This window comes from Lycium ferocissimum, chromosome 4 (genome assembly GCF_029784015.1).
Source record: "Lycium ferocissimum isolate CSIRO_LF1 chromosome 4, AGI_CSIRO_Lferr_CH_V1, whole genome shotgun sequence".
In the NCBI taxonomy this organism is placed as follows: domain Eukaryota; kingdom Viridiplantae; phylum Streptophyta; class Magnoliopsida; order Solanales; family Solanaceae; genus Lycium; species Lycium ferocissimum.
In genome coordinates this window covers 21,650,521-21,712,679 of record NC_081345.1, presented here as the reverse complement: position 1 = coordinate 21,712,679, position 62,159 = coordinate 21,650,521, and the positions used below count along the sequence as shown (strand labels likewise).

At 32.9% G+C, this 62,159-nt stretch overlaps 4 protein-coding genes across 5 annotated transcripts; 2 read left to right on the top strand and 2 right to left on the bottom strand.

The window, feature by feature from the left end:
- The first annotated feature begins 1,687 nt into the window (after nt 1-1,687).
- On the top strand, nt 1,688-3,351 carry LOC132051818 (uncharacterized). 2 transcript variants are annotated; one of them, XM_059443048.1, is made up of 2 exons: nt 1,688-2,133; nt 2,846-3,351. In XM_059443048.1, the coding sequence occupies exons 1-2, from the start codon at nt 2,005-2,007 to the stop codon at nt 3,080-3,082; spliced, it is 366 nt and encodes a 121-aa protein (XP_059299031.1). In that variant the 5' UTR covers nt 1,688-2,004; the 3' UTR covers nt 3,083-3,351. The 2 variants fall into 2 exon arrangements, with proteins under 2 accessions (XP_059299031.1, XP_059299030.1); XM_059443047.1 differs by having other exon boundaries at nt 1,705-2,133; nt 2,831-3,351.
- Nucleotides 3,352-6,827: 3,476 nt separating this feature from the next.
- On the top strand, nt 6,828-13,155 carry LOC132051817 (3-dehydrosphinganine reductase TSC10A-like). The gene is given in 4 exon segments (XM_059443046.1): nt 6,828-7,000; nt 7,002-7,514; nt 11,103-11,250; nt 12,610-13,155. Coding segments are annotated over 4 exon segments (978 nt in total). The 5' UTR covers nt 6,828-6,976; the 3' UTR covers nt 12,903-13,155.
- A 1,768-nt stretch (nt 13,156-14,923) lies between these two features.
- On the bottom strand, nt 14,924-15,756 carry LOC132054460 (dirigent protein 22-like). Its single transcript, XM_059446465.1, has one exon. It carries the CDS (start codon nt 15,694-15,696, stop codon nt 15,124-15,126), a length of 573 nt encoding a protein of 190 aa, XP_059302448.1. The 5' UTR covers nt 15,697-15,756; the 3' UTR covers nt 14,924-15,123.
- Nucleotides 15,757-49,235: 33,479 nt separating this feature from the next.
- LOC132054459 (protein FANTASTIC FOUR 3-like) lies at nt 49,236-50,403 on the bottom strand. Its single transcript, XM_059446464.1, has one exon. It carries the CDS (start codon nt 50,239-50,241, stop codon nt 49,288-49,290), a length of 954 nt encoding a protein of 317 aa, XP_059302447.1. The 5' UTR covers nt 50,242-50,403; the 3' UTR covers nt 49,236-49,287.
- Between the last annotated feature and the right edge of the window lie 11,756 nt (nt 50,404-62,159).

The following is a 62,159-nucleotide window of genomic DNA, read 5'->3' as shown; positions in this document are numbered from 1 at the left end:
TTATGATTTCAGCTAATTACTCTTTGACTGATCAATTGTTATACCTGGTTTATCATAAAACTAATCAGGCTTTAAATGTTTCTACTTTCTATCACTTGTGTAAATTGTGTCTGATTGTTGTCATCAATGTTGAAACTGTTACAGGTCGAATATATAAATATCTAAAATAGCTATTCCTGGCTTTAAATGTTTCTACTTTCTATCACTTGTGTAAATTGTGTTTGATTGTTGTCATCAATGTTGAAACTGTTACAGGTCGAATATATAAATATCTAAAATAGCTATTCCTTATCTTCTAACAGGGAAAATTTTCCAGGTTCCTTTATTTTATCAAGTGTTCGGTAAGTAGTTATCCTTACAAATAAGGAACGATTTGACTTTCTCAAAGTATCCAGCATCAGTTATAACAATGCAAATGACTACTATTCCTAGGCCATAGACTCGTAGTGATTTAAAGTTTGCTCTCCAAAGTGCAGTTCTTCTCAAAATCTCACTTAAAAAGTTGATGAGTCATTGCCTCCCGACGAGGAAGAGTCGAGTTTTCTTCGATCCTTAACTCCGTCCAACCCGAGAGGGGACAGCTACCAATGCGTTCACTTATTGAACATGTGGGTTCTATGTATATACGGTCCGTAATATATATATTTTTTGCACCTTATACATAATATCTTAGATTGTTTATAGTTTCACATCCGAAGGTGCGTCATTGATTTAAATGAGAACCATAACTACTGCATATTATGTATAGTCGATGATCATAAGATGATGTGTGCACATGCGCTTTACATTTGCGACCTAAACCGTAAAAAGGAGTAAAATGGAATAAGAGTTAGAAAAATGGTGACTAGCGCAGTAAAATTAATGGCTATAGAGTATAATGATATTTGGTGAAAGTATAAGTACAACCAAGAAAAATGTAAATTCAACTATTTTATAGACTAAAACATATATATCTTGTTCATGTTTAAGCAATTCAAGTCTACTATAGTAAGTAAAAAAAAAAAAAAAAAAAGTAGTACTCTTGACTTATCCCTTACAAAATATAACAATTTGACAGCATCACGTGCATAACCCAAACAAACTATAGACATATATATTGTTGAGCAATTCAAGTCTAAAAATACACCACAATAACACATATATTTAACAAGTCCAAAAATACACCACAATAACACATATATTTAACAAGTAAAATTTTTTTTTTTTTTTTTAAGTGAATATGTTGGAGTACTTACAATTTTTCTCCTCATTCACACAACACCCTTTTCATGCAAGCTAAACCATTTATTTCATAAATTTTCACAAGGAAGAAACATTCCTATATGTAGCTATAGGAGGTCTCTTCTCCAAAATAAATAAGAACTTAGTGCCTAATCCACATTATCAAAACACGAGATTGTGAGTTTAGTGATTAATTAACACTTATAAGTGAATAATAATAAGTGGATAGATAATATAGCGGCTAATAAGTAGGACTGTAAGACCATTAGTAGGTAAGTATGCAAGTAGTTGATAAGAATGGCCTCAGTCGCATAAAATTTTGTTGCCCACTAACTTCAGCAAAATGGGCACTAATATAATATTAGTGAAAGGTCATGCAATTATATAGTATTAAAATGCTAAATTCTCCAACATGGCAAAGATAAGAAATTCTATCTTTAGTTCACCTATCTGATCTAATAATTGGCCTTTTGGTTCTCCCCAACCTCATCTCTTCTCCTTACATATTTTTTTGCTTCTCTTTTCCCGTCTGGATAATATCATATATAGCAATATTACATTTCCATGATATCCTGATGCGGGACTTCTTCTTGACCCCACCTTTCTACTTGTATGTCCTTTTCTTCAACTCATTGGCCTTTTCACTATTTATTACAAAATACATATTGTCTGTATGTTACAAAAAAGAGATAAGTACTAAACTTTTGCAGTTCTCTTATATATAGAAACATTTGCAAGAAGTCTGGAAGGCTCAAACTAGAAAGTTTGAAGAGAAAACAAAGCATGGAATTAGTAGATGTGGAAGTAGAAAATGATTTGTTTTTTGCAGAATTAAGCAAGCGAATCTCTCTTCTAATCATGGATGATGACGAGGAACGCCCTTCAACTCATTGTTCTTCAGCTTCTCTTCAGGTATTCAATCTTTATCCTCTCTTGAAATTCAGGTTAAGAAGTCTATTTTAATGTCTAGTTATAATTTTTTTTCCTCCAAAAATTCCTTAATGTATCTTTAATTTTTTGAGTTAACGTTTTAACCACCGTATTATCAACTTTAGACATGTAGGTCAAAAGTTTCAAATCGCGATCCTGAAGTTTCAAACTCCAAACCCGAGGATCTAAAATTAGACTTTGCTAAAGCTTAACTTCAAACCTTAATAAATATTAAGTTCAAATTCAAAATAAGGTATGAATTTAAGCTCTGGCAGGACCTAACTTCAGATCCGAAGATCTGATGCTTGATTTTAGCAGTCCAAACTTCAGACCAACAGGCGTGAAGTAAAGCTATAAAATTAGAAAGCAACAGTAATAATAGGTTTAGTTTGAAGTCTACTGAAACTGATTAAACTTTAAATAATAGAAACTGGATATGTTTTAAATAGTGGTGCTACAAGCGGCTAACTTGTACCATAATTATGTATTCATTTCTACATTTTTTCTTTTCTTTTTAGTTCCAACTTTATTACATAAACAATATGAAAAGAATTTTTATTCTATCAAATCAGTTAAGAAATAGTTACCCATATATTACTTGTAAAATAAGACTGATTCAGTAGTGTATACATTTCCTACACTTAGTAGAAATAATTTGACTTTTTTCTTTTTCTTTTAGATCTTTCCTCAACAGGTTGATCCAGCCACAAGAATCCCATATCTACATGGTCAGAGTTGCAAAAGGGAAATCAAAGGAACTGGAGTTTTTATCCCTCGTTCTTCCCATCCAAGAAGAAAGAATAGGCAAGGAAGATCTATTTCTTCCAACACCAACCTCCAAAGGCATGCTAATGACCCAAGAGGAGTTCTTCATGCCCATTACAATGATTATCCACCTCATGATTCGTTAAATCCAAGAAAATTTTCTTAGTTATAATATGCTTCAAAAATATATAACCAAGTAATTGTATTAAGTTCAATTTTAATTATGTTTATATGTACATAGGCAAAGCTTCTCTAGTACTAGTATTAGGGTGGTTCAGTCAAAGGTAGAAGCGTTTGTCCACAGTGGGATTTGATGGTTGTTTTCTAGCTTGACATATTTGCATAAGCCTCTCATGTTTGATTAAGTAAAACCTTTTTCTCTTATAACTCTATATACATTTTTTGAAAAGTAATAAGATTTCTTATTAAATATTTTGAACGTTGGTACCAAATTTGACTAACGAAGCATGCAATTTGATCATTTGCGCAACTCAGAGATGTCAAAACGGAATGACCCAATTTTGCTAAGTCCAATCCTAGCAAGCAACTCAGCTCAGCTCAATTAGCTTCATTTGAAAGGGCTTACAAATGCCAGCTTAGCCCAAGCCTAAAACTAACAAAGGGCTAACACTTCAATTTTTTTAAGCGATCTATTCACATATGTCAATGGCTATGATAATACCATTTCTATAGCGATTACTAGTAGTTATTGGGTGACTCTTTGAGCAAGATCCAATGCAATTATCCATCTTCTAAAGAGATAAGAACAAAAAGAAAAATATATAATATTCAAAATGATAAGACATTGTTACTATAATATGAACAAAAAACACAGGAACAAACAACACAAGTGTTCAAACATGATGTGCCTTAAAATTAAGAAAATGGATATTGAGTAGAAACTCAACCCCAATAATGAGATAATAAAATAAAGACAGTTCAAAATCATATAAGGAAATATATGACAAATCATTGCTCAACCGAATGGGACATGCACTTAACACGCTACAACTTACATGCCATAGGTGAACCTAGCATGAACAACATAACACGGAGCTCTAAGAAAAATTGAGACAAGTCTTGCTTTAGTATCATTTGTATAAACCTTGAGCCTATTATAATTTTGGCTCTATTAGCACCTTCGGTTAGGATTCACTCTGGAGTTGCTTAGAGTTTTTACTGAGACGGTCAACATGTGTGTCATTTCGTATTATAAGACTTGTCAATACTTTGCCTTTCGCTAGACCAAATGAAGCTTCATTGATCTATGAAATTGTTTTAGGCTTCCCGGCACAGTTTAGATGGAAGGCGAAGAAGGCCCAGTCTCATTCATATTCTAATTTTATTGGGATTGCAATAGGTCTCATTTATTTGCACTTAGTGAAAGTTTAAATTTTAATTATCGTTCAAATCTTAGTCACTATATGTGTTTATTTTTAAGTTTGAGTGTTGATCATTTATATCCCAATCATAATATATGTTTGTTCTTTTATCTTTTACACCCACTTAATGTTTTTAGATTCGAATGATTAAGATTAATAAAAAAAATTCTAATATTATTAAGATGCTATTTATTCAAGAATTTTTGGAGAAATGGCATTTGACCACTACTTCATCCACTTTCGCGCTAACCATTGCAACTACCCACGGCCCACACAACCACTATCCTCAACCTCAACAATCATTGCAACCAATCACCATAGTCAATTATCATCACCATTAGACAATATATATAATCATCACCACCAACCACCAATCACAACCGACAATCACCACCATCGATCACCATTATATATCGCCAATAACTTGTAAATTCTTATATTTAATTCCGATAATTTTGGCCATAAAAAAGTTATATAAGTAGGCATTTGGTCATAGAAACTAAAATATTTTACACTTGCACTAAAAATTATATAAGTTTTTTTTTTAAGTAGATGCAATGACTGTTTATTTCAATTGTGCATTTTTTAGGAGTCAAAGTTATATATATATATAAATTTGGCTGAAATCCTATTATTTTAGCCTAGATAATGAAGTTTCAGCATTTTGTTTTTACAAATTTAGCACGAAAAAATAATTCAAGAATTAATGAATTTAAAAATATAAAAGTTTTTTTTTTTTTTTTAAATATAAAAGTTTTTTTAAAAATATAAAAGTTTTTTTTTGAAAAATGCCTGGATCTCAGCTTCATTGAGACTGGTGAGGAGGTAAATAGTAGGCCCAGTTCAGGGGAAAATGACCACTAATGACCAAAATGGTCCTTAGTGTATGAGGGCTGGATTATTTTGGTCCTTTAATATATAATGCTTATAGTCATATAAATCTTAATGTATGTAAAGTGTGATATTTTAGTCCTAAGTCCTAAAACTTAACTGTTCACTGTTAAACTTAACAGAAAATGCAAAAAGGTTTCCTTCCTTTATACCCTCTCTGTCTCTTCTGCTTGATTCCTCCGCCTGATTTATCTCTTTTCATTTTCATTAAATTTTGGTTCTTTTTTCAATCCATTAGCAAGATCAGTCATTTACCCAGCATGCTTATAGTATAGTGCATTCGATAAAGAAAAGGTGATTTCATGTTTTAGCCTTTTCAATTTCAATCTGTATTGATTTAAAAAATAAATAAAAGTAGTTGTTTTTCTCTTTGTGGTTACTGGATAAGTATAACAAAGAGTTGCTTTTGGGTGAATGAAAATTGCTCTGGATTTGTCTATTTTTGTAAGGTTGGTCACCTTTAAACAAAATTATGGGAAGTACAATTTTTTTTTTTTTTTTTTACTTTTAAAACAGAGTATTCAAATTAAACCATGAAAATTGATTTTTTGTATGTTTTTTTTTTTTTTTGGTAAATTTGATTCATTTAACAGAAAGTGTATTGTGCTAGAGATTTTATTGTTGCAAGGGGTTAATCTCGAAAACGAATTTTGTACCATCTGTCCATTTTTACATTTTTACTTTGTCCTGTTTGAAAAATCAAGAGTTAATCTACCATTTAAATATTTTAATTTTTTAAGCATGTTTTGTTCATCTCAATAATTAGATGACATAGTAATAAATAAGTTTAGTGGCTAATTAATTATTGTTAAACCAAAATCAATCTAGTCGGTTTTTGAAAATATTAAAACCAAACCAAATCAAATATAGTACGTATCCATCAGTTTGGTTGTAATCGGTTCGGTGTCGGTTTTTCGATTTTTGAGAAAATTAACAACATTTCTCTCTTTCATGTTTTTTTTTTTCCTACAATTAGGAGAGAGTTTTCTCTCCTTTTCCAACTTATAATATATATTATTATGGTAGCTATATTTTTTTAAAAAAATTATTCTTATTTAGGGGGAAGGGGAATTTTAGGAGGGATTCTGATGTGGGGATTGAACGCTCACCAACAATGACAAAATATTTATCGTTTAGATCCCTACTTTTTTTAAAGTTTATTGCATTATGGAGAAAATGTCTTAGGATTTATGATTTTAATGAAGTAAATTTTATAAGAAATACAAAAATAAATCTAGGTAAATCTTATAGTTGTTTTTTGAATAAATGAGTTTGAATTCATGAATTTCTTTTTTTAAAATATATTGTGTAAAGTTCATTAATATTAGAGATAAATAAAATTTTGCTTAAAAGGTATATAAATTATTTAAAAGTATTTATAAAAATTAATATATTGTATATATATAATTATAAAAAATATGTATAAAATTTATTGTTGTAGTAAAATCAAAAACGAAATTAAATATTATCAATTTTTAAAAATTCAAAACCAAACCAAACTTAACTCAAATAAATATTAGTTCATATAACATTGATTTTGATTTTCAATTTGAATCGATTTTTAATAAAACCGTGAACAGCCATAGTGCGAAGTTAATACTACAACGCAATTAAAATTGGACGAGGAGTATACATACGACGGACCAAAATAATCGACCGCCCCTGCAGTAAGGACCATTTTGATCATTTTCTGTCCGGTTCACGTGCCAATTTTGTTTTTCAGGTATTCTGCCTAATATTTTATCATCATTGACGTTGTGACCTGTGAGCTCTGAAACTGTTCGTCAATGGCGGACTTAAGCGTAGCGTATATTCTCTCTCGCCATCATTGTCATCCCTATTTCCCTCCTAGTTTTCCTCGCTTTCCTAGTACGACCACACCCTATCAAAATCCCAATCAAAAACCGCCACGTGTTCATCACTGGCGGCTCAAGCGGAATCGGCTTAGCTCTAGCTCGACAAGCCGCTTCAGAAGGTGCAAAAGTCTCAATACTCGCTCGCAACACTACCAAACTCGAAGAAGCTAAGGAATCAATTAAACTATCAACTGGCCGTGACGTGGCAATATTCAGCGCTGACGTCAGAGACTACGTGGCAGTTAAGAAGGCTGTTGAAGAAGCGGGACCCATTGATGTGTTGGTGTGTAATCAGGGTGTATTTGTACCTCAGGAATTGGAGACACAAGATGTTGATGAGATTAAGTTTATGATTGATGTGAATTTGACAGGGACTTTTCATTTGATTAAAGCTGCTTTGCCTGGAATGAAGAATAGAGTTGGTCGTGGACCTGGATCTATTGCTATTATGTCTTCACAAGCTGGCCAGGTATGTTTTGTGTCCGGTTTGAGTTTCAATTTCAATGGTCTAGTAATGATCTAATCTTATAGAAGTATCATTTTAATTATTGGGTATAAAAGTGACTTTACCAATAGTACAAGGAGTATCCATGGGCATATGGAAGATGAGTTAGTTTTCCCATTTTCGTGGAAGTATCTGGGAGAAAATATTTTTGACATGTAAGGTAACCAAAAACTAAAAAATGTTTTCTTCGAACATTTTATGTTATACTCCCATCATCCCAATTTATGTGGTTCATTTCGCTTTTCGAGAGTCAATCTGACTAAATTTTGAAGCTAAGTTGGATTTGATTAACTCATATTTTAAGATTAAAATTTATATATTTGAAAACTACATGAAAAGTACTATAAGTTGCAACTTTTCTCATATCAATTTGGTGAAAAAATACATCTTAAAATGTTGGTAAAGTTTATGCAGTTTGAATCTCGGGAAGCGAAAAGTATCATATAAATTGGGACACAAGGAGTACTAAACAAAGAGTAATATAATCTGGCACTGCTGCTAAGTGGGGTATACCAGTGGACACAAGGATGATTAGGGTGCTAACGTATCCTGATGTGTATATTGCTAAACTAACTGGGATTACACCAATTCAAGGGCATGCTTGATGGTAATTCATGAAGATGCTTGATTGCATTATACTCTTATGGCTTGACTTAAGTCTCGCCAACCATATTTGCTATCTGCCCAGCAAGAATTGAGGCTGAGGTTAGATGTTAGTCCAAGAAAAATGCTTAGTGACAGCTAGAGTAGTTAAGTAGGAAAAGGACTACTAGTCTTGAGATAAGCAAATTAAAGGCAAAATTGCTCTATAGTACATTTCTGTTGGGAGCGTAACCTGACTTATTATAATATAAGATTGGTCTCTGATATGTCTATCACAATACATGAAGCTGTGAGCATATTCAGAACCAAGATATGATTTGAACTTGATCATAATGTAAATGACGTTGTACTGAGATTGATATTTATATTTGGGGTTGATTTTCCAGGATTTTACCTCAGTTCCCTGGTATAAATAGATTGGGAAATGAACGTAACATTAATGACATACGGTCTAAGATGATTGAGGAATAACAAGGCATTATAAAGTCTGTCTATCTCAATCTCTAAATTTCACCAGATGTATTATATATCTAGTTAAGATACGATTTGTGCTATTGATTCTTAAATATGGAGTCTATGAGCTGTAGGAAAGAGATTGAAGAAAAGTTGATTCATGATAGTTGTGCATCTGTAATATCTTAATGAAGCTTGAGGTGTGTTGGACTTTGGTTATTGCTGGGCTAACAAAGACATGAACATTGCAGTTGGATGGAAACGTTGACTCTCTTTCGTGTATGTTGAATTGATTGGGTTCAGAGAGAGAGCTCTGAATTTAAATGGTTAATAACCATAGTGCTTTAGAGGGGTTATGCTTTAGAGGGGTTATAATGTGTACTCCAGTTCTGGTAGTATTTGGTTGCAGCAGTCTAAGTTGTGGGGGGACTCTTCATTTTTCATGCCGAACCCGTCTTGACACGAGACTGGGGCGGGTGCGGGATACGTTTCGGATTCGGTCAACCAACTTCAGATACTTTGACTGGAGTCCATGGACAAATTTGGGGGGAAAATTGAGACTTTGATTTCTCAAAATAAAAGATAAAACAGATTTAAGACGTGGGAAATGGAATTCCCATCTTGGAGAATGAAAGATTGAATTCTACAATATACATTTAAGTTTTCATAGAATATCTCTCAAAATTTAGAATATCTTTATAGCTCTATTTTTATAATTTTGAGTTTTTTCTTAGCCGGATCCCAGCATCAGTATCCATACCTGGATTCGCACCCCTGAATCTTAAAATTTAAATTTTGCTGAATCCAACACTCAGATCTGTACCCGTATCGGATACCGGTACCCGAGTCCGAGCAACTTAAGCAGCAGTGTATAATGGAAAGGTGCTTTAGAGGAATAAGAGACCTTGCAAGAGGTTTAAAATTCTAGCTACTTTTTTTGTTAGACCAGTGAGGAAGGAAAGCTAAAATATATATCTAAGAGAGGAAAAGCTGGGAAGTTCTGGTTAGGGGAATGCTAAATGAATATTGACTCAATTCATTTTACATCCATTCAGTTTGGCCACTAACAACAAGTTGCTGTAATTTTCAGGGATGCTGTCTTGTATTAGCAGTTAATGGAACTCTCCACACAGCTGACTCTTTTTATTTATTTTCTTTAGAGTTTGTGAAAAGTTGTGTATGCTTATTTTATATTCCAAATTTATTTTTCATTTATGTGTGTGCACGCGCATACATATAGTTTATATATAATGTATTTGTATTTTTGTGTGGATGTGTCTGTATATTCTCACTTGTAAATATGATAGTTGGATTTTCTCCTGTGTTGATTGCCTTATGTTTTTCCTTACGCTTCTTCACTACTGTTTTTCCTTTTCAAACCTGCTTTGAAATGCTTTACTTGAGTTGTGGCTCAATCCGAAACAACCTCTCTACCTTCACAAGGTAGAGGCAAGGTCTGTGTACACACCTTCCTCCCCAGGCCCTACTTGTGGGATTACATTGGGTATCTTCTTGTTGTTGTTGTGTTCTTAAATATGAAGTTTGGAGATGTTGGATGGTTTTCTAACCTCTACTTGCTTTTCCTGTTTGCTTCTTCCACCAAGGATATTGGAATTTGCTTTTGTAAAATATCCTATGAACACTTTCAGTTGTAGCCCCTCAGGTTCGTTTACCATCTATTACTGTAAAATTCTAAACTAGAAGCAGCTGAAGAAGTTCAGAACTATAATACTATTACGAGAACACTAACTTTTTTGGTATCAACATATGTTTATGCAGATAGGCACTTCCTATACACTTTTTGAAATTATTAGCAAATGCATTTTGAGTAGTAGTCTTTCAGCTGACATCTTTATTTAGAAAAAATCAGTTTCGTTATGTTCCTTGCTCACTTAAAGTTTGGAACTCATTATTCTTTGAGGATGGTATTTGGCAAAAGTGTGGGCATCTAGTTTGTACACAATTCATTACGTTTGCATGGGCGACACATGGGGGACATACTTTCAGCAGGAGCTTTATTCATCTTCTGTTCTGATTGATATCCAATCTCTGTAGCAATTTTTATTTGTTATTTTGTCTAGGAGTTCTGGGAAAAAAGAAAGAGAAAAATAAGTTAGAGATGATCATCTCAACTGTCCAATATAACTAATTATGTTTCCCTCTATGCATCCACGTACGTGGATTTATCAATAAAAAAAATAACCGAAAGACCCACTACTGCAATGCTTCCTCAAATAGTAGTTTAACCTGAAAGACTGGAGCTTTCTGTGATGTTACAGAACGACATTATTAAGGGATAATTTGTGTCTTTAGCCACCACCGGAATGTTCCCTCAAATGGTTGTTTAACCTGAAAGACTGGAGCTTGATCTGTGATGCTAAAATATGGTAGAATCAACGAAAATTCTTTTCCTATACAATTGCATTAATGAACTTTAACCATCTTTCTGTCTCTTCCTGGCTGATTAGGTTTATTTGCTGTCCTATTTTGTCTTAGGTTGGCATATATGGTTATACAGCTTATTCAGCCAGTAAGTTTGGCCTCAAAGGACTGGCAGAAGCATTGCAGCAGGAAGTTATTGGTGAAAATATTCACGTGTCACTAATATTTCCCCCAGACACTGAAACTCCTGGATTTGCTGAAGGTTGGACCTGAAGTAGATCCTACTCTATTTCTTCTGGTTTTGGTTTTATATTATATTTTACGAATAAATTATCATGCCAGGACTGAAGACTAGTGATTGTTTAATTGTGTTACAGATATAAGCTTTCCGTTGGGCTTTCTTTCCAACAAAGTAAACAAGTCTGGGTTATTATAGTCTGTTTCTGAATAGAAGCAGATCTAGCCCTCAGTTGTGGGTGGTGGGGGGGGGGGGGGGGGCAACCATGCGCATTGCTTTCTGCTTGCATCCTGCGTATATATGTAAAAAAACATTAAAAACATAATATCGCCATACCCAACTCTAAATGCTAGGATCTAGCTCTGATTCTAAAGAGTTGATATGTTAGTTATATATCCTTCTCTGAAGTCTCTTTTTCCTTTATCTTCCTTCAGAGAGCACAAAATGGTCTGGCTCGAGCAAGTTGAGAATGAAAACTATCATGGCACCTTTCAACCAATTATTTGGAACTGTTAGTTGTAAGCATGGGATAACACGACATGTTTAGCCATTCTGTTCTATATGTTTGGAGGAACCGAACCAGAAAATAGTTTTTCGTTGATTAAGATATAGCTCATGATGTATTGCGCATGATATATATCCTTTAAGGCTTTAACCTTTTATGGTAATTCAATGGGCTATGTAAAAGTCTCTTTCTGCCTTTTATCTTCTTGAGATGGCATGAGGTCCCTAAAGCCTGACAGGATGTTGAATGCTGCATTTCTGTGTCTTTTGGTCTATTTGTATAGTACAGGTCTAGAACAGTTTGAAGCTTAGTATATTTGGTCTCTGCTTCTTTTTACTATAAAAGAATGTGGTCAAGGTGTTGACATGCTTATGCAAGTTCTAGAGTTCCATTGTTCTGATCTTTAGGCTGTGATACCTTTTCCTGTTCTATTTTTGTATATTTAAGTTTCTCAGTTTTGTCTTTATTCTCATCTAATCCTGATAACATGTAACTGCATTTTTTTTGTGTGAACATGCTTGGTGCTCTCTTCTTTATTTTATTTAATGGTGCACTATTTACTGATCCAACAGAATAGAAAAGAAGGAAAAATGTGAAGAAGTGTGCATTGAGATATGCATGCACTAATATTGACCTTGGAAGACATCAGCATCATTGTGTGTGTTGTATTTAATAATTCAAAGTACGTGAAATGTAATCTTAGAAACTCCTAGTTCTCTTGCCTTGGAGGCATGTGCACAATGTCTAGTGTATCCGAGAGGTGCTTGAACTCACCTGATTGATAATCAATATACATTTGCAATAATTTTGTTATACCCTTATACCATTTTTCTCCTCCTATTTGAAAAATAATTATGGAAGTTTGATCCTTATTGCAGAAAACAGGAGGAGGCCACAGTTGACTAGTATAATAGCAGCTTCTTCTGGTGCCATGAAAGCTGAAGAAGTTGCAAAGAAAGCTTTGAATGGCGTTAAATCAGGAAATTTTATTGTTCCCTGCAACTTTGAGGGATTCTTTCTTTCCATAGCAACTGCTGGTCTATCTCCTCAGAGATCGTTCCTGATGGCATTTGTCGAAGTCATAGCTGCTGGAATATTACGTGTTGTTGGTCTATGTTTCCAGTGGAACTGGTATGGGAGCATTGAGAAATTCATTAGAGAAAGGAAATAGGGAGTAACTACTGAGCACAGTCTAACAAATAATTTTTGGCACTTCCGTCAAGAATTGGTGGTTTGATCCAACAAATGGATTTCTACATGATAGATATTACAGAAATTGAATTTTTTTCATGATGCCTCATGTGCCCTTAAGTTGTCCAATTTTTAATTGCTTTTGTGCTAGTGAACTAAAACTATGTAGTCCTTGTTCCTCTTTGATTTTGTCCATTACCAAGTATTGCTGGCTAATTTGTCAACTTAGTTGAGAAGTTTTCCGATCTACTGTGCTTGTGGAGATCATTGATTTCTTGTGAACTGATAATACTATAAGTTCCCTATCAATTGCTATGCTTTGCTACTTGATGTACCAGTACCAAATTGCTTCTGCAGACAGGTGAACATTCCACTTCTCCTAAGGAGCTTGTTCGTATATGGGCTTACGACCTGTACAATTGGTTTAAATGCTACTCCATATCACTAAGTTACAGGTTGGTATCCCAGTTTTCGGAAGTTTTGCTGAAGTTGTCGTACTACCTGGAGACTGTTGGATAGGGGAGTAAGAATCTTTTGGTGAAGCTAGGAACTTTTTTTTGATGACATGGGAACCCGCAGCCACTACCTTTCGGGTGCGCACAGGATAAACCCAGCTCTTGTTTAATAGCTAACAAACCACACAAGAGAGATAACCCGCACTAAGCAAGCCCCGTGCGACGAGCTCGACTCAGAAGGCAAATTCCCTGCTATTGTTGGCAAGGGGTTTCGAACCTGAGACCTCTATTATGAAAGCTCATGCTCAATCAACTGAGCCACCCTTGCAGGTAGTGAAGCTGGGAACTCTTTAGTAGAATTCTATAACCTGTGAATAGTGTTCCAAGTATTTTATTCTCAAGAATGAAAGAAACTAAGGCCTCGTTTGGACATGGTTTGAAACCATGTTTGGACATGCATTTTGGATATTTTAAGGAGTATTTTCTCTTATAGATATAAAAATTCCACAAGTTGTGAAAATTATCAAAACATTCTCAATTCTTATACAATCTTACCAAATGAGCAAGTCATAGTTCATAACAAAATTAATACGCTAATTCATAACAACCGGCTCAAAATAAATACTAGAAGACCTTTCTAAAAATACAACATCAATTGATCAAATTTTAGTTCAATAAATAAAATTACACTATAGGTCTTTTTTTACAAAATTAAAAGGTTGGTAGGCATAAATAAAATTTGGTGGAAATTAAAGAAATTGGTAAATGATTGATGGGAGTAATTGTTAAAAATATATACCAACTTATGGGTCTTTTTTTACAAAATATAAACTTATGAGTTAAATTTTATATTTAAAAAGTTGAAACCATGGTTTCAAACCCCAAATCATGCCTTTTTGGATGATTTAGGGTTTGAAATCATAATTTAAAAAATTTTAAATATAAAATTTGACCCATAAGTTTATATTTTGTAAAAAGGGACCCATAAGTTGGTAGATATTTATGTCTACCAACCTTTATTTATGTCTACCAACCTCATTACTGTTCATGCTAAATTTTCGTTTTTATTGAACTAAAGTTTGATCAATTGATATTGTATTTTTTAGAAAGGCGCCTTCAAAGTAGCGTATTCATTTTGTTATAATTATGACTTGCTCATTTGATAAGATTGTATAAGAATTGAGAATGTTTTGATAGCTTCTCACAACTTGTGTGGGGTTTTATGTATACATGTAAGATACAACTTAAGATATCCAAATTGCATGTCCAAACATGGTTTGGTTTCAAACCATGATTTCAAATCATGTACAAACGGCTCCTAAAGGTTCTACGTATATGTTCTAAGTTGCAACTTTTCAGCCAGTTTTCCCATGACTTCCAGAAGTGTGTTCTGATGTTGGAACTTCACAAATTAAACATCAGAAGAGTGTCCTAAAGTTTGAACTGTGATGTTCGAACTTCAGGCTTGTGCCCTCTTCCAAATGACACATAATCCCTTTTTTTTTTTTTTTTTTTTTTTTTTTTTTTTTTTTTGGGGTGGCTCAAGTAGTAGCAGAACTCTTTAATTCAAAGAAAACATTAATTTAGAACATTCAGAAAAAGTAAAAAGAAATCAATAGCTTGCCAGGGATGGAATAATTAAAAATGAAAAAGAGAAAGTAATTGTGACTGGGACTGCACTAATAAATGGTCACAAATCCTCCTAACTATAGCTTCTAATCAGCCACAAACACTTGATGAAATACTTCAATAGTGTTGAACAAAGACATTGTATTCCACAATAGCATCTCCTCTCTTGATATCATTCCAAAAAGTATGTGCCAAAGCATAACCTCTAGCAAACCTAAACAGCCCAGTGCCTCCCACAATAGGCATCTCCCTAACATCTTTCTTAACTGGATTCCTCCCAAGAAGGCTTATGCCGCTCCCATTATACTTGCCTTCCGTGAACTCAAGATTCACAGTCATAAGCAATGCGAGCTCACTTTGCGAAGCAATGGCGTAAATACCTTGTGCCCTCCCTATAACTTTAGATGATGCATTAGGCCCTATGGTTAATGCATCATCAAAGATGAATGTTTTGCCAAAACCATATATTCCATCTCCCCCTGGTGAAATGATCTTGATTGCAGAAGGATTTTTTCCACTTAGGATGTCATGAAAGTAGAAATGGAGGTGGCTCGTTTTCTGACTTCGTAAATTTAAGGCTACGATATCAGAGATTTCTTCAAGAAAAACTCCATGAGAAAAAGGGGTCAAGAGGATTGAGAAAGTTATGAAGTAGGGAATACAGAAAGTATAACTACCCAAAGAAGCCATTTTTCTTGAAGTATGAAATAGTTTGGTTTGTTAAAAGATCTAGAGGGAGATTTTTATAGGGCTATTTTTAGAGCAGCAGCAACAACAACAACAACATACCCAGTGAAATCTCATGGTGATTATTATTTTGTTGGTGAAGATGTTGATGCTGTATCTCTTATTGGTGTTCTTACATTGTGGGATGTGGACCTTTGGCTAAAAAGTTTGCTTGATGTGAAAGAAAGATTGATAAAAGTATTTGGTTTTGAGTTGAAGTAAATTTTACGCTTAGATGTTGCCTTTCGCTTTTGCTACCAATAATAATGCATGTTGTGTTCTGCTTGAAGGGGATGTTCTCCACGGGAGCAGACCCCCTCCAGTGCCTTAACGTCCGGTAATGTTCAATACACATTTTGATTATTGCCATGTGTCCAAAAGATAATTAATGGATGAGATTCATTTGCTATTAAGTAATTAAATAGATAAGATAATATTCACAAGGAAAAAATAAAAGAAAAAGCAGATGATGGCAGCAACTTAACATTAGAAGAGGTTAGCTTTTTAAATATACGAATTAAGTTTTTCTATTGTTAATAGATATAATTTTACCATTACTTATATTTAACGGAAATTTTATTAAGTCAATGACACAAAAGAAAACCTTTTTCTTTATTATCATTTTCAATCGCTATCGAATTTGTCATTGCAGTAGTTAATCTATTCACATCATAAAAACAAACTGGATGCAACTGTAAACAACAAATTTCGAGTCGAGAAAAATAATAATCAAGACAGGAAAATTAAGTAACAAGATGTAGTATTTGATTTCAAAAATGTTGAGTGTTACAATCTCTATATAATCCTCTGATTCTCTAACAATAACATAAACTATGTTGAACCAGAATTTGATTTAGATTCAAGGGCTTGAATAGCTTGGTCTCGAATCTTCGTCTTGAATTTGCTTTGAATTATCCACTACAAACACTTGGATGGTTGTCACGAATAATGGATTTAGATTCCACGCTACGAACAATGATCTTCAGCTCGAACGTTCTTCGAATCTTGACTTATATAGAGAAAATTAGCGGTGTTTGATTCACGAGCTCTCTTTTGCTTGTTGTTATAAATTCCGGTCCCTTTTCTAAATTATGAGACCCCTATTTATAATTATAGGATGGAGGAGTTGTGATAAGGGCGAACTTCTTTCGGCCAATCAAATTGAAGTTGACATGTCAATACTTGATTGGTCCGAACATGCCACTTGTACGCGTGGCACGTCTTTATTGGCATTTGATTTGACTAGGCATGCTGCGTTATTTTGATATGTGACATGATCCTATCGGCTCCTTCGCGTGACTTGGCGTGCCACGTCATTTGGCATATGGCACCAAAGTGGGCCTCTAGAATAAGATGATATCTTGGGCTTGGCAAAGTGGGCTTGTCATTTGTAGACAATTAAATGGACTATATCAAGGAAAAGTCACACAAATACAATTTTTTAAAATGGTAATTAAAAAGATTACAACTGCTTTCTAAAAAGGGAAAATAACCTAATAATACCACTTAAGACACTATATTACAAAACATAAGGATATTTTTCCTTATTTACAAAACATAACAACTTAATTACAAATCATACTAGATCTGAAAAAACTAAAGGCCCACCCTTCCCTTTCACAAATCATACCAGATCTGGAAAAAATAAAAATCCACCCTTCCCTTTCCCTTTTCCCAGCCGCCCACCCTTCCTTCCCCTTCTCCCCATTCTACTCAACCTCTGCTTCAGATCTAAGAATTATAAAAGATGATTATGTTCAGCTATGTTAGAACCACTAAGTTGTGGGGACTCTTCGTGGGTTCGATCAGTTCATGAATTTGGTTATTGACAACACCGTTGAGGTTAATGGCAATGAGAAAAATAAGATTGGCATGGTGGTAATTCGGGGTAATAGTGTGGCGAAAAATGACAATTGAAGCACTGGAGCCTGTTGCCAAACCACAGTAATATGAATGAGGCGATTATTAGAGGAGTCTTTATCTACGTTCAAGATACTACTACTCTTATAGAACCTAAGTGAATTATGTATGGTACCTGAATTTAACTAGGCTTTGACAAGATGAAAGTTGATATGAATTCCTTCAACAAAAAAAATCCAAAAACCTAACATGAACTTTATACAAAATTTTATACAATTTTATACATATTTCATACCTTTTTTATAATGTTTTCATACACAAAAAATGTGAGAATTTTAAGCTTTGAGCGAGATATACATATTTCATATAGTTTTCATACACAAATTGAGTGAAATTCTTAAGCCTTGAGCGAGATATACATATTTCATACACAAAATATTGAGCGAAATTTTTAAGCTTGAGCGAGATATACACATTTCATACACAAAATCTTGAGCGAAAATTGTAAGCCTTGAGCGAATTTTTTTCGTATATGTCTTGTAAGAAATCTATCGTTATGTTTTGTAAACTGCAAAGTATCGTCATATTTTGTAAATATACCCTATTATTATGTATATATACGTCATTCTACATAAATACAAATAATTCAAAATTTTAACTTTTAAATTATAAAACTACTACTTTTACATTCCTAAAATATCTATAATACTTAATTTTAAACCATTAATGCATATCTAGTTTTTACTTTATTTTTCTTTCAAAACCAAACCTCTCCACATCCCCATCCCATCCAAAAAAAATTTTATGAAAAGGGCATGAGAGAGAATGTAATTTTTCAAATAAACAAAACAAAATCAACTTCACATCCCATAGTCCATCTACCATTTTAAACAGATTCTTTTTTCTTTCGTTTCCTCCTTTATTCTTCTTTTTTTATTTTCACTTGATGACTGATGAAATTTTTTTCTTGTGACTAAAAAAAAATTATTTGAATTTATTGTTATTAAGAAAAATACATGAAAAGATATGGTATATGGTATAAGAAAAGTACATGAAAATATACCTAAAAAAGTATAAGGTACATAACAAATCATATTATATATAGTGCTCCCTCTGTTTCAATTTATGTGAACGTATTTCCTTTTTAATCTGTGCCAAAATGAATGACCTCTTTCCTAATTTGAAAACAAATTCACTTTATGAAGTGATTTACAGCCACACAAATATTCAAGACTTATTTTGAACCACAAGTGTAAAAAGTCTACACTCTTTCTTAAATATCGTACCCAGTCAAATAGGTTCACATAAATTGGAACGGAGGGAGTATATAATAGTGAAATATACTTAATATATAAGTACAATAATATATATACTTGTTCAAAGAATTGTAGTATAATATATATCATATAAATAATAATATACTTGTTTATTGATTAGAATGCTAGTTGAGTATGTTGGAGATTTTAAGAAAAGTATTTAATGTGTTTGATATATATTTAATTTCATTATCAGTAATTCTTGAAACTCCTTAATTTTAGTCTTTTATTAATAGCAACATTCTTGATTTATGGTATAATATCATAGGGTTTGATAATGTTTCCTCAATGGTAGGTAGGAAAGGAGAACTTGTAGGGACAAATTAAGGAAAAAAAATATAACTTTTATAAATTTATTACCATATTTATACAAAATTGACCATATTTGAAGATTTTTCCTTTTATCATTTATAGGGTATATTTTGTAGATTCTGTAAACTAAAAAATAGTTGTAGGTTCTGTAAATAGTTATATATTTACTAGTATTTGTGTAAGTTCCCCCTATATCAACGCATTTGGACTTTTTAATTAAATCCATATTTTTTTTGGACTTATATAATTAACCCAATTATATTAGCCCACAATTTACTTATTTGGACTAATATATCTTGCATATACTAGGACGCCGTCTTTGTGCACGGCCCAACACTTGTTCAAAGAATTGTAGTATAATATATATATAAATATTTATGTGTATGTAATTGTGTTTGGGTAGTGATAATATATATATATATGTATATATACGTATATATATATATATACGTATATACACGTATATATACGTATATATACATACATACGTATATATACGTATATATACATACATACGTATATATATATATATATACGTATATATATACACGTATATATACGTACGTATATATACACGTATATATATATACGTATATATACGTATATACGTATATATAGATGTATATACGTATATATACATATATATATATATATACGTATATATATATATATATATATATATATATATTATATATATATATATATATATATATATATATATATATATATTATATATATATATATATATATGTTTAAAACACGATTAACATAACATTGTAGTTTGTGCTCCGTATCCAAAATTTTATTATATTAGTGTTTGCTACGAATACAAAGTTAGCAAAAATTTATTAGTACATTTTAAAAGAAAACTATTTTCCTCTCTTTAAGATAAAACAATAGCAATATTTAAGCATCAGTTGATACTTTGAATTTTAATTCGATTAATTTAAAGGTGTAAAATATTCTGTTGTTAATGTATGTAGATTGGACCTAAACAATACTTATTATTTTTTATCAAATTTTGATTTGGATAATTCTAATTCAAATTATTAAATTAATTTTACATGTTTAAAATGAAACAAAGTAGAAATTTAATTTTCTATTTAAACGAAAAACTACTATCTTTAATTTTTGATAAATATTCTTGGTTTGTCTTTTGCATGGTTTTTTAAGGAAACGTCAATTAGAATTATAATTTGACTAATTTACCTTATTAATAATTTGATCTCCATTTACTACTATTTTTTCTTTTACGATATTAATCTCTTTTCACATTTATTAGAGTAAGAAAAAAAATGAAAAAGTAATTAAATTATATCTTATTTTAAAATATAAATATTTTAAGTATATTTATTTTAGTAAACATGACAAATAAATGACATGGCGGAATAACAAATACAACAGTTAAATATCTAGATTATACCTCAGGCTAATATAAGAAAAGAAAGGAAATTGTATGGTTTGACTGCTTAAAGTTTTGAAGAAAGCAATAATATGAGGTCCATATTTTTTGCTGTACAATAATTTCATTTGCTCCCACTAATGGGTTGATACGCATGTGGCAATGAATTCACTATTATTGACGTAATGGGGATACTTTGGGAATTACATGAATATTGTTTGATTTTTTAATATGGGGTGCACGTGTTTTTTTTTACATTGCTTGTTTTTTTAATATGGGGTCAACTTTTTTTTTTATTTTTTATATTGCTTGATTTTTTTAATATGGGGTCTACTTTTTTTTTTTATGAGTTTGGAGATGGTGGGGTTCACGTTTTTTCCTTTTTTAAAAAATATTGCGTTTTTAGTATAGACCCACCTTATATATATATATATATATATATATATATATATATATATATATATATATATATATGTTTTTTTTTTAGGCTGACTGACGACGAAACATGGGTATAAACCCATGCTTCTATAGATAAGGATGCCCGTGCGCATTGTAGCTTAAATATTCCAATTTTGTGCTAAGAAAGAGTAATTTACAACTCCGATAGTCTAAGAAAGAAAATGACAAGTATCAAATAATTATAAAATTAAGTCATTTCAGAATGCAGATGCAACACACAGGAAACAAAATGAAAATTAATAAAGTCGACACACTGATTGCCAATTCAACTATAAGATTGAAAAACATGAAATTAGTACAAATTCTTCTCTTCAGGATGTGCCTAAATGAGAGCAGAGATGCCAGAATATATGTTGCCATCAAAACTAATTTACACAGGAAAATGCTGAAAGTTCTCCAATGTATCTCTCCTTTATGCTTTAGCTGAAGAAAGGTCTGATTACCTGTGCAAGACCAAAAAGCACAATCAACTCACAAGTATCTTCCAAGCTATGTTCCTGTTTAAACTCTATCTAGAATCTGATTCACAATTAACAAATTTTTCTGAAAAAGAATTAGACAAACATGTCGGCTAAATTGTGATCATCGTTGGTGGCTTCAGAACCATTGTAGGAGAGAAGAGGTTGCCGGCTTGGCGCCATCTCAATTATGCAGTTGAGATGACTCCCACAACACAACGTGTCGTGATAAAGTTAATGAGTCCAGAGTTTTGGTCTATTTCAGATATAGTAATATAAAATGCAGACATAAACAACTTATCTAAGAGCACAATTGTATTAATAGTGTCATGGATGCAATATACTAATATTTGGCAACCTGAAAATACTAGTATGAAGTATGAACAAGCCACGATTAATTGTTAACTTTCCAGAACTAATTCATACATACAAGTACTGTAATAACAGTATGGCATGTTCGGAAACAATGAAGTCTTAAGGAGGATCCTAACCTTCAAATGAATGTCTTAATCTACTTTAAGCCCTAATAATTTCAAAGAAGTGACATTTTCAGGTTAGTAACTGGAGACACACATGTATGAAGCTTAACATTGAATTGGTGTCACATATTAGAAATTTCTTATTACACCTATAGATAGCCACAAGACATATTACAAGTTACAACCAGATAATAGTTGACCACAAGAAAACTGGTTTTACTGGCAGCATAAAATTATTAAATCAATTGACTATATTTGTTTTCACGTAATTGCGCACCAACTTTAAGAAAAACTTCTTCCACGCCAATGTTTTGGTTGCAGAAACTGTGTACTTTGTCATTCTCAATAATGAAAACCATGCCAACATTAAATACCCATATTTGGGATAAAGAGAGAATACTTACAGAGGTGTTTGGTTGTTGTTACAATTTTTTATTTTCAGCTGAGAACTTATCTTCCATATTAGCAGTTGCACTTATAAAAAGGGAACTGTATTTTATAGAAACTTTAGGCAATTCTTTGTCTTTTAAACACCCCCTATTCAAGGAATCCACATAAAAGGGATTGTATTGCTGGTAAGGCAAAGAAATGAGGAAAATTTAAATTATATGAGAACTAAAGAAAAAAAAAATCCACGTCTTTTAAGCTAATGTTGCAATCTTAGTTAGCTCATATGATACCATGAACCTTTTGTCATTAGTATTGCACTTCGAACTTAATATTGCCAAACCAAACAGCATAATGCTGGCATAACTAATACCAGCCAGCATTACTAATAAACTCTATTTAGTACTATTCTTTTACATTCTGTCAAATGACCCCTTATTGTGTTGTTATGAAACATTCCTTTTACTAATTGAATTGATTTGTCAAAAAATTGTTATCACTACCCCTTAGTCGTATATGTACTGCTTAAAATAAAGATTGATTGAATGTTCATAGTACAATTTCAGAAGCAGTATCTTGAATATAAATAGAGTAGAGAGCGCAAATGAAAGAAAGTAAGCCATTGCGTGTTATACGCTCAGCTAGTGAGTCACTTTCCATTCCCATCAACATAAAATTGTGTAATTTCTTTTCACCATTAGTCCTTAGACCAACCATTGCAGAATTTTACTAAATACTCTGTGAAAATCTACAATTAAGATATACACACTCCTAAAAACTGATAGTAGCAATTCACACAGTTAATTCAGCCTCCTTTCTGGTTTATTTAACACGATATGCATTTCAAAACATAAAAACTTATAACACCTCGAAGGTAAAACATCACCTTCATAGTAGAAATCATTAAATTGCGAGCTCAGAAATCGAACAGTATAATACCTCAATGTCAACTAAATTCATTTGTAGCGCAAAGTTCTTTCCTTGAGCTATGAGCCTACCTTCACACAACCATTTCCTTAGGATGATAATATATATCACTGTCCCTGTGAAGCCAATAAGTATTTATTAACCCTTCTCAATACACTAACTTTAATATCCGATGAACGAAATATCACCATCCATAAGTAAAATTAAGTACCCACACTTCTTATAGTTTCCTAGCAAATATGAAGTTCATCCCTTACCTTTCAAATAGCTTGCCAGCAAATTCATTAATGAAGACCATTTATATATTTAATTGCCTAGTGGACTGTGTACTCTGGGAAAAATACTAAATGGTTGAACAAATAGACTTGAATGAGTTAACCATATTGATGTCAATGATATCCTCATGGACGCTATAATAGTAGACATTATTCTTTGAATATCAGTAAACTAATAGGATAACCTGATTTAAGGCAAAACAACTTACTAATAAAAAGGAATGGCGACCTCAACAAAACAAAGTACATCCTCGAATGTGATAGAGACACTCAGTAGCCTAACTCTGCTGCAAGGTAGAATTAAACGATATGCTAACCTATCAAAAAGAAACAGACCAATTTATAAAGGACCAATAGATGCATTGGCCACCCACATCGAATGTAACAATATTCAAATGTTGTCCTGCATATGCAATTGTAAAAATGAGTAAATACATTCAATGAACATTAACATAAAAAAATTAAGAATGCTTCTATTTGCACAAGTTCAGGGGGTAATGGTGCCTTATCCCAATATTAAACTATAAATGGATGTTTCCCTTTACTTAACAATACTATTCTTCCACTGTAAATTGATGAAGAACAAAGGGAAAAATAATTATTATTGTTTCAGGCATACCATCAAACATCATGGGTGCGTCAATACGCAAAAAGAGTTAAGTGCTTACCCAAAAGATCAGATTTTGTATTTCATCAAAGATACAAAATCATGCAGATAACCTTATAAAAAAATAATTAAATTCTATCTTATTTTAAAATATAAATATTTTAAGTATATTTATTTTAGTAAACATAACAAATAAATAAATGATATAACGGGAATAACAAATACGGAAATGACGAAATTAAATATCTAGATTATATCTCGAGTTAATATAAGAAAAGAAACTTATAAATTTGTATGGTTTCATATCTACTTAACCTTTTCCCACCAAGGAAAACAACTGGGGGCTTTAATAATATGAGTAAGTGTTTTTTTTGTAGGGATAATTTAGATTTTTTCTACAAAATGGGTTGAAAATATACATTACTATAAATGGATGTATGACAATGAATCCACTATTATCCACTGTAAATTTAATGGGGATACTTTGGGAATTACATAAATATTATTTAATACCCAAAAGATTTTTTAATATTTATTGCTACAAATTCAACGTTTTTTTTTTTATGTTGCTTTTTTTTGTAATATAAGCCCATTTTTTTTTTTATATTCTTGATTTTTGTAATAAGGGCTTCCACTTTTTTTTTTTATAATTTTATTTGCTTTGGAGATGGCGGGGTTCACTTTTTTTCCCACCTTATTATTTTTTTTTAATATAGCTTGGTGTTTTTAGTATGGGGCCCACCTTTTTTTTATATTGCTTGGTGTTTTTAGTATGGGGCCCACTTTATTTTTAATTTTTTTTTTTTTAAGGGTGACTGATGATACCCATGCTTCTATATGATTTTCTATTTAAACGAAGAACTACTATTTTTTAATTTTTGGTAAAATATTCTACCCAAATTTAATTTTTTTAATTTTGAATAAATGAATATTGGTATTAGCTCATTTTACTTGTCACGATTTTTTAAGGAAACGTCAATTAGAATTATAGTTTGACTAATTTACCTTATTAATTATTTGATCTACATTTAATATTATTTTTTCTTTTACGACATTAATCTCTTTTCACATTTATTAGAGTAAGGAAAAAAAATGAAAAAGTAATTAAATTCTATCTTATTTTAAAATATAAATATTTTAGATATTTATTTTAGTAAACATAACAAATAAATGACATGACGAAATACAAGATACAACTTAGCAAGCCTTAAATATCTAGATTAGATATCTTTTGCTAATATAAAAAGAAAAGGAAATTGTATGGTTTATGGCTATATACTTAACCCTTTTTTTATTTTTTTGAACAAAAACAATAATATTGCTTGGTTTCATATTTTTTTGGAGATGGTGGGCACTTTTTTTCCCAATAATTTTTTTTAACATAGATTACTAATGGATTCTTATTTTTATACATGCTTGGTGTTTTTAAAAGTAATTTAAGGGTGACACTACCAAATTATTAAACGAAGACATATCTACAAATGAATCCACCATTTTTATTGACTTAATGGGGATACTTTGAAAATTACATGAATATTATTTGATTTTTTTTATATTGCTTGTTTTTTTTTAATAGATAAGGAAAAAGAGGGTCCATTTTTTTTTTTCATGAGTTTGGAGATGGTGGGGTCCACTTTTTTTCCCACCTTATTATTTTTTTTTTTAATAGTGTTTGGTGTTTTTAGTATGAGACCCACTTTTTTTTTTTTTTAAAGAATGGCTGACGACCATGGATAAAACCCATGCTTCTATATAGTAGTAAATCCAAATTTCTTGTTGATTTAACTTTAATAAAATTTCGTTATCCACATCAACAAAAAAATATTCCAAATGTATTAATGAAAACCTTCTTTTTTATTTTTCCTTGTGGTAATATTATCTTGTCTATTAAATTATTTAATGGCAAATGAATCTCACCTATTAATTACTTTTTGGACACATGGCAATGATCAAAATGTGTATTGAACATCACCGGATGTTAACGTACTGGATGGGATCCGCACCCGTTGTCCACCATGGTCTTATGATACTCAGGATACAATGAAAAGTGAAAAATTCTCTTTGTACTACTCGACTTGCTACGAGCAAGATTTCGACCTAATTTGTTTGCAATTAACGAAGGTCTCACTGTTGTTAATTACTCACATTTCAGCTATTAATGTGTTGTATTTTGGTACGCTATGTTACTTAAAGTCATCCCAAGTACCCGTCGAAGACCGGTGTAATAGTTTTGAAAAGAAACAATAGTGTAAACATTTAGTTAAAAAATGAATGCTGGTAATTGGCATTAAATAAAAATTGTCAAAGTAATCTCATAATATTCAATATAACTTTTTGCTCAAGTCTTTACAAATTACAATTAAGAGCACTTGTCCCGAACTTTAAATGGAGGGCAAAACTGTCCAATTTCAAATAGTTCAAGGGCCAAATGCTGCTGAAATTTGTTTTTTCTTGGGTTTTTCCAAAATATAGCTTCCCTTTGCGGCTAATAGTCTTTTTGCTTGTTGAGGACCAAAATTGAGTTTAATTGTTGCATAAATATTAAACTAGTTAGTTTTGGATTTCGTTTGGTATAGCTGAGAATGCTTTCTAAGTAAATGCTAATAGTTAAAATGTTTTCTAGAAAGGAAATAGTTTTCACTAAAGGGGATTGACTTCCATCACATATGAGCAGATATTTTTTGCCTTTCCAAATATCACTTGATTCACTTAATACAATACTTGATGTTGTTGACAGCTTTTAACTTCAAAAGTATCACGAAACAGTCTCCTCAATACGGGTGTCAATAATACGGTTCGGGTGACTATTTTATAAAATTTACACCATATCAATTTTTCGGTTATTTCATTTTGTATAATCAAAATTGGATTTTTCAAACCGTCCCATCATCTCGGTTTTTTCTTGATCGGGTACGGTTCGGTTAATTTTTTAGTATTTTTTTTAAAACGTCATATAAAAGTCACAAGTAGAAGTTGTACAAGATACCATGCATACTTGTATAAGACTACAGAACTCTCTAGACATATTGTTTAAAAGGTGAAAAATTAAGAAAATATTAATCACGACAAGACTAGAGATCCATTTCAATATTTTATAGTAGTGTACGATACGATAATATTAAATAAAGACAAAAAATTTAGATCACACGAACGGGAAGTAATGAGGACAAAGCGAGTCCATAATAAGATTCGGTATCCAATAAAAGAATTTAAATCATAAGCAAGGAAAAATATCTAATACCTTGTAGCTCGTTACTAAAGATTGTTTGAATACCTTATAACTAGTTACTACTTGAGGTGCTAAAACTAATTTAGTTTTAATGGGGGTAACATAACAGGTTTCATAGTTGGATTAACGTTAATTACTTATTGCCGACTTGTAGTCATTTCCATCATCCAAGGCACAAGGCGAAAAATTTAATGGTTTATTAATTTTAAACTTAATATATAAAATATATATTACACATATAAATATATTCGGTACGATTCGGCATTTTTTCGGTTTATTTTTATACAAAAAACCTACCCAATTTTTTGGTATGGTTAGAAATTTATATAAAAACCGACGGCTTTATAAAGAATTTCTAATAATCGATTCGGTACGGTTCGGTTAGGTCGGTTAAGTCGGTTTTTACAAAATCATTGACACCCCTACTCCTCATACCCTACGATCATCATATGTCGCTTACTATTTTACCCAACAAATTCTCACTAATTGAAATAGGAGAGGTTAAACAAAACACCTTGGGTTGTTTACTTTTCTTACTTATTTTAATTATTATTACCTTATTACCATGGGTTGTTTGGCTGATAAAGCAGTGAACATCAACACCCTTATGTTGTTTTTGCTTGCCATTTGTACCATTAGCTGTTTATTGCCATACGCCTTAACCTGATGGAACTGGAACTAGAACATATACTTATTGGACCACAGTGTTGCCTTTTAAATTCCAGAATTCTTCTTGTTCTATCTTTTGTTGGCTAGTCAGGTGATAAGCATGTAGACCATGCAATTATTAGGACTAGACTGCTTACACAAGAATGGGATTATGTACTTTCTTTCGTTCAAGATTGTTAGATATTGGATATTCTAACTTGCCTTACTCCATACATGTCTCCATTGCATACTGAATCCAATGAGATATGTGTTTCAATTCATCTAGGGAGCAAACGTACTAGGTGACATTAAGGCTGCATCAAACTATCTGATTTTGGTGTATGAAAGAAGGCTGTTGGATTGGAATGGGCCTTTCTGGCTTTGCTGCCTCATTCATTTTGTTGACAACTGAATTGTCATACTGCATTCTCTTATGAAGCATTCTCAAACTAGTTATTCATCAGCCTTGAAACCCCAACTCCACCAAGGGTGGACTTTTGCTTTAAAATAAAAAAAAATAAAAAAAAAATAAAATAAAAAAATTCATACTGCACGCTTTAGGCTAGCTATTATGACAGGTACTAAGTCAATGAAAGGTACGATATACTAGATGGCTGCTGAAGTTATTCTGCAGACTGGCCATAGCTTGTCAACAGAAGTACAGTTACCAACTTATTTATTCTTACCACCTTCAGGACATGACTGTTCATATATATTAACAGTCCAGTGTGAATGGCCTTGCTGGTCATGGTTTTTGGTTCTTGCTAGAATGGAGCCCTGCTTTCGTGTCTCAAACTTGTGATCCATATTTCAGAATTAGGTGGTCTACATATCTGTGCTAACCTCCACCCTCACGTCTCAATGCCTGGGAGATGTATGCAACTGAAGTTTTATTTAACAGCTTGCATCATAATTCAAAAGTATTGCACTGCTAGTTATCAACTATTAGGGTCTAAACCTTCATGTATAAAAGAATATGGGGCGTAAATAATTAGTTCATCAACAAAACTTGTTTGGTCCAAAGTATGGAAAGGCTCTACTCTTACCTATGGGTGTGTTTGATTGGCAAGTGCTAGAAAGTACAAGATGTTTGAAGTTTCTTGCATTTTTCTAGAGCTTGGTTAATCTAGGAAGTACTAGGGACTACGCTTTTAGATTCATTGGTAACCATATTTCACAAGAATTTTAGAACTTTGAAGGAACATTTTGACTATCCGCTTCTTATTCTTGTTTTAGGTTTCCTTTTACATTCTAATGAAAGGTGCAGGGTTAATCTATAACCACTTAATGAGTCTGAATATATTTGAATGCTTAATAGGTATAACAAAATGGACACATAATGAGTCGGGCAAACATTCTTTTTAGTCAAGCTCTAAAACATGCTTGGTTATAACTACACATGTCAAACAAAAGGGACAGTTGCATTCACAGTTTCAGGTGGTCTATCAGCAGCTGAGGATGATGATTTCACAGAGTCAAAAGTTAGAGCATTCCTGGGTGAAAAGGTAGTTGTTCCGTTAATGTGCATTATCTATTCATAATTTCACCAGCAATGAAACTGAAATGACTTAGACTTTCAGAACTGTGGTTCTTCTATAAGGGAAAATCCTGTTGCCTGAGTAGTCTTTCGCATTGCTGAACTTCTCTTGGCAGTAGACCTGAAGAAGTTAAAAGCACCATTATGTGGACAATTCTAAAATTTTTGAATGCTTCCACTAGTAAGTCTACCAACAATAGCTAAACCTTGATTCTGATTAGTTTGGTATCTCTTACGTGAATCCTCTTCTTACATTGTGTATTATTCTTTAGCTAAATCTCATGAATTTGAGAGATTATAGGTCTATTTAGGTAACTTTCCAACATGTACCTTAGGTTGTGCGTAATGCAAGTTACTTACCCAGAATTCAACTCCATTAGAATCTAGCATCAACTTGAAAGATCTTAAGACTCAACATTATGTGCAATGACATGGATTGCTCAGAGCCACTGACTGAACTTTAATCTGTTTTTTACCATCTAATCTCAGCCTTTACTTTCTTCTGTCCTTGCATAATGAGTTCAGGAAGGGTGCAAGGTTCATCGGTTCTTATTAAGTTTAATCAGTACTTCTCATAATCTTTTCTTATCCTGTAATATGGTTAATGATTGCAAGGAGTAATCAGAGTTGTACTTACAACTGTCATGTGCGATCGATAGTGCCTTGTAAACAATGATCTTCTGTGTTTGGTATAAAAGTGCGATATTTGCAGATGATACTCATTTGTTTCACCTTTTATTCCTATGTTATCATGATGTATCCTGTTACTGATTGAATTTAAATACTTATCTATCCTGTTAGCTCCTTCCCTGAGATCTCATTTGCAGTAGCAACCTCCTTGATGAGAATTGTTTGTTGGAGAAAGAGACTCCATTCATCAATTGAGCAGGATTGACAAACATTATCCTCGTCTTACAAAGTTGTTACTGATGATGACTATTTTCCAATAGAGATCCTAACTAAACAATTTTGACAAATGCCATTCTTGCATTTGCTTTCTTGGATGTCACTCCAGTGTTCTCATTTTCCCTGAAACTTCCGCAACCATATGCTCCTCCATCCTTATTGTGTATGAGAGGACTTGCTCTTTTGAAGTATGTCGTTTCTGAAGTTCAAAATTTCATATTGCAGAGATCATGCATCAGGCAGTGAACATACCTCCAAGGATCCAGTTCTAAATTGATGCAGAAATAGATCATGGTTTGCATCTCCAGGGAGATTGTATGTATTTGTGTATTATTTTAGCCTTTGAAGGATATATCATTTTTGATGAAGTAGGGATTAATATTAAAAGCATCAAGAAGATGCACAAAAGCACTGTACATGTGCAGTTACAGAAGTGAGATTGAGAGCTCTATTACAAAAGTCCTATGCTAAAGATAGGGAGCTAACAAAATCCAACAAAGACTCAGGAGAGCTAATAGGGGAGTGATTTCTCCAACTACGTAAATATATTAAACATTTAGCTTTCAGGGAGTAGTTTGGAGTTGCTAAACCATCAAAACACCTTCTGTTCCTTTCTGTCCAAATGGGCCAAAAAATGCATCCGGGGATCATTCTCCAGATCTTCCTGATGGATTTACCAACTTATCCATAAACTCTAGCTGCTGTAGGCATCTTTAATGCTTCCTGGTAACACCCAACTGAGTCCAAAAATAGATAAAAAACATGATCCAGATGTCTGAAGCTCTTCACAATGGAGGAAAAGGTGTCTATTTGTTTCAAGGTGCTGATGGCATATATAGTATCTGTTAACTATGTCAAAGTACCGTCTGCTCAGGTTATCTTGAGTGAGGCAGGCTTCATTTAAAGCAGTCCAACTGTGAAAGATGACTTTATGGGGTAGTTTTGTCCTCCAGATAAGTTTCCAAAGCCAATCATCCACCATTTCAATTTGACTGATGTTGTGTAGGCAACCTGTCTTGACAGTATAAATTCCCTTTGGACTTGTTCCCCAGATGAATTTGTGTGAAGGTTGCTCACTGACCATACAGTTTGCCAATCTGCCTAGGAAGCCAAGCATTTCTCCCATTTCCCAGTCATTCACCTCCTGAAGTTTGGATTTGTGCATCAGTTATTGTGTACCCCTTGAAGGATATGTATGCTCTATAGTGATCCTGCATTCATATTATTGAGACTGAAATGTCTTGGGTAGGTTGAGTGAGCTGTTGCTGTAGGATAATATAGGCTTGTGAGTTTTCATATTTAGTCTTCGGTTAGGGGAACTCAAATTAAATTATCTAGTTGCCAGTAAATGTATCTCTTGTAGTGTCATCATTCATTTTTCGTTTGGTAACAAGAAGATAGTAATATTATTACTTAAAAAGAAGATGCTTGAGGAAGAACTATTAGGTTGCATTGGTATCACATCATTCACCTGAAAAGACTATATGAAAAAATAACTGCAGGCTTTCTAATATCTGAGCTAGTCGCTCATAGTGTTGCTGAATTTTAGAGTGTACAGGGAAGCCAGAGTTTATAATACATCAGACTATTGGTCAATGTGAACTTTTATTGTATATCCTCATATAAGCTCTTAATTGTCATCTTTCTGTTAACGTACCACATTTTAATAACACTTCTGGTGTACTTCTAATATTAGTTGAATGAATCAAGTGTTATCTTCCGATTCTTGCTTGTAGCAGGATTGCTGTAATATAAATATGCAATGGCGTTCTTCTTCTTTTGATTGTTTTTTTGTTGTCCAAAATGGCTTCTTGAAAAACTGATGATCAAATGGTTTCATTCTTTAGCCTGTGCTTTTCAATGACTGCCTCTGAGGTAAGCATCACATAATGTCAAGTGCTTTTCCCAAGCAGTTTGTGAATCTCCAAAGAGGTAAGTATATTCTCTGGTCACATGAATATCAATCTTGAGATGCTAATCTGGAAAGTCAAGAAAATTGGGAAGACAAACAAAGTGGGTTAAACGATTTGTTGAATTAGACCCAATTAGTGTGTTTATTATAGTCTTTTATTCCTATTACTAAGAAATGCACACTGAGAACCATTCTGATGTATAAATTGTAAATTGTTGAATAGTTTATATATATAACTTCCAAGGTTTAAAATTGTGAGTTTTTAATCTAAGGAATATGATGTAAGGTTTTTAAAATGTTAAAGATGTTCTCATAAATTAATACTCTCTCCCGTTCAAATAAGTGTCCACTTAGTCTTTAATACATCCTTTAAGAAAATACTAACTTCTATAAAAAAAGAAAAAGGTATTTTGACTAAACCTTAATTTATAAGACTCTTGATTATTTATTACCTTGAGTAAATAAGGGCAAATCTGAAAAATGAAGTTAATTCCTTCTTGATTATGTAAGTAGACACTTATTTTGACCAAAATAAAAATGCCAAGTGGACACTTATGTTGAACCGGAAGGAGTACTCTGATTCTAAGTGACTGCAGTTTTGTGAGACTTGGGAGTCTTTTGGTTTATAATTATATCTGGCCGGTATCATAACAATCACTAGTTATTTGTATTTGTTATTGGATATATGGTTAGTCATATCCTTTGTTTTTATATAATCATACCTTTATGATACAGGACGGGCTATGGCTGATTGCTCCATTTAAGTCTAAGAAAAGCATGGAGTTGGTAAGGAACGATTTAGATGTATGTGGTGGAGAAGCAGAACGTCCTTCAAAGTCACCTAAAGTTTGCTCAAGCGCCTGCCTATGAATGTTCTGTATTTGTTTTCCCAATCAACAAGCAGTATGAAACATGTCTTAGACAAAATATTTTCCCATCAAATATTGAACTAAGATCATCCAAATTCCTTGTGTTGCCAGACCAAATCTAACATGTTTGATGGTAAAAGCTAGGTTGTTGAAGTCAAAAGTTTGGTCAGAGTTTCTTCAGCTTTAAGATTTGATGCACAAAAAAGTAGCATGTATCTTTCTCTTTCATAAATAGAGCCCAAAAGTATGTGTACCATTTGATTTTTTTTCTTCCTTATTTTCAATATGAGATTAGCCTAAAATGTCATATGAACTCTTTTATTTTGGAAGTGTTGGATAATATATTATTATTAAAATAATTATTCTAATTATATCATGGCTATTAAGTAAAGAAAATGTCCATAACTCCCATAAGACGACTACTACATGATCTAAAAAGTGGTCGTTACTCCTTTTGACCATCATCCAATGTTCTCCACATTCTCATAATTGAATATCCACTTTCTTCCGATTTATTCTGATGAAAAATTCCACACCTATAAATACTAGTCATTTTTACCTTCTGATGAAATGTGAAAAATATTGTAAAGTGCATCAAAAGTGAGTGAAAAAGAGAGTTCTTGTTGAAGAAAGGAGGCTCTTTTCTCGATTAGAGGTTTGTACTCAACATCTTCATGTTTCACCCTAAAACCCAATTGCTAAAGCTTTTTTGTTGAATTATAATGTTGTCATCTTGATGTAGCATCAAACCACCTTTCTTTTTCTTCACTATCCATGGCCTCATCAAAAGACAAGTCAAAAAGATTATTGCATCTTCTCTCGAGAGACTAGTGAAGATTTTGTCGCAATGAACTTCGAATCTCCTTAAAAAGAGTGAAGATATTCGCGTTAACTCGATCAACATCGAAAATAATTTATTTTTCTTTCATTTGATTTTTCAATTGTAATTATATTTTCACCAACAAGAAGTTTGCCAAGCCTAGAAGTCTATGAGTTCTTCTACTTGACCAATTCTTATCAGCCTCTCCCATCTATCTATCATGGTCAGGAGTTACAAGACCCTTCTTAGGAACTCAAGCTTCTTATTAAAGTTTACAACAAAACATACCTACCCCGCTCGTCTATTGTAATTCCACGTATTCACCACCATTGAGGACGGGGGAGGATAAAAGTATTCGCAATTCTACCAACAAAGGAGCAGTTTGGGAAGGATGACGAGAGTATTAAAAGGAATTCTTACCTCTATCTCGTGGAGGTAGAGAGGTTGTTTTCGAAAGAACACACTTTAACTTGGGCTACTAAAGCAAAGTGTAGCAAATTAAAATAGTTATGAAATAGGAAATACAAAAGTAGTGAAGAAAACATGGCAACTAATAAGGCAAACAAGACAGATCATTCAAGAGAAAAGAACTAACAACAAGCATGCCTTCGAACTAGTGTGATAACCGAAACACAATAAACAACCTCAGATAGTAAAAATTGTATATAAAAAAGCAAGAAACTACATGAATAAGACTAATATTACGACACGATTTTCATTACGTAGCAATGTTTTGACTGCCCTTTCAAACTACCACCAAGCTTTTTCTAATCTCACTGAAAAGCGAGACAACGCTCAACTACCTACTAACCTTCTATCCTAATCCGCGATCTGAATACCCTCCTATCTAAGGTCATGTCCTTGGCAAGCTGAAGTTGTGCCATGTCCTATCTAATCACCTCTCTCTAATACTTCTTCGGCCAACCTCTACCTCTTCTCATGCCCATCATATCCAACCTCTCACACCTCCTCACTAGACATCTACATATCTCCTCTTCACATGCTCAAACCATCTCAACCTTCGCTTCTCTCATTTTGACCACCACAGAGGCTTCTTATTAAGGTTTGCCCCACTATTATACTACTGGAATCCGTTCTGATACTATATAAATTATTAACCAAGACCATAGTACATATTATTTATTTTGGCCCCAATTTCTCCTTTGGGCTACATCAAGTGTAAAAGTATGCACTTTGTGAGCTTGAAATTATATCTTTTATTATTATTTTTCTCTTTTCTTATGTAGAATTTGGTTAAGGTATCTTATGTACTGTTTTAAAAGTTTGCTAACCTAAAAGCTTGCTATCTTTTATTTTGAGCCGTCCTTTTCATCCCGCCTTCAAACAAGAGCGTCATATAACAGAAGCGTGTGACCTTTCTCGAGAAATAATTAACATCGGCAGAAATCAATAAAGTGCACAATTGCACATGATGTTCGTACAGTTGGACGTCCTTTCCTGTTTTGCAATGTAAAGATTTTTCTTTTGGATGGGAAAGATGGAATTGAGATGCGTTGTGGGAGAAATATCAGTGGGAAATTGTTTGCTTTTCATGACAAAACAATTAGGTGTGATTGTATGTGGCATGAAGGTAAGGAAGGTGGGGGTAGGGGATTGGAGGAAAATATCCATAATAAAGTTACACAATAGACAGGGATAGAAAGACAGCATACTGCATACATACATGATAAATCATCCCTTTTAAAAGAACTCAAACTTCATTCGACAAACACTCTAAAATGTCGTCCAGTATTCTTTCACAGAAAGATTTAAAGTGCATTCTTATCCATTTGACACGTTTCGAAAGACCCCAGCTTAAAGAAATTCCTATTCCACTTGTACACTTTTTTGCACTGCTATCGTGAGCAAAACCAACACCGATAACCGAAACACCTCCTACGTGGATTAAGTGACCAATTAAATTGTGTCACCATTTAAATTGTGCCAACTCAATTAAATTGTGCCAACTCATTTTAATTGTAAATTCACTAATTTGTAAATTCGTGAAGTTTTGACCATTAAAAATTGGGGCTTTTGGCGCTCAAACCATCTTCGACCTTCGCTCATTTTGACCACCACAGAGGCGCCCTTTGATGTTGGTTTTGCTCCGATAACGGTGCAAAAAGTGCTCCATCAAGTGGAATAGGAATGACCCACCTGTAGAATTTGGTTAAGGTTGCCTAAAAGTTTGAAATAAGCTTGCTATCACTTCAAACAAGAGCGTCATCTAACAAAAGGACCTTTCGATAATTAACATCGGCAGAAATCAATAAAGTGCACATGATGTTCGTACAGTTGGACGTCCTTTTGGCCTTTTAAAAAATATAAAAAATATACTTCATTATTTATAGTTGAAAGAATGCGTGGAGTCTGGCCAGCTTGGCGGGGGGGGGGGGGGGGAGCGGGGGGGTCTTTGAAATGAAAATTGTTTGCTTTTCATGACAAATTAATAAACCATGTATTTCTGATCCCATTCTTGGGTACTTGGCCTTGTGAAAATAAGAGATCTGCACACTTCCACTAGTAGCCTTACGAAGTTTTTGGAACGTATAAAAAATGTTACAAGACCTTCATTTTCTTATAAAAACGATGGAATATATATTCCAGTATTCCACGTTTCTTTCTCATTTTGGAAAAGAATGGATACGTAAAATCGTTCTAACGAAAAACTATTCAACTTACTATAAGAACGAATTGGAAAAAAAAAATTTAATCATTTGGAAAATCAATTTCATGATTTGAATTTTTTTTTTCCTCTTTAACATGATAAACTTTGGATTGCGACGCCCAATAATTTCGCAGACAATAAAACAGAAAAGTAGTGACAGAAAAGTAGTGTAAGGAAAAAGGGTAGGTATTATTTGGAATCTTTACTCAAATAAGCGGTCGGGTTCTAAATTATGCATTAATTATACACAACTATACAAACATTATATATACCCACCAACAATTTTTTATTTAAGGTCAGACTATATAAGTTAACTCTTCTTATTATATATGTCGCAAACGTCTCATTTTTTTAAAACCCCGTTTTGGAGGATTTATGGAGTTTTCACACTTTTCCTCCAAATAAGTGACTGAACCTGGACCTACCGGTCGTGGATGGAGGTGATTTACCAACGTAATCGAGCAACCTTCACTTGTCAAATATGGACAAGAAAATAGATGAACGAAACGTTGAGGACCCTGTCAAATTGTCACCAACCTGCTATTTGTTGAGTCCGGAACCTAAATGACCCATTAAAAATCAAAGTAAACAAAAATACCCCAAAAAAAATTTTTGGTACAAAAATACCTTTAGCGCAGTATTTTACTGCGCTAAAGCACTTAACGGGGACGGAGCCGTTAACTGCTTTATCGCAGTAAAATAATGCGCTAAACCAATTTCTCTCTCCCCTATAGCGGAGTAAAATACTATGCTATAGGAGTCCACCATTTTTCCCAAAACAGCCTCTTATTACATTTTTCACACTTTTTTATGTAGTTTAGCCGTATATTAATCATGCTTTGAGACTTCGGAACTTCAATATTTTATATAGAACCCTACTTATATTTGTACAATTAATAAGGAAGGCTCAATACATCAAGGGTACACAAAAGTTTGGATTGTCGTTTTAGTGTTTGAAAAGTGCTCGAAGTCTTTATTTGTTTGAAGACTTGTAGCCATTAGCTTTACGTTATTTATCTTTTAGGGTTTCGTGCTATTTTTAAATTAATGCTTAACTTTATTTCGAATGTGTCACGTTTTTTTTTAATTATCAATTTAGGATGTGAAACTATAAACAATAATAAAGACTAAGATAATAGTTATAAATATAAATAGATATGCAAAAAAATATATAATATTTACGATAAACTGTACAACACTAATGTATATACACTATCGTGGATGGGTCCCACATGTGGTATGTCTGAGACTATCCTTAGGTCTAAGGCTCATACCATCCCCACCGCCCTCGCCATCGTCTCCATCGCCTTTTTTCCTCTTAAGAACCGGGAGCTCCAAGTCATGATCATCTCCTCTTCCCCTGGCCCGTGCGCCCTTGACTAGAATGTGCTTCTTCTTGGGATCTAGTCCCGCTAGCACGGGCAGAACCTCATGCTGAGTTGGGTCTGGAAACTCGACCCCTTCCTCGTCGGGAGTCGCCACCGCAGGCGCCGAAGGATGAACCTGAAAAGTATATAATAATTAGTACCATTTCTTATTTATATTGAATACATTAACATTTGTTAAATAGTCAAACCTGTGTATCAATGGATGCCTGAGTAGGCTCCTGAGATGGGTCTGTAGGCTCCTGAGATGGGTCTGGTGCAAAATATGAGGTAGTCTCCTGGACGAGATCTTTGTTCGAAGACACCTATGCCTCGGCAGGCTGATGAGAAGGCTCCTGAATGGGTCGCTCCTGTGGACTCACTGGCGCCGAATCCTAAAATATGAAAAAAATGAAATAATAAGTAACATAAATATTTAAAATAAGTGCTTTAAATAATCAAATATGTATTTTAAATATTGACCTTATATTGAATAAAACTAATTTTAATAAAAAAGCTTATATTTGGCTCGACGGTACACGGGAAGACACCGCCGTTCGACAGCCTATGAGAAAACGCCCGAGTGGGTGGCTCGTGGACCCGCCGGCGCTCGAATCCTAAAATATAAAATATTACTAAATATGAGTACACACACACACACACACACACACACACACACACACATATATATATATATATATATATATATATATTTAAAATAAGTAATTTAAATGAACAAATAAGTATTTTAAATACTAATCGGGATCAAAAAACTCATCGAAGTCAAGAATCTTGGCTCTCTAAATTCCTCACGTGACTAATGAAGCGCGTAACGCCGCTCGTTATCACGCTCCTCCATGTATGCGTTACGCTCCAAAACCGTGACGAAGACCCAGGTATCTCGACAAGTAGGAGCGCGACGTAAATGTAACGCCGCCCTGATGGACTAGAATGGGACGTTATCACGCTCCTCCAAATGGTGTCCTCCACCATTCTCCCAACAGTCACAGCGTTCTCGGCCCGCCCGTGACCCGGCCCTCCTCTAAGACCCGGTATCTCAGCTCCCATGTGAGCGCCGGATACCCATCCTCGGATATCCGTGCATCCTCGACGCAACGATGCCGGGGTAAGGTATATGCCACCGCAACATGCGTAATAGTTGTAACGGCATTTGTATTCAACAAGAAAAAAAAAAGTTAATTTTTTAAACGTAACAATTAATGCAATTAAATAAATCTAAATAGAATGCCTCGGCCCCACGAACGTATCCAACATCTCGGGACGCAAAGTTGGGGATCGGCCTCATCCGCCTTGTAATCCTACCTAAAAATATGTGTCGGAGAAGAGCTCCACACACCGGAAGCCCAATAGACGCTCGGTATAGGCATCTATAAAGATACGCCAAAACGAGTACACACCCTTAATCTAATGCGCACCGAGGGGCCGAGCGAACCTCCGACTCTCGCGCATAATCGGCGTCCTCAAATCATGACACAAATACATAATGAAAGTTTTTCGAAGAACAATATGCTTTTTACCTTTCTCGAATCAAATAAAACTTATAATACGGGAGCTTACATAACCGACATCTTATACCCCTCCTCTCGCAAAGCCGAACATGAAACCATAGCATAATACTCGACTTGGCCTCCTGAGAAGAGCTCGCCAATCCCCCACATGCGCTAATATCTTGACTCTCCCCCGCGAACGCAGCCCCCGAAGAGGGGTCGGTACCATCCCGAGTATGTATCCGTACCATCTCAGTATATGGAAAAATCGACGCAAGCCCCATGTTAATGTCATAAAATCATCGTAAAAATATATAGCGTGTCCGGGACCTTCTAGCGAGGGACTGGAGAGTAAAATCAGTGCCCCGGCCCTCCCCGACGAGGGACGTGTATCATGTCATCATAACCCCAACATGAGGGCGTAATCGTTGTGCCATCCCGTCTGCCGCCATCCCCCATATATATATATATAACGTGCCCTCGCATTTGTATTCAACAAATGCCCCGGCCCGGAAAAAAAAAAGTTAATTTTTAAAACGTAACGGAATGTCATTTGCAATTAAATAAATCAAATATCTTTCGGACGTTATTAAACTTACCAATCATAAACGTATTAACAAAACCATGGATCATAGTCATATTCAAACCATAGGGATCGTAGTCTTACGCCAAACCAATCCGAGTCCGCCTCGGAAAACATAACATTATTCACTTTAGAACCTTCTACAAACAAATCGGAGCGATCCGAGCCTTTGTGAAAGTTACGGACGTTCGTAGTTTCTAATCGTTTAGGAACAAAACTCTTTTGAAAAACAAAACCTTTATGCAACTTTTGAAATTTAATTATACGAGCTGTGACATAAGGACCGCTATGATTTGACCACATTAAGAATACGAATATCAAGAAGCCAATAAGAATCGAAACATGCCCTGATCACGAAATAGAATTACCTCGAGATTCGTGTCATAACTTACTTCAACCAAGACATGCCAAAGAAAGAAAGGTTGAGCTATCCTTACTTGACTTCCTAAGCTAATCCCAGGAACTTATCGACTTCTCACGATCTACAATAATGTCATTAGGCATCAACCATTAGCCATAACACTTAAGAATCAATTCCAAATTAACACTTTGTCTACAAAAATTTCAATAAATTTTCCATAACTTCAACGTCCGAGAATTCAACTCGGCCAAATCAACAACCAAACCAACAACATACTATCAATATCCATAAGTGATTCAAAATGCATTCTAACATTAATAATTCCTTTCCACACAATTCAACAACATTTCATTTACATTCAAATAAACTACATACCATCAATTCAATACCAATGCTCACATATTCATTTACTCATCCGTAACTATTCAAAAAGATTTAAAATAGCTTGGACAATCCACAAAATATTCAAGACAATCCCACCCATTACACTCTTCCCGAAAACTTCCAAATGCCATAAGAACAACAACAATACATTTCTTTCTTTCAAGTTCATCAACTAAGCCAACAATTCGCATGTTAACGACATTATCTTCATGAATACAAGAAATTATATTTGATTCACATTGCTTCCAAAAAGGCACCGATTCTGACTTCGGGGAACAGAATTAAATCTCTATTTCCATCATAGAACCACCGTAACAACATAACAACCAAAACACTAAATAAAATTAATCCTTCACCCCTACATAACGGGCATACTCTACCAAGCACACACAACACCATATTTTTATGAATCAACAACGTACAACATGTACAAATCACCCACAACACATGAAAGAAGATTGCCGTCCTCGACGTTGGTGAATTGCGACAACAAGCGGTTTTCTTGTTCCTCCTAAATAGAGGACCTTCCAATTAGTAGGAATGCTAGGAAAATAATTTTCTTGATCAAGCTTCCATGGCACCATGTGGCCGAACTCTCCTCCCTCTCTCTCTTTCTCCATCTTTCTTGAATTTTCTTGTGGTTGTAAAATGATGACTTGGGTCTCATTTGGTCATCATATATATATATATATAAAAGTGTAGCACATGGCCGGTCATGTGCACTCTATTTTTCCTCCAATTTTCTAGAATTTTCTTTAAGTGGTCAAAGATGAATATTAGAGCCCGTTTGGATTGGCTTATAGCTTAAAGCTGTTTGCAGCTTATAAGCCGAAAAAAATAAGTTGGGGTAGTCCAACTTATTTTTTTTGGCTTATTTGCTTTTCGAAAGTGTATAATGACATTTTAAGCCACAAAATGACTTTTAACCGACCAAACACTCAAATTTTATAAGCCAACTTATAAGCCAATCCAAACGGGCTCTTAGTCTTGCTTCATGACTTGTACCCAGTGTAATACTTGGCCTCCCCAATGTAGTGTACAGATGGAAGGTAGTTGTGTCTCTTCGAAAATATTTTGTTTCCACTCTTAGCCCTTAATTTTTCCTTATTCCACATTTATCCTTAATGCTCCATACCAACAAAAGTGGACCGTAATGAGCGCCCAATCACCTTGTCCTTAACTTACCAAATGTACGCCGGACCATATCCAAATGACACACGACGATAGAGTCTCCCCGCCCCCCAAGAAACAATATCGTAAATTGACAAAGGGTGCGGGGGGCGCTCGCATAAAGAGTCCACGCTCTCGAGGAGGCTGCGGCCAAATACGGGGACCAAGCCTAGTCATATCCCTAAGGCCGTATGTACGGGGGAGGGAGGCCCGAGTGTATAATGGCTCTCTTACCCCCATGAACCAAAGAGGGCATCTCGTAATCGTGCCTTGCAAAGAAGGACCGTCAACCATGGCCGATCTATCATCGGACACACGACGATAGGCCGTGAATCTCTAAGACGCGAGGGGGTGTGGGGGCCCCGGGTGATCATCGGGCCCGGGGTGGGGAACATTGGGATCCATGACAAAGTGGGGAACATTTGGGATCCATGACACCGTACAAACTAAATTAGTCATTATTCTTGAAATGAAAAGAGAAATTATATTAACTAATTAATAATTTGTAGGGAATATGTGAATTATGTTGTATTATAACTTGTGAATAATTAACATGGGATAAACAATTTCACAAATAAATAAAATAACAATGGCATAATTAACATAATAGGAGATTAATTATTTAGATAGTCATTTCCAAAAATTATTTTCACTCTCCAACCAAATATTGGAAGAAAATAATTATTTTCAACATAACTTTCGTCATATTAAATGTGCAGTAAATTTAATATGTGATAGTAAGGACACGTGGTTTTAAATTATGTGATGGCAAAGACTTTTAAGTTAATTAGTTTGAGAATCGAAATTAGAAAGAATATTTGTTTAGAACTCTATTTTGAATATGTGATATATTTTTAGTTGACCAAATAGCCAACACAAATATGATAAAATTAGACTAAAAGAGTATATTCGTCGACCACATATTTTCCTACAAACTTTACATTTTTATTGTTAACCTATGTATTTATGAAAAGAAGAACTTTAACTATTCTTTTTTAGATAATCTTTTTTTTATTTAAAAGAAGAACTTTAACTATTCTTTTTTGGATAATCTTTTTTTTATTTAACATATATATTCATGCTTTTAAAATAATATAGATTTAACAATTCATAATCATTTACAACTTGTTTGGATGGTTGCTACCTATTGTATTATATTGTGTTGTTAGTTTAAATACAATGTTTGCTTTGATTGTTACTTTAATTTTATTGTATCGTATCGTTAAATCCATCGTTATGTAACGACGAAAGGTCCTATTTTATGTAACGACTGATTTGGTCCTATACAACACAACACAATACGATATATTATGAAGCAATACACAACAATCATCCAAACAAAGTGTTAACAAAATAATTATTCATTAACAATCAGTTTCTTTCAATTCATAACCAATATTTAACAACTAATTAATTCATTATCAATATTTAACAAATAATCAATTAACAAAATAATAATTCATTAACAATTAACAATTCATAAACAATTAACATATTAACAACTCATAAACATATAACAACTTAACAATTCATAAACATTTAACAAATTAACAATTCATACACATTTAACAATTAATGAATTTGCCAAAAAAAAAGGGGGGGGGGGGGGGGAGGAACAATGGCAAAAGCCCTTTGCCGGCCGATCAAACAAAAAAAAAAAAAAATTTGACTTTTTTTAAAAAAAAAATTAACGACGATTAAATGTTAAACATGAGTACAATATAATCATATAATGGATATAACAAATTAATAACAGAAGTTCATAATAGAAAACCTTAATCGAAGATTTTTGTAGAGTTGTATTAATCGAGTTGTACGCCGCTTTTTCCCACAAATCGAGCTTAGAATCTTGCTTCTTGACTTGAATATACTAAGAATCTAAAGTTTCCCGACGAAAATTAATAGAAAACGACTTTTTTTTAAAAAAAAATTAACGCCATTGGAGGGACCAGTGGTGGAGCCGAAGGGATTTTATGGTGGACTCCTATAGCGCAGTATTTTACTGCGCTATAGGGGAGAGAATTTGGTTTAGCGCATTATTTCTTTGCGCTAAAGCGATTAACTTAACTCCGTCTTCCCGTTAAGTGCTTTAGCGCAGTAAAATACTGCGCTAAAGGTATTTTTGTACCAAAATTTTTTTTGGGATATTTTTGTTCACTTTAATTTTTAATGGGTCATTTAGGTTCCGGACTCCTATTTGTTTTCTCTGTCTTTGCTTTGTCACCAAGGATAACATGAACTCTCCTTTTTCTTGGCGAATAATTTGTACCGCCTTTATGGAAAATGCATAGACTAATGAGTCCTTTGTGTGTTGTGGACAAGTCTTACCAAGTATGCTAAACACATGAGAAAAAAACCTCCACCAAGAAAAGGAGAGGAAAGAAAATACTATACAATAATATACTTTGAACTTTAATGTCCAACATGGTGAATCATACCAAAACGCAAGGTATGTAAAAAAATTCTAGAGAATTAAAAGGTCACATTTCATAAAGTTAACTTTTTAAAGTTGAAGAACAATAAATTTTAAAACGTGGGATCCGTGAGGAGCTAGTATTTGCTATTGATCCATATCCCACTTAAAACGTTTTCAGATATTGCAACTGCAAGACACTTTACGTAAATGAGTTTAATTTGATCCAAATATATCTTAATTTTCTTTGACCTTACTTTAAAAACTAGGGAAAACTATGTATATATACATGTTAAGGAGAAATATTTACGAAACGTGATGATAGTTTTCCTTATTTACAAAACATAACGATATTTTACGAAACATGACGGATTTTCATATATTTTTTTCATTTTTTATTTTATTTTCAGAAAATAGTTTTTAAAAAAAAAATTATTTTAAACTTAAAAAAAAACAATTATATATATATATATATATATATATATATAGTTCAAAGGCTTCAAAAATTACCTCAAATTTTTGTGTATAAAAGTTGTATGAAATGTGTATGTGTAAGCGAAATTTTTAATATAGTTTTTCATACACAAAATGTGAATGAAATTCTAAGTCTTGAGCGAGATATACATATTTCATTCCATTCTCATACGTAAAATTTTGAGCGTAATGTTTAAGCCTTGATAAAGATACACACATTTCATACGTTTTTCATACACAAAATTTGAGCGAATTTTTTAAGCCTTGAGCAAGGTATACACATTTCATACACAAAAATTTAAGCGATTATTTTAAGTCTTGAATATTGTATCAAAGTTGTATACAATGTTGTTGTAGTTGTATTAATTTTAGAGAAATCTAAGATGAACTGTATAATGTGAGCGAAACTCTAAGCCTCATACAAATTTCATACCGTTTTCATACATACAATTTTGAGGTGATTTTTTAAGTCTTGAACGAGATATACACATTTCATACAATTTTCATACCATTTTCATACACTAAATCTTGAGCGAATTTTTTAAGCCTTGAGCGAGATATACACATTTCATACATAAATTTTTGAGCGAAATATAAAAATAAAAAATATTTTTTTTAAAAATAAAAAAAAAATTCAAATAAAATATTGTAAAAAAAAAAAAATATATATATATATATATATTTTTTAAAAAGTATGTTTGTTATAGGGTTTGTAATGTTATGTTTTGTAAATAGAAAACTATCGTCACGTTTCGTAAATATTTCTCCTTAATATGTATATATACGTAATTCACCCTTTAAACAATGACTAGAAAAAATTCAAAAAGAATTCCGCAAACAGTGATAATTGATTATACTTCATTAAGCTCCAAAGACTTTCCGGAACTAATATTTGTAGGAAAAAGGAAATATAAAAAATTAAAGTATGCTGTGATTAGAGTTTGCCACCAGCTAATAGCCTGTTTAGCCAAGCTTATTTTCCCCTCAAAAGTACTTATTTTTTCAATAAGTGCTTATTTGAAAAAAAGTGAGGTGTTTGGCCAAGCTTTTGGGAGAAAATAAGTGCTTTTGGGGAGTAGCAGAAGCAGTTTTTCAGAAGCTAAAAAAAACAGCTTTTGCCCAAAAGCACTTTTTTGAAAAGTACTTTTGAGAAAAATACAAATAGAAGCACTTTTTAAAAGCTTGGCCAAACACTAATGACTGCTCAAAAGTGCTTTTTTAATTAATTGGCCAAACACAAACTGTTTTTCGCCAAAAGTGCTTTTTGAAAAAATCTTTTTAAAATAAAGGCGATTTTTAGAAGTGGCAGCAAACGGTATAAGTCTCTCTATGTGTAACGATTTAATCGTAGCTTGTTTTTTTTGCTTAAATCTGTTCCCATTTTCGTGGGAGGAAAATATGAAATGGAAGTATGATTTGAGTTTGCCACCATTATGATTTGAGTTTGCCACCATTAGTGGTCTTGCCACTTCACTGGCTATTTAATCGAAAAATGGTATTACGAAAATTAAGGCCGACAATAAATACCTAACCACACAAATAATGGCTAGGTCAAAGGAGAGAACCACGATGTTACAAGAATCTCAATAGTATTACGTGCTCCTTCCGTCTCAAATTATTTATCGTTTTTTTTGAGTTACTCGACCATTAAGAAAAATTAATTAGGAGGGGTATTTGACAAATTTTACTTATGTCTAAGTTATAATCTATCTCCATTAATGATAAATTTCTACTACGGGTAAAATGAAGAAAAATGGTTATTGTTCATTGAACTCTTAAAACGACAAACAATTTGAAATAACTATTTAAGTCATTGTGATAAATAATTTGATACGGAGGGAGTACTTTAATTTAGATATCACTCGTGATAAATAAAGGGCGGCAAACACTTGTCTTTCTAACAAAAAAAACCAATTAATACCCCAATTTTCCTCCTATTGCTTTCAAACTTTGAACCCATTATGACATCACAACAAAGGCCGTGTTTTACATTCTGCTTTTATTCCTTTTTACAATCCTTTAATGTTAGATACTATAACATGTCTTAATTTGTCAACATCATAGGAAAAAACTGATTTTTATATTCCTTTTTTTTTCATTAATAATATTCTACATAAACAATAAACTTTCAAAGTGCATATATGTAATTAAACTCTTGAGTAATATACAGTGTCGTAAAATTCCTAAACTATTTGATGTCAGAATTTAGAATGTCAAGGATTATTGTGCCCTAAATTCTTTTAAGGGGTCTTTCTCTAAATTCTTTTAAGGGATCTTGTAGTACACGTTATCTTTCTATAGACATTGTCATGTAAATATAGACAAAAGTCGTCCAAATCTTTGCAATTTGACACTATCTGTCACATTTATCTCAACTAATGAAAATGTTCACACTTCACACATCAAACTTTCATTTTTTGACATTTTCATGCGACACGGTACTCTTTATACTATTAGATTTTGAGATTTCCTAATATTTTGCGATGTTGCGTGGGCACTTGCTACTTTAAAATTTGATGGCGCTAATGCTTCCAATTTTAGCATCATTTACGTTGTTGTGCTCCTACATTAAAGGGAGAAAATTCTTAGAAGAACTTTCCACCAACAATGACATATAACAAATCAAGTACGGATATAATATAATTTGCTTTGTTTGTTGCTTGGGTCGTCTCATAATCCCAAGCAGGAGGACAACAAACGATACCCAATGAGCCTGACGTTAACCGAGTGAAAACTAACTATAACCCATACATCAAGGGTTCTAGCCTCTAGGGAGCGTTTACCCTCCATGTGGACTCAAGTAGCGAATATGAATTTATTTGAGTTTGAATGCGAAAGTAATAACACCTTCGGTGAAAACAAAAAGGATTCTACCGATCACCGTATTGTCATTTGACTATATAATAAAACATAGACAATTCACGAGAAGGCCCTGAGTGCATCACATAAAAATAAAAAAAATAAAAAAAAATAAAAACCTTCACAGGAGGCATGATCTGTATATAATGCCAAAAGCGTGAACATTTACCCATAATAATGATTAATGAATCATTGAGCTTTTAAAAATTCATTATACAAAAGTAGAAGTGAGACGTAGATCAACAATTAAATAAGATAGATGAATGACAAGAAGCCAATACGAGATAGGTTACTCGGATATTGTCTACGCGAAAACAAAGATGATAACTAAAAGAGAGATAAATGATTGAAAGTTTTATTTTCTCGAAATAGCCCCTTAAAGCTCTACTGCTTAACTTTGACTCTTTGCTTGGTTTAAATAAACCCGGCTTTCCTTTCCTAAAGCATTTGGAGGTTGTATAATTCACTTGCATTTTTTCTCACTAGATATTAACACATTGCTGTCAAGATATCATTACTCTATACTAGCAGGACTATGTTAGTACTCCTATATGATTTTACTGGGCAAAACAAGATCCGTGGAGTTATAAGTGGATTCAAATTATGTACATACACATACATACATAATCCGAATTGAAGATAGTATGTGCAATTCTGATAGCTAGTTTGGTAGATCCACCGTGGAAAGTTGAAAATACCCATTTCCATACTCATCTTTTTTTCTTTTAATTTAAGACAGTGGTTTGGAAAATAATTACGATTCCAAATTTTCAATCGCTAAGAATGAACAAATGAAGCTCGCCTTGTGCACCTAATGGCCAAAACCTCTAAGGCCCTTGTAAATTATTGCAAGTTAACATGATCCTTATTGTCCCATATTTTCACCCTTTGCAATATCTGTTTAACGATCTTTCGAATATCCTAAGTATTTCTTTATCTCTAAATAAAGGGTGCAATTTAACTTTATGGGAACTTGTGAGAACTTTGGGAAGCCATGTTAAAAACTAACGGTAATAACTACCATCCACAAGCTCATAGGATAACCGGGGGCGGGCAGAGCTAGGTAGGATCAAGGTGATTTACTTCGGCGAAAAATTACGCTGTATATATATAAGGTTAATTTTTTTTTTTTTTTTTTTTTATGTATATATAGTAGATGTTGAATTCCCTTTACTTCTTCGTCTGTTTACTTGTTCATATTTTGAACCTCGTTAGTAATTCTTGGCTCCGCCACTGAGAACAAGGACAAGTCTATCTATATAATGCATATGTAGATAATACCATTAGATAAAGGGTTTAAAAGAAAAAAAAAAAAAAAAAAAGATCGAATTTTTGAAATGAAAAATGAAGTGTTCCAAAGACAAAACTTTAGGAAGTAGCCACCCACAAAGGGTTCCTCCAATCACAAAATGTCTTATTGCCTTGCCTGCCTGCCTTGCACCTACGTATCCTTTGACAATTCACTATTCCAATTTCGGCCTCAACATCATAACTATTTCCATCCACGTCCTGTTTCATGTACATGCCATTTTCTTCTTCCTCTTCTTCATTTTCTCGTTCTTCTTCTTCTTCTTCTTCTTCTTCTTCTTCCTCGTCGTTATTTTCACTTTCAAACACGTCGTTTTCAACTTTTAATTCTTCCTTCTCTTCATCGGTCGTTTCCATTCCAAAATTTGAAGCAGAGCTTCCATCATTAAAGAAACAGAGCCTAAGGCGGCCATTGCTTCTTTCAGCTTGAAAATAAGTGCGCATTTTCGGGGCCTCAACAGCCTCGATGACCAACCTACCACCTTCTCTATGTGGCCGAACATGTAGAGAATTCGACCCTGTTAAGGTTGTCAAGGGAGGTGGAAGTTTTCGGCCGCTTTCAGTATTATAAGTGATCTGCTTATTGTAATTAGATGATGGTGATTCGACTCGAGTATCTGTTTTTGGTATTAACGTTGGCGATTTCTCTGTTTTTGACTCGTGGGAGGAAAATGAGAAAATGCTGCTTTCAATAGTTTGATCAATTCCCGTTTCACTTCCCAAATTTTCAGTACATAATGCAAGGCTTTTTTCGCTAAGTCTTGATGATGAGGCGTGTCGCTTGGATAAAGGGTGAACATAAGAGTTTTCTTTTTCTTTTGAGTTGGTGGAGAGACTTTGAAGGGAACTCCAGCATTTTTCATTAGTACTAATATTTTCCAAATTGCTTTGTGGATGAGGCAGAGTGGTTTCTACTATAGTAGTTGGGGTTGGTACTTTGAGGTTAAGGGTAGTGGTTTCAATGATATGGGACTCACAACATGACTGCAAATCTTGATACACTATGGTTGACATGTCAAAATAATTCTAGAAGAGGAAGAATCTTGAATATGAATTTTACTAGGGAGTACAATTTTGTTGTTCTTTGCTTTTGTGAAGCACAAGTTGGAAAGAAAGAAGAGAGGAAGATTGAACGAGGTATAAGTAAGGGGTTTGGTCTGAATTTGTAGTGCTCAAAAGTGCGCTTGGCTGGAGGTGGGTGGGGCGGGGGCGTGGGGGTTGGGATTGTACAACTGGTTGATCCCATACCCATGAAAAAGAAAAAATAATTTTCAAATGAATGAAAATATTCCAGAGTGTACTATTTCATTCCATTCATAGTACAGTCAAACCTCTCTATAATTGTCATTCGTTATAATAGCATTTCACTATAACGGCCTTATTTTTTCCGGAATCGATTTTTCATGTTATATTTTACTTCAGAATATAACGTTTCCGCCTATAATAGCAATAACATCCATTATAGCGGTATGCTCTTTTCGTACAATTACCTCTCTTTAACAGCCATACTCAAATAGCGTGTAATAATATTTTGTAAGAAATATATTATGTAACAACAAAAGTATCGATGAAGATCCTCAACCTACTGCTACTTGGAGATAGAAGAGTCAATTGTTAAGCTCTTAGACAACTTTTAAGGGAAAGCTATTGAATTTCGTTTTGTTGAAAGTTTGGAAAAAAATTCTTCGTCAGTTCAAGCGTTATATTATCACTAAGAGACTAGAATTTACGAAACAGCCTATAATTGTAGAGTTTTTACGTCAAACTTGAAATATTTAAATTCTCAATTAATTTAAAATGCACATGTTCCATAAATTTTAATTCTTTATCTGTGTGGTAAAACTAGTTATGATAATTTATTAGTCTTTTCAATTTTAGTTTATGGGATATGAAAATCAATTGAGATTTCAAAATTTACAAGTATATTGTTTTTGTTTATAACTAAAAAGTACAAAAAGTTAATTGTTTGCATACTTTTGTTTATAACAACTAAATGAGATCTAAATATCGAATGCCAGTATATATGCATAACAACACCTTATTATAGCAGTCATGAAATTTTCGGACAAACGCTGCTATTATAGAGAGATATGACTGTATATGGCATAAAATAAAAAAGAAAAGAAAATAGAACGTGAGTACTTTTCCGCAGGCAATTTTTTTATTTTATTTTATAAACCAATCAAATGTGGAGATAAATGCACTTGATGAGAATGTCCGAGTGAGTCATATATAGTTGTATTATTACTAATAAGGGTGCATGAATGCTAACATTTTCTCCTAAAACTAAACCATTTTTTATTTGTCTTTTTTCCTATTTTGCCAAATAATTACTATAGAAGGCTAACAAATTAATTAAATAACCAGAAAATGAAAAAGATTCTTCCACATATTTTTGAACAGGAAAGCAGCTCTTCAACAACTTTTGGTTTTAAGTTATAGTAGTAGATTAAGGAAAACTCACACAAATACAACTTTTTAAAATGGTAATTAAAAATATTACAACTACTTCTAAAAAATTAGACAAATACTTTTTTAAAATTTTAACTTTTTAATTACACAAATACAACTTTTTACCTTCCTAAAATATCAATACAGAGAAAATATTATATTTATTATATTATATCACTAGTATGTACAAAATCCTCAAATTTCAAAGAATCCCAAAATGAATCTCTGCTTTTACCCTACTGTTGGATATTTCTCCATACAAAATCCTCAAAATCGCAACAATGAATTTCTTCTTTTCCCTGATATTAATGTGTTCCCCTTGACAAATTTGTGCCTCTTCCTTATAAGCCCTCCGCAAGATCCAAGAATCCCTAAAAATCTTTCCTTTTCAATCTTAATTCTCCCAAGAATTCCCAAAAATCTTTCCTTTACAATCTTAATTTTCCCAAGAATCCCTCCACCATCACTATAAGAAAATATACCTTAAAAAGTATATGGTATATTAAAATTGGTATATTTAACTGAAAGATTATAATAAAATATTTGTGAATATAATAATAGAAATTAGTATATTTAAACTTGTATAATATATATAGTATATAATATAATAATATTATTTGTGTATATAGTATATAATATTACGATATACCTAATATATGAATATATTACTCTATGTGCCAACCAAATGTACTCTACAATAACATATAAAATATACGATATACAATATATAGAAAGAAAAATATAATTACTTATGGATTACCACTAAAATAGGATCTTAATTAATAATTGACACCTCATCCCATAAAACTTGGCTTCCTTTCTGCCATCACATATTAATTATTTAATTTTTTTTTTCTTTCTCTTCCATGAAATAGGAAAATTAACTCAATTAAATTTATATTTATATATATTTAATATAATAAACAGTATATGCCTAATATATATATATATATATATATATATATATATATATATATATATATATATATGTAAAACTTTTTGTTTATTATACATAAGAAATTATTTTATATATAGTATATACTATTTAATATACATAAAAAATAATATTATATATAGTATATAATAGTGAAATATATGTAATATATAAGTACAAGAATGCATATACTTGTTCAAGGAATTGTGTGTGTGTGTGTATATATATATATATATATATATGTATGTATGTATATATATACATATATATAAACAGTAATATACTATTTTATGGATTAAAATGCTAGCTGAGTATATTAGGATGTTTAGAAAAGTAATTAATGTGTTCTGATATGTATTTAATTTGGTTATCACTAATATAGAAAACTCTTTATTTTAAGCCTTTTATTCATAACAACAATTTTTAATTTATGGTATAAAATCATACATATACACTAAACATAGAGTATATATTATAGATTACGTAATTTAGTTAATAGTTATAGATTACGAAATATTTTACTTATTTACTTGTATTTATGTAACTTCACCGTTAAATAAGAAAAGGACCATTCCTTCATGCATGATTGAGACTTTGCTGAAAGTCAAAATCAGTGTTTCATGTCTATGAATCACCAAACATCACATGCCACGTTGTTTGAAATTTTTTGGAAGCACCACCGGTGACGTGTACGAAAAGAAATTTAAAGTGTTGTTCAAATTTTAAAGAAATTGATATAATTTTTTGCGTCGAATATGTGTATTGAAAATTTTAAATAAAAAATGCGATATCTAGCTAAACCATACTAATAATTTAATAGAACTACAATTTTATAAATCACAACTAACATAAAAAAGACAACAAAAAGCTTTCTACAAAGAGTTTAAGTTTGGTGCACTGTCGGTGTATCCATTTTTTACACCATCAGGTAACAATAACCTCCTACAGCAGGTTACCAAGCCACTTATTTAGTTTTTACTTTCTTTTGGTAAAATAATTAAAAACAACTATTTTGTATCATTCCTCTCTCTCATCCAAACCCTCCGTTTCTCCTTCTACACACATATCAGAGGACCTTGAATGGAACCCATTCTATTGTACATTCTTCTGTTAGTCCTTAACAATCACACTTTACCAATTTTATTTCCTTATTTTGAATTAAATCTAACTTTCTTAAGTTTTCCTTTCCCTCTTGTTTCTAAAATTTACTGGTACTTTGCCATGGAAATTAATTGCTTTGAAGTGTTCGTTGCAAAGGAGAGAAAAAAGGGTTACATTATTATTTGTATCATGGGAATGTTGTGAATTAAGTGTTCAAAAGAAAACAACTGATGAACTTCAGTATTAAAAAAAAAAAAAAAAAAAAAAAAAAAAAAAAAAAAAAAGAATTGCAACAACACTGCATTTTGCTGCTGCCTACCATGGCAGTGAATTGGGGAAGGAAATAATTTTAGTTACAGTTCAGCTAGGATTCAAATTGCCTTTAATGTGTCTTGACTTCTAATTATAAATTTTAAAAAAGATGCTAATATTATTTAAGAAGAAAATTGCATATTTATTTTTAAAATTACCTGATGGTGTAAGAAGCCTCACATAATCGACAGCAGATCAAACTTAAACTCTTCTATAAATAAATGTATGATTTAAATAATTTCTCACAACTATGACGGAAGAGTTGAACTCTAAAGCCTAGAACCAAAGGAGGGAGGAAACTTTTAGGTTATCAATTTTTGAAAGAGAGAGGAACATATATAACCCACCGTGTTTGGAACAAAATGGTCCAAAACTATAGCGCAAGAAGCTTCTACATGGAATCGAACCCGCCCCACTAAGACCATAAGGAACACCCTAGGCTACTGGGCCACGACTCTCACTTTTTTAAGAGTGTTCAAAGTATAATATGTCCTCACATAAACTAGTATTTGACCTATATACACAATATAATTTTCCGGCGAAGGGTGTTCGGCTGAACACTTTGGGAAGTTGTAGCTCCGTCCCTTAGCACCACCAAAGAATGCGGTGATCAGGAGGAGCTGAAGATGAATGGGATTTTTTTCATTTTTAATTAAAAGTCGTAAGCGAATTTTAAGAGGGGAGAAATCCTAAATAGAAATGCGATTAATGAATCCTTTATATCGTGCACATCCAAAAAAAATCAGGTTAATGAATTCTAGCTATCGTATGATTTTAAAAGAAAAAATCTTGAAAGTGAAGTAGCTAAATCCAACTGGAGTTCATATCCATCATTCCTCCTTGCTTGTGCGTATTTACCAAATAATTCCACAGTTTACCTGATTCTAGCCCAAAAAAATCTATATATAATATAAAGCTAGGCAATAAAAAGATGATGTGGCACCTCTCTATGGTCTAGAAACACAATTATCTTTTTTCTCCTTTTTTTGACTTTTTCTTATTTGTTTTGCTTTTTATCCTATCTTTTTATGTATTTTATTGTAACAACAATAAATTGCTCAATAATTAATACTCCACTCTTCTTATTCATGGAGAAATTTATTATTTACTTACAAGTTGCTACGTACATTATGCATAAGTAGCTATTATTGTTCCAAAATTGAATTCCTTATTTATGGAGGAAAAAGAATTCGAAAAGTCTCTAGCAATTGAGCTTAAAATGAATGTATTAATTAACTTAAAAATAGTTGTTACCACTTTCTAACCTTTTCTATTCTGACTTGGAGAACGTGAATCATGTATCTATATCTAAAGTTGATCATAGCTAACTTGATCATCAATTCTTTTTGGCATTTTCTCTAATTTTGTTGTTTTCTGCGTGTGAAAATAATGTTTGATAGATAAGTAGGCTAAATAGTGACTCTTTGTCTTCTTCATTTATTTCACTTATGTAGGTTACTTAGGTGAATAAACTAACCGTTTACCCTCCTCTATTATATTATTTCATACACATCTATTTAGGATATTAAAAGTAATTGGTAGTAGAGAATGTATAAAAGAGAAAACAATATATTCATACTTCCAGTTGGGGGTCTGCAACGTTAGGAGGACATTTTGTAAGCATTTCTTTGGTTATTTTTTCTTCTTTAACTGTTTCATGTATCTTTTCTTATTCTTTGTTAATTGATTTGATTAAATCAAAATACAATGGTTAGAAATTATTACAAAAGTCATGAAGAAAAAAATTTAGTACTTAAGAAAACGGGTCAATATACTACTGTGAATATGATTCAGTTTTTTTTTTTATTTTTTTATTCTCATTGTTATATTTATATATGTGTTAATGTATAAGGAAATGAAGTTATCGCTTAATTTTTCGTTCTATTCCTTAATATTTTCTTTCTTTGGGCTTATGAGTGGTATTGCAGTTATGTACCATGATGAGTACTTGAAAATTAAGAACTGGCCAAAGGATGCAATTACAAGCAGTGAAAAAAAATAAGCATTACTTGAAATAGGAGTCAACGTTAATTATGCATCCAAGGATAAGACAATTACAACGGCACGACCAGATGGATTATGAATGGAGATACATATGCATGCTCATGTGACATAGAAAAATAAGAGAGTCAAGTAAGAGAGGTATTATATGGCGCCAAATATTGTGCTTTGTATTCAAGGTAAAGCTTTCAAAAATTTCAATTAGGAAGATTCAGAATATTGTGCTGAACTCTAAATTGTGTATCAAACAAAAATATGTTATTCTTTTTTCAAGTATGGGGACAACCAAACAAAAACCAAGAGTTCGAACGACAAATCCTTTTTATTTTCCTTTGCTCCTTATTTTTACTCCTTTTCTAATGAAAGCTTTTATTTTCATTATCATGTTACTTCTATTTTTTACGAATTTGCAATATAAATTCTGTTTTATTTGTAGAAGAAAATATATCTAGGATCGCGCATAGCGCGGTCAAATTGACTATAGTTTAAAGCATAACAATATGAAACGTCTTAGCCAAAATGACAAGAGTTCCAGTAACATTAGTGATGTCGGTGGTCAAAGTCAAACCATGTTGTTGGATTTTTTGTTTGGACACTTAAATGCAAATAAAAAGTTTCTAATTAATGGTTGACACTTGACATGTCGAATAATTATTCCCAACAAAGCGAGCTGATAATTGATGAAATCAAGTTTAGGCTATTCTTTTCGTTATAATTAGAAGATCTAGAGTACGTTTAAAAATAAGAGCCTTGTTTTAATTTGTTCTAAATGGATGCTACCTAACATAAATCGAATTAGACTTAAGGTTTTTGCTTAGTCGAAACGTTCATGGTTCTCCTTCGTTTCCTATGATAATATAAGTTTAATCATTATCGGCGATCTCTTATTAAAAGATCTATTTTTCTTGCTATTTCCTTGTTCATTGTGCTTAACTCCAATTACGCATCTCAAACAAGATTTAAAGATCTCCAATATGTTATTTTACTTTCTTTTCTATGGACACCTTTTATCTTATATAGGTTGTACTTGGTCCCAGTGGCGGATCGTGATTTTCATCCAGGGTGGTCGGAAAAAAGAAAAAAGAAATTAAATATACACTGTAATTTTTTGCTGAGGGTGTTGAAAAGTTAATATATGCACATAAATACAGAAAATTTACCCTATATATACATTGTAATTTTTTGCCGAGGGTGAACACCCTCACTTACACGTAGATCCGCCCCTGCTTGGTCCAATTTCTTCTCTTTCTTCCCCCTTTTTCCTCGGTCGAATTGATGTTTTTTAATTCTTTTTGCTGACACAAATTCACCTTTTTTTTTTTTTTTTTTTTCACTCAACCTGTGATCATAAATGGGTCACAGGGGCGGATTTAGCATATATTATGGGGGTTCTCGGACCCCCATGTATTTGTGCGGATTCTATATTTGTATTGAAAAATTTAATAATTATATAAGAAATACGATTTGGGAATTCATTAATAAAGTATGTTGTTGGTTCAGTGGCAAAGAAGGAACTCTTAAAGCTTTGTTTCTTTGGTCAAGGGTTCAAATCCTTGGTCACCTGTAGGTTTTTATTTTGTTCGCCTCTCGACATGGGATAGCATCAAATCCTGGATCAGCTTTTGAAATGGGATAGTTGAATTGATATGCACAAAATCAACCTGTCCAGGTTTTTATTTTTGTTCATAATTAAAGTTGTAGAAAATGTTTAATTTTGATGAGAAATAAATCTAGTGGATGTTAAATTAGAATCTTTAAGTTTGAGAGAAAGAAGGGGTACGAAATTATTTGCCTGCATCGTGCATTATAGCAATAAATGTGTGACACGTGTTACTACTTTTCATGGATGACTAAAACTGAATACTACATACTAATAAATAAATAAATAAATAATCCTAAACCATTTTTCATAAAGGTTAACTCTAGCTGATTTACAATGATATAATAAACCTCAATTGCTTCTATGATGTGGCCCAAAAATTAGAAAAATATAGTAAGAATATTCATATTGGAGTTGTATTATGTAATCGCTTAATATCTTGGCAAATGTTGAAAAGTCCAGTAATATCTTGGCAAATACATAGAAAAATGAACCAATAATTAATTTATTCTAACTGGATAGAAAGTGCCAGCAGGTGTACATCATCACCTAAATTGTTGCTAACAATTCAAGTAGCAAAGTTTATGCCAGTTTCTTTTTATATAATATGAAATATTTTCCTGGGTATTTAATTCGATCGTAGTTTCGCTCAACTTGCAAGGTAGCTGAAGAGATAGAAACGTTATATCCATAACTAAATGAAGTGGATAACTCAAAGAAGTTTGAAGCTACCTCACGACTCCTTTTCTTCTATGCAAAAATACAAAATATATTATCAATTTATCATGATGTTTGGCCCGCAAAATCAAAACTATTTAAACACGCTACAGAGCGTGTAATGACATAATATAATTAAAATTGTACTTTTTTAAGGTAATTTAATTTTTAGATAAGATAGTCACACTCACACACTTCAACGATAACGGAACAACGATATATGGGGCTTGCCTGACTATGACAAGCATCGTTAATAATCTTTTACCAAAACATCAGGAAAATGAAATAGTTTTCTTTTTATTTCCGTGTACACTCTCAATATAATTTTTACTTTCATTAATTAGGGCATGCAACTAGATTTTTATTTATTTTTCCATTTCTTGGCAATACAACATAGTAATAGAAGACTTTTTATTTTTCATATAGACAAGTAGCTAGAACAAATATACTTGTATAAAATTATGTTACATCAAAATATCATCAAGCCTTTGACCTCGTGCTATTTGAGGTCATGCACCATGACCACTTGGATCGAATCCCAGGCTTGTTTCCCATCACTTCTAAGTAGGCGTTTGGATATGCGATTTCATCTCATGAGATGAAATCTCAAATCATCCAAAAAAGGCATGATTTGGGATTTGAAATCATGATTTCAAAAAATATAAATATAAAAATTGACCCAGAAGTTTATATTTTATAAAAATAGATCCATAAGTTGGTAGATATATTTACCAATCATGTTTACCAACCATTTATATCAAATATTAAAAGATCTATAAGTTGGTAGTATATTTATAACAAATTTACTCTTACCAATTATGTGGGAGGATTATATTAAAGATTAGTTACACTGCAACTGATGTTCAAATTTCCATTTTATTAAACTAAAGTTTGATAGATTAATGTTGTATTTTTTAGAAAGGTCTTCTAGTAGCGTATTAATTTATTATGAACTATGATTTGATCATTTGGTAAAATTTTATAAGAATTGGGAAAATTTTGATGGTTTTCACAACTTGTGGAGTTTTTATGTCTATAAAAAAAGATACAAGTTCAGAAATCCAAATTGCATGTTCAAACATGATTTCATCGCGTGATTTCATCTCATGATTTCATCTCATATCCAAACGGCTCCTAAATAAAATATTGAAAAAAAATAAAATCAAATGGATTCTTTGTTGAAATACTGTTGTTTGAAAGTGAAATTTACTTACTAAAAAATGAGGTAGTGATGGTATAATGCAAGTATAATCCACATACGATCTAAATAACAGCTATGGATTGGTGGTCCAAAAAAGTACAGTACTCCAAGAAACTAAATAAATAAGCTTAATAACCTTTGGTGACCCAAAATAAGCATGCTTTTCAATTCATTTCTTACAAGTACAACAAAATGTTTTCTTCTTCATTAGCCAAAGGGTTAAAGATTCTAGGTCAGCCCAACTAGTAACCCATGAAATAAAATAGGTATAACAATTGGAAGTCTCAACTGGATTGTTAGTGTCTTAACCCTAGATCTATCTCTTCTTTGATAAAAATCCAATCTTTCTTGGTTGAAGTTCATTATCTGTTTCCTCGTATTTCTAGTTAGTTGATAATTATATCTTTGGATTTAATTCTTGTTTAGATAATTAGCATTAGTTTAATTTAGTAAATAGTTAATCATAAGTCCCTGTGGGTACGATATCTGGACTTTAAAATCTTATATTATTTGTACGACCACGTATACTTGCGTGTGCGTTTGGGAGCAACATCTTTGCTTGCCATTTGTACCATTAGCTGTTTATTGCCATGCGCTTTAACCTGATGCAACTGGAACTAGAACATATGCTTATTGAACCACAGTGTTGCCGTTTAAGTTCCTGAATTCTTCTTGTTCTATCTTTGTTGGCTAGTCAGGTGAAAAGAATGTAGACCATGCAATTATTAGGACTAGACTACTTACACAAGAATGGGATTATGCACTTTCTTTCGTTCAATATTGTTAGATATTGTATATTCTAACTTGCCTTACTCCATACGTGTCTCCATTGCATACTGAATCCAATGAGATATGTGTTTCAATTCATCTAGGGAGCAAACGTACTAATTGACCCTAAAGGCTGCATCAAACTATATCTGATTTTGGTGTATGAAAGAAGGTTGTTGGATTGGTATGGGCATTTCTGATTTTGCTGCCTTGTTCATTTTGTTTTTGCTTCTTGAGATATTTCTTGACAACTGAATTGTCATACTGCATTCTCTTATGAAGCTCTCAAACTAGTTACTCATCAGCCTTGAACCCCAACTCCACCAAGGGCGGACTTTTGCTTAAAAAAAAAAAATTCATACTGCGCGCTTTAGGCTAGCTATTATGACTAGTACTAAGTCAATGAAAGGTACGCTATACTGGATGGCTTCTGAAGTTATACTGCAGACTGGACATAGCTTGTCAACAGAAGTACAGTTACCAACTTATTTATTCTTATCACCTTCAGGCCATGAATGTTCATATATATTAACAATCCAGTGTAAATGGCCTTGCTAGTCATGGTTTTTGGTTCTTGCTAGAATGGAGGCCTGCTGTCGTGACTCAAACCTGTGACCCATATTTCACAATTAGGTGGTCTACATATCTGTGCTAACCTCCACCCTCTCGTTTCAATGCCTGGGAGATGTACGCAAGTACTGAAGTTTTATTTAACAGCTTGCATCATAATTCAAAAGTATTGCACTGCTAGTTATCAACTTTTAGGTTCTAAACCTTCATGTATAAAAGAATATGGGGCGTAAATAACTAGTTCATCAACAAACCTTGTTTGGTCCAAAGTATGGAAAGGCTTTACTCTTAACAATGGTTGTATTTGATTGGCAAGTGCTAGAAAGTACAAGATGCTTGAAGTTTCTTGCATTTTTCTAAAGCTCGGTTAAACTAGGAAGTACTAGGGACTACGCTTTTAGATTCATTGGTAACCATATTCCAAAAGAATTTTAGAACGTTGAAGGAACATTTTGACTATCCGCTTCTTGTTTTAGGTTTCCTTTCCCATTCTAATGAAAAGGTGCAGGGTTATTCTATAACCACTTAATGAGTCTGAATATATTTGAATGCTTAATAGTTATAACAAAATGGACACATAATGAGTCGGGCAAACATTCTTTTTAGTCAAGCTATAAAGCATGCTCGGTTATAGCTCCACAAGTCAACAAGCTATAAAGCATGCTCGGTTATAGCTCCACAAGTCAAACAAAAGGGACAGCTGCATTCACAGTTTAAGGCGGTCTATCAGCAGCTGAGGATGATGATTTAACAGAGTCAAAAGTTAGAGCATTCCTGGGTGAAAAGGTAGTTGTTCCGTTAATGTGCATTATCTATTCATAATTTCACCCGCGATGAAACTGAAATGACTTAAGACTTTCAGAACTGTGGTTCTTCTATAAGGGGAAATCCCGTTGCCTGTGTAGTCTTTCGCATTGCTGAACTTCTCTTGGCACTAGACCTGAAGAAGTTACAGGCAACATTATGCGGAGAATTCTAAAAGTCTTGAATGCTTCCACCAGTAAGTCTAGCAACAATAGCATAACCTTGATCCTGATTAGTTTGGTATCGCTGATATGAATCCTCTACTTACATTGTGTTTTATTATTTCCTAAATCTCATGAATTTGAGAGATTATACGTCTATTTAGATAACTTTCCAACATGTACCTAAGTTGTGCATAATGCAAGTTCTTTACCCAGAACTCAAATCCATTAGAATCTGGCATCAACTTGAAAGATCCAAGGCTCAAAATTATGTGCAATGATGTGTATTACTCATAGCCACTGACTGAGCTT

Excerpts from the sequence above, each read along its gene's own strand:
- LOC132051818 (XM_059443047.1), top strand. The coding sequence starts at position 2,005 with ATGGAATTAGTAGATGTGGAAGTAGAAAATGATTTGTTTTTTGCAGAA. Across the intron at positions 2,134-2,830 it reads GTTCTTCAGCTTCTCTTCAG|ATCTTTCCTCAACAGGTTGA; the intron begins GTATTCAATCTT and ends TTTTTCTTTTAG.
- LOC132054460 (XM_059446465.1), bottom strand. The coding sequence starts at position 15,696 with ATGGCTTCTTTGGGTAGTTATACTTTCTGTATTCCCTACTTCATAACT.
- LOC132054459 (XM_059446464.1), bottom strand. The coding sequence starts at position 50,241 with ATGTCAACCATAGTGTATCAAGATTTGCAGTCATGTTGTGAGTCCCAT.